The sequence below is a fragment of the Vicia villosa genome, linkage group LG6 (genome assembly GCF_029867415.1).
Source record: "Vicia villosa cultivar HV-30 ecotype Madison, WI linkage group LG6, Vvil1.0, whole genome shotgun sequence".
NCBI lineage: Eukaryota > Viridiplantae > Streptophyta > Magnoliopsida > Fabales > Fabaceae > Vicia > Vicia villosa.
The window spans coordinates 7,441,029-7,501,976 of NC_081185.1; the positions used below are offsets into that span (position 1 = coordinate 7,441,029).

General features: G+C 32.9%; 2 protein-coding genes and 1 long non-coding RNA gene across 3 annotated transcripts; 2 read left to right on the forward strand and 1 right to left on the reverse strand.

Moving 5' to 3' along the window:
• Positions 1–28,073: 28,073 nt before the first annotated feature.
• Positions 28,074–30,870, forward strand: LOC131611191 (amino acid transporter AVT1I-like). Its single transcript, XM_058883287.1, has 3 exons — positions 28,074–28,219; positions 28,315–28,922; positions 30,308–30,870. The coding sequence occupies exons 1-3, from the start codon at positions 28,078–28,080 to the stop codon at positions 30,824–30,826; spliced, it is 1,269 nt and encodes a 422-aa protein (XP_058739270.1). The 5' UTR covers positions 28,074–28,077; the 3' UTR covers positions 30,827–30,870.
• A 9,335-nt stretch (positions 30,871–40,205) lies between these two features.
• LOC131611192 (uncharacterized) lies at positions 40,206–42,293 on the reverse strand. Its single transcript, XR_009286789.1, has 5 exons — positions 42,179–42,293; positions 41,385–42,083; positions 41,084–41,185; positions 40,816–40,984; positions 40,206–40,670 (listed from the first exon to the last, which is right to left on the reverse strand). It is a non-coding gene; the product is annotated as an uncharacterized LOC131611192 (long non-coding RNA).
• A 15,957-nt stretch (positions 42,294–58,250) lies between these two features.
• LOC131613160 (amino acid transporter AVT1I-like) lies at positions 58,251–59,776 on the forward strand. The gene is made up of 3 exons (XM_058884855.1): positions 58,251–58,392; positions 58,546–59,153; positions 59,249–59,776. The coding sequence occupies exons 1-3, from the start codon at positions 58,251–58,253 to the stop codon at positions 59,774–59,776; spliced, it is 1,278 nt and encodes a 425-aa protein (XP_058740838.1).
• The last annotated feature ends 1,172 nt before the right edge of the window (positions 59,777–60,948 follow it).

Genomic DNA, 60,948 nt, shown 5'->3' on the forward strand with positions numbered 1-60,948 from the left:
ATACCACTCAAGGAGCAGATTCAAATCAACCTAAGCAAGTTAGCTACTACATTCAAAGTACTCATCTCTAAAAAATGTTATTACGACACCAGCCCCGAACATGCCGTGTTCGTGTTCATATATGATGGTTGTATATATACTTTTCACCAAACATCTAATATTCTCATTCATACTTTTCACCAAAAATGACCACTTCTTTGTATATATACATTTGTTCTTTCTTTTTTTTTTTCAGGTAAAAGAAAATTCAATAATTGTTCTTTGACGAAAAGTGATCAAGTAGTTCCCTCCCGCGAATCCACAGCGTTTCCGGTGATGCACATATCTCTTAATACCCAGTTTTTCTCATTTATCTACAAAACAAAACTTTATTTTTTGGAATACATGGACATCCTCATACAAATACTAACCTGAACATAAATTTGTGCTGAATTTTGAAAACATAAGCTTTTTATACATCATCATATGAATTTTGTTAACATTAGCAAAGCAATGCACAAGGCTATGGTGCAAATTTTAACTGGAATCTAACACCAATATTATCACTGCCACAAACTTGTTCTTTGTTGCAGAAAACAGGAAAAGATGTGAATAAAAGGTGTTGCTATCGCCGACGAAATTATTGTTGCGGCCCGTTCAAAACCGACTCTCCCTACAACTGTCACGGCACACCACCGAACCTGCAGCAGGACCACAACTAGATTACAATATAAGAAAAAACTAAACTCTAAGCATTTTGATTATGTGATTTCCATCTCTCTCACCCTTGTTTTTTTCAGCTTTGTTCACAGAATTCCAACGCACCATTTCGCATCGACACCAAACTCGTTGAGAAACAAAGCAATATCAGGAGCGATTGAAATAAGAAGAAGAATAAGCAACACAAACAACAACGACTTCATCAACGAATTCGATCGATCCGATTCAACAAACAATCTGCGAACACACTCTTTCAACATCAACAACATCAACTCAGCAACCAAATTAAAACCTTCAATTTCTCAAAACCAAAGAGAGAATAAGCGACAAAGAAGAGAAGGAAGAACGCAGCCACCACAAGCCGAATAGAAGTAGAAGAGGAAGGAAAAGTGACTTCGAAGCCTACCTTAATTCATTCTCAAGACTGTTGAAAGTCACTAATTTGCATCTGATAAGAAGTTTCATTGGCAAGACATAGTTGTTGTTTGTTGATATTAGCGATGAGATAAGAGAGGAGATCGGAAGCGAAGAGACCATCGGAGAGATGAGCATTTCGATCAGAAAAGAGAGGCTGAGCGACCGAGGGATCTATACTGGTCGTCGTCATGAGTGTGAAGTTCGTCGAAGAAGACGAGATATGAGGGAACGGAGTACCGCCGCCGTAGTTTGCGAAGAGGAGAAGAGTGTCGAACTCAATTCAGGACGGGAGCGAGGAAGAGAGAAACAGTATAACCCTAACTTCAGTTTGTAAACTTGAAACTGTATAAACAATGAAGAATACAAAACGCGTGTTTCTGAAATTTTAATTTTAAAAAAGGCTACGACAGCGCTTTCATAAGTCCACCTTTACCAGCGCTTTTAACAAAGCGCTCTCGTACCCCCCCCCCCTTTCCCAGCGCTTTCAAAAAGCGCTCTCGTACCCCAGCCTTTACCAGCGATTTTTTCCCTTGTTTTTTAGTTTTGTTTTTAGCCCAACCTATAGCAGCGCTTTTCTCAAAAGCGCTTTCGTAGATGCGCTTCTAAAAGCCAAATTTGGCGTAGTGTTATTCTAACAAAAAAAAATTAATATATAGATATATTTCAAAATTTAATTAATGTTATGTATAAAATTGATTAATACAGTTTATAACTTGGTTAATGAGTTCTTAAACATAAAAAAAAAAATAGTAAAATAAAGTTGGTTAATAAGGAATAAAAGTTGGTTAATACATTCATTTATTATTTTTTTAACAGGCAATCGAATTAAAATTGGAGTATAAGGGATACTTCAACCGATTATAAAACGGAAAGCTTCTACTACTCAAAACAGATGAGTGGTAGAATATTTCAAACATGAAAGTTACAATTATCTGCTAGCTTATAACTAAAATAAAGCCATTTCCAAGAAATAAAAACTACCTCCGAAATACATTTGGTAAAGCTAAACGAGTCATTCTTAAAAATGATAGCGTTACTCCTATTCCAATTACACCAAACCGTTGCTAACCAAATTACCGCAACTATTGACCTTTTGGCTAAAATCTTTACCTTCTCAACAACAAAAAGAAACCCCTCAAACTCCTCCAAAGATAAACTGTCAACGGGACCAATCCAATCAAAAATCTTCCTTCAAATAGCCGTCACGACAAAACATCCCCCTAACAAATGAGAAAGGCATTCCTCCTCCATAGAAGAAAAAACACAAACCGAATTAGTATTGTCCAACAAAATGCCCCTCCTGAGCAATTGGTCCTTAGTAGATAATCTATTGTCAATAATCCTCCAACCGAAAAAGAGAGTTTTAGGCGGAGCTTTTACCTTCCAAAGATGTTTAGAAGCTTTGACTATAGTTGGATTAAGAGAAGGTCCGAATAACTTCGCTTTGAACATATCATAGAAAGACTTAACAGTGAAAACTCCGTCCGAATTGATGCTCCACGCGAAAGTATCCTTGATATTCTCTCTAGGATGAACATACCAGATGCTATCAACGAGTTCTCTCCAAAGAAAAGCAGCCCCGTCGTAGCTGTCATTCAACAGAGCTGCAACGCTCCAAACCCAACCTACAGTGGACTGAAAACAAGCCTCGGCAACAGAAATACGGTCGTCACGGAATATGGCGAACAACTTCGGGAAAGCATGCACCAGCGGCTGGACACTGGCCCAAATACTGTACCAAAAAGGAACATCAAAACCGTTCCTGACTAAGCACGTAACAGCCCCTGAAAAATTATTATTCAACAAGAAAACATAATTATCAGATAAAAGAATATCCATCCACCAAATTGAGTCACTTTTCTCCACAATTGAAGAATCACCAATGAGATTATTCCTCTTAACGTTCCCGTAACGAGATATAAAAATGCCACACCAAATCGCCTCTTCATCCGCTAAAATCCTCCAAGTCCACTTACTAAGTAAAACTGCATTCATCACCTCCACATTCTTAACTCCTAAACCACCAATGTCGCGCGCTTTACAAACGGTATCCCAACAAACCCAATGAATAGGCCTTTTAAGTCACTCCCGTTCCAAAAAAATTACTTTGAATAGCTCGAATCTCGTTTAGCATCTTTGAAGGCGCCTTGTAGAAAGATAAGGAATAGATGGGAATGGCGTTGAGCACGGAATTAATCAAACACACACGGCCCGCTATATTGAACTGCACCCCCTTCCAAACGGCTAGCGTCCTCTTCAAATAAGATATCAAATCCTTCCACATAGATAGTTTCCTCGGACTATCACCCACTCTAACACCAAGGAATTTAAACGGGAGCCTTTCAACTTTGCAAGAAAGAAAGGAGGAAGCCGCTTCAAGATACCAATCGCCCAGATTTATTCCGAAAATGTTACTTTTATTGAAATTAACCCTCAACCCCGACATCAACTCAAAATCCCAGAGAATTGATTTCATACTCCGCAAATTTACGGTATCTCCTTCCACCAAAATAATGGTGTCGTCCGCAAATTGAAGCATATTACTTCCTTTACCTCATTGATCTTAAACCCCCGAAAATCCCTGATATCAATAGCCTTTCTCATTAAAGCTGTTAAAACCTCTGTAGCCAAAACAAACAAAAAAGGGGACAAAGGATCTCCTTGACGCAGCCATTTATTGACCTTAAATTCCCTTGTAGCGCTACCGTTGATAATGACAGACATACTACTAGTAAAAATGCAACCATCCATCCATCTTAACCATTTTAAACCGAAGCCCGTTTTAGCTAGTACATACCTCAAAAAATTCCAACTTACTCGATCATATGCCTTTTCAAAATCAACCTTTAAAATAACGCAACTCCGTTTTTCTCTTTTAGCTAATTCCAAAACCTCATTTTCAACCAATACTCCATCCCCAATGAATCTACCCAGGACAAAAGTCGTTTGATTTTCTGAAACCAACTTCCCTATAACACTTCGCAATCTTCCCGCCAAAAGTTTAGCTAAAATCTTGTACAAACAACCCACAAAACAAATCGGTCTAAACTCGGATAAAGATTGAGGACTCTTGACTTTAGGAATAAGAGCAATAAAGGTCAATGTACATCCTTTAGTAAGCTTAGCCTTATCATGGAAGTCCTTCACAAAATTAATGACGTCAACCTTAACCAACTCCCAAAATTGTTGAAAGAACTCCAGAGTAAAACCGTCTGGTCCGGGACTTTTATTTCCATCACAATCCCACACCCCTCTCTTAACCTCCACCTCCGTGAAAGGTCTTTCCAGCTACGATCAATCATCGACGCTCAAACACTTTAAATATATACCCTCTGGAACAACTCTATTAATGTCTTTTTCTTTGAAAAAACATTCGAAATGATCTTTAGCCTCCGTCTTCACCTCCTTTACACCTTCCACCCTACCATTCGCACCTTCCAACACCGAAATAACATTCTTCATTTGTATCTCCTTTAGAGAGTTATGAAAATAATGCGTGTTCTTATCTCCGTCCTTCAACCACAATTGTCTAGACTTTAACCTAAGCATACTTTCCTTCACAAAAAGACACTTCCAAAGATCATTGGAAGCATCCCTTCTAGAAGCGACCACGGAATCAATATTACCTCCGAAATCATCCATCAACAACTTGTCTATAACATTAATATTCTCCACCTCCTTGATCACTTTTAAATCGATCCAACCAAAGACCTATTAGTTCCACATTCTAAGCCTTTCCTTCAACCGTTTAAGTTTTTCAAACAAAATGAAATTGCCTATACCCTCTTCCTCCAACTTCGCCCATTCCTCAATTATGAAAGCCTTGAAACCTTCGTGTCTGAACCAAGCGTTGTTGAATCTAAAAGGCTTAGGCCCCCAATCGGTAACACCACAATTTAAATGAATAGGAGCATGATCTGATATATCTCTAAAACAATTTCTTTGATCCATAACACCCTACTCATCAATGACATTATTTGTTACCAAAAATATCTCGATTCTACTCATTGCATTCCCGTTATCTTTATACCACGTGAACTTCCCTCCCACACGCGGAACGTCAACCACCCGCATACGCGCAATAAACTCCCAAAACTTCTCCATCCCTCTTCTATTATGATTACCGCCTTCCCCTAGTCTTTCTTCTCTAAAAGACACTTCATTAAAATCACCACCTAGACATCATTCTTCGTTTCCATTCTTTAACCTCCAATCCACCAACTTCTTCCAAAGCTCTCTCCTAGATACCACACTACAAGGAGCATAGAAATTCACAAGATTGTAAATAGTATCTTTCCATTTGATGTTAATGCCTACAAAGCCTTGACCAATAAAACTGTAATTGAGATTCAAGAATTCTTTTTTCCAAAGGATTACCAAGCCTCCCGACTCCCCTTCCAAATTGTTAGCGGTCCACTCCACCTCATTACCTCCCCAAAAGGATTTAGCTAAAGAATCATTAAAACAAGACAACTTGGACTCTTGAATAAAGCACACATCCACCTTACTAGAATTTAGCAGAAAACTTATTCTCTTTCTTTTGGATAAAATCCCTCCTCCTCTAATATTATATGATAAAAAATTCATGATAACTTAGATAAAATTACCTTCTTTCCCTTCACTACCTCTTTGTCTCTCAATTCCAATTCATCAACCAATTTGACACTAGATTTTTCATCCACACCACTCACCACATCTAATCTAGCAATCGAATTCCACACTTTCCTTTCCACTTCCGATTTCGAAGAACTCATCAATCTATTGTTGCAACAAATGACTTCCGAATCAGTATGAGAAATGCAAGGATAGAACGTACCAGATGAAAGAGAATCTTCTTCAGTGGCAGGAGTTGCTTCTGACGTTGAATTACGAGTGAAACCACATATATTTCTTGGAGCAATGCAAGCGAAATAATAAGGCATCTGATCTTTTTTTGCACCAAGATCATGAAAACTCCTCGTCCTTTTCCCTTTTTTTTCCTTATGGAATTGAAAACAGAAATTTTGGGCTTAGGATGGAGTCTCCTGCAGGCCGAATCAAATGAAAGTGGGCTTCTATTAGACACCTCATTCTCCACCAGCCCAATAGATTTACATTTACACCTTTTACTGGAAGTGGTCCCACCAACAAAACTAATTTCCTAAGAATTAAAGCTGTGACCATTTCCACCGATACCACTGCCCTCGAGAATCCCCCTATAATCATAATATGCATTAAATGCTTGGGATAAGAGAGGTATGTTATTTGACAAAATATTTTCATCAAAAAAGCCATAATCCACCTTTTTAGTATTAGAAGAAGTATTCTCCTTAAACCTGCTACTATTCTGATCCTCCAAACCAACATCGCCAGCTGTCCCTACCAAAGCAACACTACTCTCTTTAGCTTCCTCTGTTGTCGCCATCTGCGCAGACTTCTCCGCCATAGGCATATTGGGAACCTCGCCCTCCTCCTCCCCAACTGAAGAGACATCCTTCAGAGTTAAACGAGCATATGTTCCCTCATCTTCCCCGTCTAAACTCACTATAACCGTTGCCTTCTGCAAGGAGTAATCTTCTTCCAGGAACAGTCTGAAGGATGCTCCATCATTGATAACAAAAATGGCCTCATTAATCAAAGGCTGATGATTTGATTTGATAATGATCCTTGCTTCATCCATCATAAGTCTAGACAAAGTCTGATCGTCACATTTGATGAATGAACCATAGTTTTCAGAAACAAGTTTGAACAGCTTAAGTCCCCACGTGTGACAAGGTATGCCTGGGACCCTAAGCCAAACTAATCTCTCCAAATCAATATCAGTAGGCTTCCACGCTCTAATGCTACTGAACCATTGTTCCCACCAACTTATGTGTTCCTCAATGAAAAGCTCGACCTCTCCTTATACTAAATCTTCCAAAATGCACAAATTAGGACCCAAATACGTGACTCTGATAGTGAATATGCCCTCTTTAAGAAATAACTTTTTTAGATCAGAAGCCATTGCCAGATCTTTCAAAACTCCCGTGAAAGCTCTCCCATACCTTGTGAGGTCTTTTTTCTCAGAGGTCATCTTGAATGAATTAATTTAGTGTTAGAACATGGTTAATAGTATGTATTTTACTAGTTAATAAAATAGTTAAATTGAGTAATGAATTATAAGGAAAATAATTGATTAATCACGTACATATTTGTGGTCAATACAATTGTAAAGTTGATTAATAGCACAACTTTATATTTGTGTTGTAAAATAAATTTTAAAATTAAATATCTTCTTTTTATATCAAATAATGCATGCCAATTGATACCCTGTCGTTATTCAGATCACAATGTCATTGTTACTTTAGTTTTCGTCAACTCTATACTATAGCTATGTAATCATTATATAATTATGTAAATATCAATTTAGCTTACTTTAAAATCTGATTAGTTGTACCTAGAGCTGTCAAATAAGCCCTATATTTGAAAGCCCCACTTTTTTAGCCCCATCAAAGCCCTAATATATTAAGCCCCTATTATTGGAAATTAATTTTAGGCCCTAAAATGTTAGGCCCTCTACATAATTTTTTTTTTTTGCCCCATTGAGAGGGCCCTATTTTATTCCAAAAACTTACACAAGATTCTATTTGTTCAAAGACTCCATTATACTGTTCAACAAAGAATTGTAATTATTCCATTTGTTAAACAAAAAAGTATTTTTATTTTAAAGCATAATCCTTTGATTCTTAAATCACATTTATAGAAATAACTAATAGTCATAGAAAATAATTTAATTGGATCTATCTTTAGAAAGAATTGTTGTTTACATATACAAATTGAATCCAAATAATACATAAATTCAATTGTTTGTCTGTGTGTGTAAAATTAGGTACCATATTGCATCCTGCAAATTATATTGTCAAAGCGTATTAATTAAATTTTCACCAAAACAAAACTAGGTATGAACAATTAATTTTCTATTTTTAAAAATAGTTTCATAAATTAATTTTCAAAAAATGTTTTAAGAAAATAAAATAAAATAAAATCTGTTAGCTTTACTTTTGAAAACTGTTTAAGGATAAAAATATTAAAAACTTGTTTGAAAAAATTGTTTCCTAATTCTAAATTTTACCAATGAACATTTTTAAAAACCTAAAATCTAATATTTTAAACTTTATAGTAAAACTTCTTTAATATTAATCAAAGCTACAAATTTATCAATTAGATAAAATAAGTTAATAAAGAACCTACTTAATTATTTGAGATTCTCTATTTAAATCTTTTACTATTAACACTCGATTTGGAAGTTTTCTTGTGTGCGGTGCTTAATAAATAATAGGTTGTCAGTTTTATATATATATATATATATATATATATATATATATATATATATATATATATATATATATATATATATATATATATATATATATATATATATATATATATATATGTTCTGGACTGGGCCAAGGGCAGGCCCAACTCAGTTTCGGCCCAATAGACCTCATAGGCCCAAGCTCCTCGGTGGCTCACCTCTTGGCCTAAAAGCACCCATCTTAGAGGTGCTCGGCAAGACCATCTTCGCGGACCAAGGAGCTCCCGGTCGGACTGGATCCCGATCAGTCAACCCTCGGCATACGCTCCCCGCGAGCACCTTCATCGCCGAGGACCCTGCTCCTCGCAGGGCTCCTTCATATCCAACCCTCCGAATAATACGGAGCCAACGTGGTTCCTAAAAGACCGCGTCTCCCTGGAACTTCGGAGCGGTTAACCAGGACAGAGGGCACTCACGCACCTCCGATATTTCCGCTCAGGAAACCTGGCAGTCTCCTAGTTGGGCTTGGAGGTCCAACCCAGTAGCGAGATCATGGCCCAGCGCTGGGGGCTATAAATACCCTCTTTCACTAGAGGGTCAGGTATTCACTTATTTCTAACCTTTAGCTCGTACTTGCACTCCTTTGCTCGTCTATTGACTTTGACATCGGAGTACCTTGCAGGTACACCCCCTCCTCCTTCCTAGAAGATCCAGTCCGAGCAGCCAGCGACGATTCTTCTGATCAGGTATGATCAATATATATATATATATATATATATATATATATATATTTTTGGCTCTTTAGAAAGAAAATGAAAACTTGAGTGTATGAAAATAATTTATTAGTTATAATTTAGTGTAAAACATTACTTGAGTGTATGAAAATAATTTAATAGTTATAATTTAGTGTAAAATATTACATGTAGAAATTATTACCGTATTATAAAAAAAATTGTGCACCTTAATTATTAATCAATTAAAATTAGAAATAAAAAATTACCAAAGTGACATTAATGAAAACAGAGTGTTTTCAGCATGTTTTCATTTTTTAGATTTTTTTCAAACAAAAAACTGAAACTGGAAACGGAAACAAGTTTTACAACTTTTCTATTTTTTAGTTTTTAAAACTAAAAAAAAAAATTTTTTTTTCGATTTTTTTAAATTTTTTTTCATAATTATGTTTTTTTAATTTTATTTGGGCCTTATGGCCCCCTTTTGAATTTTAGGGCCTTCTAATTTTAGGCTTTATGTATTTGAGGGCTCACTATTGTTAAATTTTTTTAGGCCCTCTTAATATTGGGGCTGGGGCCCAAATTAATTGGCCCCTTAAATTGACACCTCTAGTTGTACCTGTTCCGACTAATGTCGCTATATATATTATTTTATTTAATATTTCAACATCAATATTATTGCAATAGTTTTTAGCCATAGGATTAGCCGCACAATAGATCGCAGAAGGGATTCCGCAGGAGAAGATCTGTGTTGTTATACTCATAAATCTCACTTATTTACTATTTCGGTCTTGAGATAATAATCTTTTAAATACTAACTTAATTTAAAGTCACATTTTTAATACTAATATGGGCCAATTTATTTCCAGTAATCACTCACAACGTAAATAATGCATATCTAATATTAATGTTTATGGTGTTTGACAAAATATTCGCTTTACTCCGAATGCTCCTATAAATTTCTTTTAGTTCAGGTAAATGATCTAGATGGCCGCTTTATTAAATTGAGCAAGATATGCTCGCAAAAGTTTTGAATTAGAGAATGTGAAATAGGTTGGTGGTTGACATCCTCTTGTGTCAACTCACAAAAAATTTCATTACTAGGACATGGTAGATGATGAATGAGAGTCGTGAAAGACTCATGTACGTATCACCTTAACATTGTGTCACTGAAAGTACTAGAGCGGAGCTTGCATTCAGGGAATCCAAGGCTCCTACGATGGCCATTTGCATATTAAAGGTGGCGACATGCTAATGAGGATCACTTTTTCTATCTAATTTAAGGCGTGATGGCAACTTAAAGCTTTCTAGTACCGGGACTCCTGAAATCTCATTAGAGAGAATTTGGGGGACCATAACTTCGATCTCATCAATGAGACCTGCTTCTAGTTGGCACAATTGGAGGTTAATGACGTTTTCCTTCAAAGTTTAATTATGGCAACATAGATCGCCCATAGCGGCACACATCTCGGCTATGGGATCCTCATCGTCACTGAAGTTGCTTTTGGTTGAAGTTTATTCTCGCATGATCACCATATTTGAAGGGGATTGAATATGTGGACATCAATCTGATCGACGAATAAGAAGGTGGCAATGGTGAGCTTTATCTGAGCCACACGGTGGGGGTCAATTGTACTTGTTAAAAAATTACAATGAGGGTAGCTCTGTATTAGGAGGGTTGTCTGTGAAGTTTAGGGTTGTTGATGGTGATAACAATTAGTTCACACAGACGGTACTATGAATAAGTGATATTACCTCAATTGGTAAACAAAATTCACCTTGGTTTTGTAGTTTAGGTAAAGAAGTGTGTCATGAAAAGTGCACCACATTTTCCCTTAGTTGTTTTTCTATATTCGAGGCAAAATCTGGGAATGATCTTTGGTTTGATTTCCATAAACAACATTTTTTTCTTTTCAAGCACATCTCATTGTTCCCTCGTTTATATTTCATAGCTTAGGGAATAGATTAAGAATTTTTCCTCGATTTCATGTAACAACCGAACATAAAACTTTTGTTTATTAATTTTTTTATAAAAAAATTCAACGTTTTTATTTTAACCTTTTTTAAAACAAAATCGAATTTTAATTTTTTTAAATAGAATGTAATGGATATTTTGAAACATAATAGAACATGAACATAATTTAAACAAAACAAAACTAAAAAGAAAATGAAAATGATTAACCGACTAAGGAAAAAAGCCAAAATATAAATTTTTGAACGGACATCGTAAAGTCTTCATCTGTGGATGAAATCTGATCATAAAACACCTATAATTTGAACAACACGTGAAAAAAATTAGTGTAACATAACAACAACAACATTAAACCCTAAATAATAACAAAATTAATCATTCAATCTCAATAAATATATATTATTAAGTAATATAAAATACTTGTTATATAATGAGTCTCAAAAACATCAAAAGTTAAATATTGATTTTCGTCACTGTGGTGTCGTTTTTTTTTACCTCCCCGTTTCACTTGGGAGGACGGCACGCTAGACCCTTCACGCGAAATTTGGAAGGAGAATGCGCCCGTGGTGGGATGAATTTTGTTTCAGTTCTTCCTACGATATCACACGAACTTTCTTATTGTCCTACAAGTAGGAAAGGGAAAAAAAGATCTCAACTAAACCCTAGGAGTTTGCTAAGTGTGGGGATTCACCTAGACTAGAAATTCTGGAGTCCGGGAGGTCGCTTATACATAGGGAAGTGTTTAAACACCCTACATATCTGTAGTACTCTACAGGAACCTTCTCTGTGTCATTGTGATTGTGTTTATTGCTAATGATTGGGAAAGTTTCTCCTTTGTGTTAGGAGAAGGAATTAAATTGAATAAAAGAAAGACAGACAGACTGACTGACTATTTTTGGTATTTTATTAGCTCGCTGAGATTCCTTGTGAACCTCATGCCTACATATCCCTAATGGAAGTCAGAGCTTAATGTAGTTCGGGGAACTAATTAATTATTAATTATTTTTGGGTGCCTTGCTTGAAGCTCAAGGTTGAAGCTTGAATTAAATCTCTGTTTACAGTAAAGAGACATGAAGTCATCTTTATAGAGAGGTATTTGTACTATTCCACCACAAACATTTAAAAGAGTGACAGAATAACTGAAATCATTTCATTCAAGAGGGGGACCTTACTTGTGTATGTGCAAGTATACCAGTCAAATGCCTCTTAAATGAAAGAAAGATGCTCATCCAAATTAGGGAAAGTTACCACATGTCTGGGTTTTACTGCCAGCTCATGCCTTTCAAAATCCTAAATGGGAGACTTGATTGAAATTGAAATAAAATGTAATGTTTGTTTGAATGTGGTAGAGTAGTAAAAATATCTCTCTATAGAGATAAGCTATGTCTATCTACTATATAAAAGATTTGACTTTAGCTGGCTTGCATGAGGCCCAAGCTTGAGGCTTTTTGATTGATTTATTGACTTATTGAAATGATAACTCTACTGGAGAAAATTTAAACTAAGGAGTTTTTTGGTGTTCTGTACAAAGCCCAGAATTGAGGCTGACTCTTTTTTAGGGAATTTATCTTTTAAAGGAATGAGTCTTTGAATTTGAAGGAATGATTTTGGAAGCTAAACCTTTCCAGGGGTTTTGACTCAGCTGGAGAAATTGTCTGTTAAAAGACTGATTTTTGTCATGTTTTTGGAGGTTGACCCTTTCCAGGGGTTTTGACTCTTTTGGGGAAATTATCTCCCAAGAGAAATGAATCTTTGGTTTTTGAAGAAGTGATTTTGGAGGCTAACCCTTTCTAGGGGTTTTTGTTAAAATGATTGGCAGAAAGATTATCTAGTGGAGATTTCTTGTTTAAAGCCCAAGATGAAGGCTGACTCTTGCTGAGGATAAGCAAACATGGATCCTAGACTCTGCTAAGGAAAATTGATGAAGATAAGGGTGACAGAGACTGTCCATGACTCTCATTCCAAAAGGTGTACTCAATGTAAAATTGAGACAAACTTAGCTTGTTTAAAGTCTGGTTTAAATTGGAAGAAACTCACCAGGGTAGGTTAAAAGGTGACTAAAGACCTGTTCCTATGTTTATAAGAAACCTGGTGGGTCCTTGTATACAAGCTCAAGAGGAGGCTGGAAATGCTTTTAAGAAGCCTGTGGGTCCTTGTACAAAGCCCAAGAGGCGGCTAATCGAGGGTCATCGAGGGTCCTTGTTATAGCACAAGAGAAAGCTATGTAGTTTTGAACTTATTTTGGCTCTAAGCAAATGGGTAAGAGGTTTCACCGGGAATAATTCCTCTTTGGGTGGATGTGTCCTATTTTTTGGATTCTAAGGTTTTTGCCAAGATGTTTCACCGGGAATAATTCATCTTGGGGGTTTGAACTACAGATCTCTAATTAGGAAAGAGCCTTCACCGGGAAGACATTCTCAATCCTAGGTCATATTCCTATAATATATATAGTTTAACTGTCCTAGGTTTTACACTCAAACGTAGTTCTAAACAAATATATGAACAGTTCTATATTTGACAGTAATTTAAATAAAGACTGTAAATTGAAAGCTTGTAAAGCCTAACCTGGATGGAGTGGAGGCCTTTGAAGAAGTATGTACAAAGCCTTACCAGCAATTGATGGATAACAGTTGAATATATATGATAAACAGTTAATGGTTTTTGAAAACAGAAGAAGTGAAGATGGACATAGGTCACATAGGTATCTGAAGAGTTTCACCGGGAATAATGCCCTTCAAATACCAGAAAAATATTTTGAAAACAGAAAGGAGATTTTGTAAATACAGTTTTGAAAAACAAACTATGAAAAGACAGAAGGTGTTGGGACTTACACTCTATTAGAGGCCCATATAAAAAAAGATTTACTGTTTATGAAAACAGTTAAAAATGATCTGAAATGATATAAGGTTTTGTTGTTTGAAAACCTTAATCATCTGTTTAATCGGAGACTGGAAACAGTTTTGAATATTGACAAAAGTCAACTTAATTAAGACAAAGATGAAATCTATACCTAATTAAGACCTAAATAATTTAGGGTTTTATCATAAAGTTATTCACAAAATAATTAGGTTAAAACAAAATGAATATATATATTTTCAAAGCATTTAAGAAAACACTTAAAACATACTATTTTAAACCTAATAAAAATATATGAAATAAATAATATTTTTATGATTTTTTTGATTATTCACAAAATAGATATATTAAATAACAAGTGTGTGAAAAATGAGGTGAAAATGGATATTTTTGATAGGTTAAATAATTGTGTGAAGTTTGTGAATAAAACAAAGAAAAATAGTGGTAAAAAATTGGGTTTGTCCCCTCCAAGGTTTGAACACACGCCCTCTAAGTCACCAGCTCAAAATAACACCACTGGGCCAACGCGCGCTTGGTGTTTATGATACACATCCAGTTCATTATATTTTCAAACAAGTGGTAAATCATGGAAAAATAAAAGAAACAAAAAGTCTGGGGCGAGGGGGATTCGAACCCCAGACTTGAGGCATGAGGAGACTAAGAGCGCATGTGAGGCCACTAGGGCAAGTTATTCATTCGTTTAGAAAACGCCTATCATTAAAAATAAAATAAACTTAGCCCAGAGATTTGAATTTTGCGCGCCATGGCCATAGTCGTCTTCTTCCTCGAGCTCAAAGTTTTTCAAATTCCTAACTCTCTAGTTTCTCAACTAAATGGTATGATGTAAACATCAATCTTGTTCTAAATTTCCTCACGAATCCAGATATGTAACTAACATTTATTTATATTAACTATAGCTACCTAATTTCTTAGAGAACTCTAAGAACACATGAACCCTAAATTTGAAATTAAATGACAAACAAGATGAATAAATGAATGATGATAGAGGGTTTTCAATCCTCTGATGATGCTGAACAAGATAGAATCGAGCTTTATCACAAAGAGTACTTAAATTAAAGAGATAGAGTTTAGAAACGTACCTCTGAAAATGGAGGTCGTGAGGATGATAGAGAGCACCTGGGCTTGTATGAATGATCCCAAAAGCTTCCTTGGAACTCAGTGATGCTAACTGAATGCTTATTGTAACTTCAATTCTCCTGAATTGTTCTATAGACCTCCCGCGATTTGAGCTTCAAGTGGACATGGAGAGTGATGAATCTTGAGTTACAGATGAGCTGCAGCCATCTGAACAGCTTCACTATCACCTGAGGAACACGTCTGGATGCTTGGCTTTGTTGGAAACCTTCTGAATTGCTCTATGGACCTCCAACTGCAACAGCTCCAAAGTGAGAGAAACAATGGCGTTCCTCCACTTACAGAAGTGATCCAGGTGCTTGAATCACCTCAAATGAACCCCTTTGAGATGTTAGAATGCTTACTTTCCAAAGATAAGCTCTGGTTTGAAGAAAACGATTCTTCTTGCCAAAGAACTTTGAAAAACCATAAGCATGAGAAGAGAAAGAGAAAGCAAGGAATATGGTTGCTTTGGTGTGTTTTCTGAATGAGAAAGAGCCCTCTATTTATAGGCAATTGATTCAGAGCGATTGTGTATAGTGAGCTTGCCTAGTGAAGTGAGTTTGGTTTCTTAGCCATGAAGAAATTTCAAGGAATATCCAAGAGTGATCATTGAAATTTTGAGCCAGCCCCCCATCCATTGATCCTATCTGATCTTAGGGAACATTTCTGATGCAGAGTGAGCTCTAATTGGTTGGTGAGAAGATTCCTTGGGTGATTCATCAATTTGCCATAAATTCCCAAATGTAATCATTACATAATCACATGTTCTTGTTTTGGGAATCTTCCTCAATTCTCATGTCATGGTGAAAATGAATGCATGGCATGTTTTCAGATGTGTTATGGGTCGTGTAGCATCCATAAGTGAGGTCATGTGCACAAAATTGCAAAGTTCAAAAGTGATGCATGACCTATAATTTTACTTCATGGTGCCAACTTTTAACAAGCATAACTCTTAGCTCAAAATGAATTTGGGGAAGGTTGAGCACAATTTGGAAAGCCCTAAACATCTACTTAAAATCATTAGTTTATGGTTTCTTCAGAATCATTTGGGAAAATTGTGAAAAATGAGCCCAAAGTTGGATGAAAACTAGGTTAAAAACACTTAGAAAAATTTCTAAGTTTTTATAACCTAAAGCTTCAAAATTCCAAAACTCTTAAATGGTTGCTCTTTTGAAAAAAGTTCCTATGTAAGATGTTGTTTTATTTTGCAAGATCTACAACTTTCATGTTGGAAGTTTTTTGAGTTGTGTAGGTGAAATTTTGAGTTCCCACAATGCCCTTAAAAACCCTAATTCCCGACTTTTTGCTCCTTGATGATTCTTTTTGAATTTCTTTGGTCAAATGACTTTAATATCCATATATTGATGATATTGATCTTTGAAAGTCATGGTTTGACCAAAAATCTTAAAAGTCAAAGGTGATCCCATACAGTTGACTTTTTCCAGATAAAGTGAGATTTTGGACTTTTGTGTGGAATTAAGATCTTCTCCTCAAATGAGTGATGTAAATGGGTTATATTGAGGTAGTAGAGGTTCTTGAATCATGTCTTGAGTTTTGGATCCATGCCCTGATTAAAAGTCAACTATCCTGGTGAATTAGGTTAAAAACCCTAATTGTCGACCAGATGAAATTGGTGACTGTGGATCTTGAATTGAGGTGTGATGTCCAGTGGATCTTGTCATATGAGCTATTTGAAGATGATTGATGTCTTTGAATGATCCCCTGGGGCTTTTTAGGGTTTCCCAAAGGTGATCCCTGATTTCAGTCCTTGATAGGCTCAAAAACCCTAGTCTGGTGACCTGAGTAAACTTGTACTCAGATGACTGGGTGTCTAATCAATCATAGGTGAATATAAAAATGAAGCTTTTGAGTCCTATGATTGTGTTAGAGACTAATCCTTCTATTGATTGATCCTTTGCCTGAGTTTTCTTGTCTTTGAACATCCTTGATTGAATGCCAGATGAAGAAATGACTGCTCTGGGTACTTGTTTTGACCTGATGAAAATCCTGAAGATATGTCATCTCAGGGGGGTCAAAAATTAGGGTATGACAGTCACTATCAGGAATATGTTTTACTTGTAAAACATTTGATCATCTATTGTTAGAAGTCATGATGAATGATTCATTCATAATAGGTTCCTAGCGAAGGTCAACTAACGTGAATGCTAATTCATCATTTTCTAGACAAGGGTTGGTGTCAATCCACTTGCACTTAAATAAAGACACTTTAAACATAACATAACCAATCTCCCAAATATCCTCAATGGCCCCAAACTAATGTCTAGATACCATTACTTGATTTTTATATTTGGAACTAGAGAAGCACATGAATTCATCCTCAACCTTAATCCCACTTTTTGCATGGTACTATGATCATCCTTAGATTTTGCATAGAACGTAAATTTACAAATGTCGCATGCACTGCAAGTTTTTACTTTAAACTTATGCATATGTGACATCCATTTAATTATCTTAGATGCATGGTTATCTTTAGCAACCCTTTCATTAAATCGATTTATGAAACATTTTTTATGCTTTGTCAACAACCATTTGTCACTCATCCAGGAGAAATTTTCTTTGATAAGTCTTATTGAGTGCATAAGTAAGGTTGAACTTCATCAACATTATTCAAATTATATAAATGTGCTTGAAGAACTACATCTCAAACTATTGTCTTAACATTTAAACCTATTCTCTACACTTCTAGAAGCAACACATCATTATAATTATATAATAAATAAGAAATTGTAGTTGTTAGAAATCGAAACTTGTCTTTGACAGACCTTTCCCCTCGGTTATTCTGTTAACTAGGGAAATAAGTGACTTATTTTTTAAATTAAAATTAAAATAAAAATTAAGGCGAGTAATAAAAGTGATTTTACGTCAGTTGGTTAGTTTACCGAAGTTAACTTTTGTTAGGAAATGTACATTATAGTAGTGAGAGTGATAGAAGTTTTGTATATGCGATTTCATGGTAAAATGATTTGATCCCCTTCAACCATAAGGCTAAGGTACTTATAGAAGCTCCTTAGGCCTAGGCGAGAGAATGGCTACCTCTTCTCCTCCTTCATAAATGTGGAGAATAAGAGAGTTATTTTCCCTTAGATTATAGAGATGACAATTGCTCTCTTTGGACCTTTATTCCAATCTGATATGAAAGAGCACATTATCCCCATGTTCACTGGGCAAGTTGGTAAAGAATGTGAGTTCAGGTGGAGTCGGTAACTACTAAGATCTAGGCATTCTCATGGCTTATTTCAGGAAGGCCTGCGACTTTGTATGGCTACTAGCCCTTTTTGGTGTGTTTAGTCTTCCTTACGCGTTGTTCATTCCTAAGGTTTAATACAATTATAACAATACAAGATATAACATTGATCACTCATCCTTGTCTTTAAAATAATTTGAGTCAAATGGATATGACACGTTTAACTTGTTCTTGTATAAGAAAAAAATATTAATTTAGATTTAACATTGTGCACTCATTATTGCGTTAAAAAAAAGGAAAATAAAATAAAATCAGACAATTTTCACTTGTCTTGGGGAAAATAAATAGTGGAGTGAAATAATTCTAACATGGTTTAATTGTATTATCGTTAAATTTTATTTTCATAAACAACTCTTATATTAGAAAATGAATACTAGGGGTATTCAAACCCTTACAAGAGAACTCAGACACTAGAACCTACACAATCAACAAAGACTCATGACTAGGGGTATTCAAACCATTACAAGAGAACTCAGACACTAGAACCTACACTAAAAGTAGAGAAGGAGAAGACCTAGTGGTAACTTGCAAGCAGAATTTAAGAAACAAGGAAGTGGTGCATGTGGGGCCAACAGGTCTCATTATTTTAAATTAACCTATTGGAAACAAAAACGTACAGGAGGAGATAAAAAGCCAAGCTGATGACAAGGAGAGAGAATGCGTTTTAAATCTAGAGAAAGAGAAAGTTGTGGACCCCACGTATGTATCTGTAACGGAAAGTTTAGGAGATTCAACAAGGAAAAAGAATTTTAATAATAATAATAAAGGAGTAGAGGATGTGGGCCTTTCTGATCCCCACGTGGCGCATGAAGAGAGGAAGTTATTGAATTGTTTGGAGAATGGTATTACGACAAAAAGAAGGAATAACCTTACAAACAAATTCTCTGTACCTATTAAGAGTGTGATCAGGAATAAAAAGAAGAAGGAGGCGGGTGGTAAAGAGAAATAGAAAGTCTGTTTCGATGACCAATGCAAAAGGGTGAAAAATTCAAAAAATACAAGGAAAAAGATAAGAGATGTCATGGACCTAGGGGTGCTAGCTGAAGATTTTATTTATCCTGTTGAAAACAGAGACCAAGAAGGGAGGGACTCAATTCAGTGTGGAGCAAGTCAATCGTTCAAACAGAAACTTAATTTTTTGAAGCAGAATTATTTGTCTGGAGGTATCCCTTTAACTTGTGACTCTATCTCTAGTGCTGATATTACAAACTGTAATAACAGAATTAAAAATGGAGTGTTGAACAAGGTAGCAGAGGGGTTATGGAATTCAATGGTTAAACTGGGCATCAAAAATATTTCTGACAGTTTTAATCCAATATCAAGATTGAAGGAGATGGAATTAAGGGATCGCAAAGGGAAGTCGGTGTCGAAGGGGACCAATAACTTTGTTCCACCATGATTATTTTCTCATTAAACTTGAGAGGAGGAGGTAGCCGGGCCAAGAGAAAGAGAGTTGGTTACCACATTCAAAGAGGGGACGTAGATATTTGCTTTATACAAGAAACAAAGTTGAGTGCATCGATATAAACTTGGTCAAAGACATGTGGTGGGTGATGATCAAGTTGAATGGTCTTACTTAGATGCTTAAGGGGCTTCGGGAGGCATTCTCACAATATGGAAAAAAGACTTGTTCTCTCTTAATTATAGCTTTAGAGGAGAGGGGTTCTTGGGTCTTTGTGTGGAGAAGGAAGGCAAAACTATTAACTTTGTTAATGTCTATGCATCGTGCGACCTAGTTACTAGAAAAAGAACGTGGGAGAAGTTATGCAAATTCAAAAACAATAACAACAATGGTTCTTGGTGTATAGGAGGATATTTCAATTCAATCTCTTCCTTCGAAGAAAAAATTGGAGTTTTAAACCGCAGCTATAGAAGGGAGATAAATATCTTCAATGAATTCATAGAGAGGATATGGATTTGGTGAACCTTCCTACGATTGGTGGCAAGTTTACTTGGATTAATAGTAATGGAAAGGCAATGAGTCGTTTAGATAGATTCCTTCTATCGGAAAGCTTTATCGAAGATTGGAAGGTGGATAGTCAATATATAGGTGAAAGGGATGTGTCCGATCATGCACCGATTTGGTTGAAAGATAATAGAAAGGATTGAGGGCCTAAACCTTTTAAGTTCAACAATATGTGGCTCAAGCATGAGGAGTTTGATAGTTTTGTGGAAGAGGAGTGGAATAAGATAGAAGTCAAAGGGAGAGGAGATTATTGCTTGGTTGAAAAGTTGAAAACTCTTAAGAATCGGATCTCTTGGTGGAACAAAACGGTCTACGGGTGGATAAACCTCAAAATAGACAAAGACGCGAGTGAGATGCACTTTTTTGATAACATGTTTGTTCATTTTGCAGGTAACGCCCCGGATGATGTGATTAAATCTAAAAGTAAGGTGGCGGAGGATTTTTGGGATAACATTAACAAAAAAGAAGGACTTCTAAGACTCAAATCAAGACAACTATGGCTTTCCGAAGGTGATGATAACACTCTTTATTTTCACAATTCTCTAAAAGATAGAAGAAGAAGGAATTCTATTTGCTCTTTTGACACTTCGGAGGGAAGAGTGGAAGGGTTCGAAGAAGTCAAGACACTTACTTTCAATCATTTTGAAAATTTCTTCAAAGAAGAGGAGAGCATTAGACCAGAACTTTTTGGGATCCAAATGAATTCTTTATCGCATGAAGAATCATTAGATCTTGAGAGTCTTTTTTCCGAAGATGAAGTTAAGGAAGCAATTTGGTCGAGTGGTGGTAGAAAAAGTCCGGGACTGGACGGTTTCTCTTTGGAATTTTATAAAAGGTATTGGTTCCTTCTTAAAGATGACTTGATGAAGTGTTGCAAAGACTTCTACCAAAAAGGTACACTTGTTAAATCTATCACTTCTTCATTTCTTGCTCTCATTCCAAAAAACAAGAACCCACAAGACTTGTTTGAATACCGCCCTATTTGCTTAGTGGGGAGTATTTAAAAGATTATTACAAAGATTTTTGCGGCTCGAATGAGACGGGTGGTGGACAAATTGGTTTCTACAAACCAAACCGCCTTTGTACCGGGAAGGAGTGTTATGGACGGGGTGCTAATGGTTAATGAGATTCTTGATTGGGCAAAAAGGAAGAAGAAGGGGTGCTTACTCCTTAAAGTGGATTTTGAAAAGGCATATGACTCGATTTCTTGGAATTATCTAAGATGGATTATGGGTAAAATGGGTTTTGGAAAGAGATGGATGAAATGGATGGAATCTTGTATTTTTACTAGCTATATGTCCGTGTTGGTCAACGGTAGTGCAAAAAAAGACTTCACGGTTCAAAGAGGATTATGTCAAGGTGACCCCATTTCACCATTTCTCTTTGTGATTGCTATGGAAGGTTTAACCGCTTTAACCAAGAATTCGGTAGCAAGGGGTGACTTTAATCCGTCAAGTATGGAGACAACGACTTTGTTGACATTCTCCAATTTGCGGATGACACCGTCATTCTTGGAGAACCTACTTATGACAACCTTTAGAGTTTGAAAGTGTTATTGAGAGGTTTTGAGGTTGCCTCCGGGTTGAAAATCAATTTCCATAAAAGCAACTTTTTTGGAATTCATATAGGAGATTGGTTTTCTAAATCGGCCACATCCTTCCTTGCTTGCAAAAGAGGGTCCTTTCCGTTTAAATTTCTTGGTATTTGGGTGGGTGAAGGAGCAAATAAGAAAAGAACGTGGAAGGAAGTGGTGGATAACATCATTTCAAGATTATCTAAATGGAAGGGTAGAAACATTTCAATCGGTGGTAGAGTGACTCTTATTGGTTCCGTCCTCAATGCTATCCCTATTTTCACTCTCTCTTTTTATAAAGCACCGAGTTGTATTATTCAAGAAATTAGAGGACATCTTAGCAATTTTTTGTGGTGTGGAAATGTAAAAAAAAGATGCATCCATTGGGTGAAATGGGAGAATGTTTGCAAGTGTAACACCCTAAATCTACCAGATAAATTATACGGAAAATCAGAGTATAAATTCCAAACAAGTTCATTTGAGGTATCACATATTCGTCATTTCAAAAACAGTTACAGCTTATTTGCCTTCACATAGATACATAGCACAGAAAATTAAAACGATAATCAAATCATTACTAAAAATCACGTTGTTTAAATTCAATAATTAACTCGCAGCGGAATCAACAAACTTCATAAATATTCAATTTAAGTCGTAGCATCATTGCACAGTAACTTTAAGTTAAAACCAAAACCATATAAAAATTCAGCAAAAGAAATAATAATTAAAACAATTGTTTTATCCCCTCGAGTGCTACGTATCAGATCAAGACACCAACTCGACTAACAGCAACTAAAGACTTCATAAAATCACTTCAAAACTTCCACCGCTATCTTGAGTACCTGTCCGTTTCCCACGGTAAGGGAAACATCATTCAGAAGGGGTGAGATATCGAAAAATATAAACAAAAGTATGATAATTAATATGTTAGAATTAAATCATACAAAATTATCACTTTACAACTTTCAGACGCAACTATAACAACAATTTAAAACTGTACACATCATCTTTCTTGTCATCATTTCGAATTATGCAACTTTCTTTAGAAAATGATACTGAGTATCCTTTGTCGCATAATTGACTGATGCTAATAAGATTGTGTTTAAGGCCCTCAACTAGAAGGACGTCAGAGATAGTAGTAGAAGAGGGATTACCTACACTACCTTTACCGAGTATTGCTCCCTTGTTGTTATCACCATAGGTCACAAATCCTTTCTTATTAGCCACAAAGTCATAGAATAAAGATAAGTCACCCGTCATATGTCTTGAGCATCCGCTATCTAGAAACCATCTTCTCTCGGATGGCTCAAGACATTCCACCTACAAATTTAAACAAGGGAAATAGGTACCCAATTTTCATTGGGTCCTTGTGTGTGAGTGAAACAAAGGTTTCTCTTGAGAGTCCTTTTGAAAATGCCTTTGGGAACCAAGAATCTCCTAAAGCGACATTTTTTAATGGTATGTCCCTTTTTGCAACAATATAGACATCTTGAGTTTGAGTAGTCATCACATTTACTAGATTGATCTTTTATCACATAAGTGTATCGTTGATATGGATTTATCATACTATTTTTGAAATGTGATCGATCAATAGCATATGTGATTTTTGGTTGTGAGGCCTTTTCTAATTTGGCTTTGATAGTTTTAACTTCTTTTTGCCAAATGTGACAAGTTTCGCATCCTCCCCACTTAAACCAAGGACTCTTTTCAACAGCGCTTGTGTCTTTGATACTTTTGATCATAGATTCCTTGAGAGTTTCTAATTCCTTTTCGGAATCAGAAACTTTCTTCTCAAGGTATTTGAAAATCCTTTTATTTGAAGCTAAGCGTTGAAATGCTTCTTTAGCTTCATGATGCAATGTATCAAAGGCATGCTTTAATTCAAAATAAGACATGGCATCAACATTATTATATTTATCATGACTTACAATCTTTTTCTTCTTTTGATGTGCCATGAGACATAGGTTGACGGTTTCCTCTTCATCGCTTGAGCTTTCTTTGCTAGATGAATCACTATCACTTTCCCAAGCGATGTAAGCTCTTCTTCCTTTTGGTTGCTTCTTTTGAGGTTTACTCTTTGTCTTATCTTTCTTTAGCGAAGGGCAATCCGGTTTATAGTGACCGGGTTTTCCACAGTTGTAACAAGATCCTCTAGGTTTAGTCTTCTTGTACTCATCTTGCTTGTTAGGCTTTGATTGACGTCTATAATCAACTAGATTGTTGTCCGAATGCTTAATTTCATTCTTTTGAAGATATTTGTTGTATCTTCTTACGAATAATCCCATATCTTCATCCGGACTATCATCTTCATCACTAGACTCACTATCACATGTATCTTTGGTGGATGACTTAGAACTTGAAGCCTTTAGAGCGATAGACTTCTTTTCCGTGTCCTTTGGCTTTTCTTTCTTTTCTTTCTTTTTGTGCTTGTTTAGGTTCATGAGGTCTTGCTCATGTTCTTCAAGCTTTCCGAATAGAGCTGTGAGATCCAATGTAGTGAGATCATTGGCTTCTTTGATTGCCGTGACCTTTGGTTGCCATTCCCTACTAAGACATCTCAAAACTTTGTTAGTAGCTACGGCATTGGGAGTAATATGTCCCAAAGTGTGTAATCGATAGATAATGTGAGAAAATCTCTTTTGCATATCCGCAATGGTTTCACCTTGCTTCATATGAAAGAGATCAAACTCTTGCGTTAAAGTATTGATTCTAGCTAGTTTAACATCTTTAGTTCCTTCATGGGCGACCTGTAATGCATCCCACATTGCCTTAGCCGATTGGCAATGCGACACACGAAAGTACTCATCGACCCCTAAGGAAGCTATAATCATGTTTCTAGCTTTCCAATCATACCCGTAATTCTTTTCATCTTTTTCATCCCATTGTGCTTGAGGTTTAGGTCTTGTGATGCCAGCATTGTTGGTTATGGTGATAGCCATAGGACCATTGATGATGACATCCCAAATTTTTCTATCAACGGAGTTGATATGAATGCACATACAGTCTTTCCAATAACTATAGTTTTCTCTAGTGAAAACAGGCGCTTTAGTATACGCCCCTTTTTGACCGTTCTCCATTTTCTAAAAAGTTATATCAAGCACTAGAATGAACCGGAGCTCTGATACCACTTGTTAGACGATAGGACTGGTCTAGAGGGGGGTGAATAGACCACCTTTTTCGACTTAAGAAAATTTTAGCTATTTGAAACGTGACTTCCCTGAATCACTTAATCGTCTAAGATGATTATGTTATCGGGGACCGGATATGTGCACTAAACCAAACGGATGAGAATGTCAAGTGATGAATTACGTTTTAACGAATATCTCGATTGTCTCAATTACACACTATATGGTATATTACTCACAATGAACGTTTTCACTAAAATATGAACAAAAATTTGATTGAGTAATTTTATCGAACACTTGGTGATCGATATTTTACCTAACCTTAGTTTTTGTTCAATAATGGAAATAAACGAAAACAAGTGAAGATGCGATAAAGTAAAAGCGATAAGGAACACGATATTTGTTTAGGCAGTTCCTCTATCGTCCTCGCAGGAGTACGTCTGCCCCTAATTTCAAATGAAATTAGGAAAGTTTTATTTGATTGCAAAATGTTTAACAAGGATAGAAAGTACCAATCACCAACTACAATCATGCAGTAAAATTGAAATACAATTCGATCCTCCCCTTGATTCAAGTCGAATCAAGTCAATGTCTAAGATCTTCACGATCAAGACCCCGATCGTTCCTTTCTCAATCCTCCGGTTGTAGCAAGTTTGTTGAGTAGATCTTCAATCTCTCAAACCCTTATGCACGGCTGAATTGATTACCAAAGCGAATCGATCGTCAAAAACCTTCGAACAAAATCTTTGATGAGGAAGGAAAAACCCTAAGGTTTTATACAAGAAACACCCTCAACAATCTTCACTCGAACAAGATGAATGTTTACCGTCGAATCTCGAACAAGACAAACTCTACCGTCGAACCTTATCAACACATGTTCCTTACTTCGATCGAGAAAGATGATTATGTGTGATTCTCGATCAATAAGCGAAAGGTTGAAGATGAGAAGAAGCTGAGTCTATATTTCACGTTTCTTGTTGTTTTTGCTTGAGAATGATCACTTGAGTATTTATACCACATACAATGCATAGATCAAAATGAACACAGCAGAAAACCAGAATTATTAGCGATAGGTCGACCTGCTCTCTGCATAGGTCGACCTATGTAATGCTTTGCACCTAAAAAATGAGCCAAGTGAGACACTTGCGTCGACCTAAAGGGTTGGCGTGCGCATTCCCGTGGATTCCCCAAAAGGCCATGCGTCGACCTAATGAAGTAATGCGTCGACGCATTCCATTCTTGCACTTGAGCAGCCAAACTTTGATGCGTCGACCTGAAGGGTCGGCGTGCGCATTCCCGTGAATACCTCAAAAACCCAATGCGTCGACCTAAGAAGGTGATGCATCGACGCATTCATCCTTCACCTGACTTTCTTCACCAAGGGCTTGCAATAGGTCGACCTATGATGTGTGTGAGTCGACCTGTTGGTGTTTTGTGTCCAAAAATGCTTGTCTTGGTCGCATGTGCTTGATTTTTATGTTTCCACTTAAGTTGCGGTTGATTCACAATATTTTGACAGCATGAAAACAACACCTTGCCCTCACATACTCCCCCTTTTTGATGATGGCAAAATTTGTGAATCTTAGTCGAGGTGTGTTGCTTGTCTGAAATGAATGCTCCCCCTTTCTTTATGCTCCCCCTTTCTTGGTGCGTTTGTTTTCCATTGCTTGTTGATTCACTCAGTTTTCTCCTCCTTTGACAACATCAAAAAAGGATAGGTAATATTATACATATATGGCGGAATAATGTAACTCAATCTTGATCATTTCTAAGCCCTTTTGCAATCATAATCATAAAGCACTCATTCACATAAAACAATGCTTAATGATAAAATAAACGGCAATATAACATAAATAGCTAAACGATAATGAGCACATAGTCAATTCAAATCCTTACACAAACACAAAGTACGGTAGAATTATGTCTAGCAAAAGATAAAATTAAGTCACAAAATACAAATAAAATGTTCATGACAATATGGAAATGTTGAATGCAAAGAAAATCAAAAGAGAACACTAGGCATTGGCATCATCATCTCCTTCTTGAGCCGGTGGTGGTGGTTGAGCTGAACGAACTGGAGGAATAGGGTAGTGTTGCATGAAGGCACTAGTGAAGGATGAGATTTGGTTGCTCTGGGCATCCAACATGCCATAGAGCGTGTTGTACCTTTGCTCTTGAAGTGTTGAGTAGGCGGTAAACTGAGCACCTTGCTCAGTGACACGAGCGGTTAGAGTAGTTAGGCGCTCATTCATCAAATTTTGATTTTCAATTTGTTGAAGACGCATAGCCTCCATCAATTGTGTAATATTTGAGCCGCCGGTTTCAGCACCCACATCTTCATCTTCATCTTCACCTGCAATATCTTCCTCTTCATCAATGTTCATTTCGTCCTCATCTTCTCTATTGAGGTCCGAATTGTTTCCTCGTAGAACAGCACCATATGCACCCGTGGCGCGATTGTAGAAGAATCCCATCATATTCAGTGTCTTCTTTGTGAATTCTTGGTCAATGGATATGGTCTTCTTTGGAAGCCGCTGAGATGGAATATTGACTTTATTAAGCATCCATTGGATGAGAGATGCATATCCGATAGCGGTGCCTCTACCTGATTCCATTAATTCAAACATACGCTTCACAATGAAATGGGGCCAATTGACTGGAATTCTGCTCCTGAAAATTAGAATACAACCATTGAAATTATTTAATATAAGCATACTTAGTTTATTTTAATTGAGATTTTTTCTATATACAACAGTCCTAAAAAAGTAGGATATTGCATTTTTTTTATGTAACCATCTAGAAAACATGTGAATTAAAAATGAAGCATCAAGAAATTTGATCCAGGTTGGTGAGATATGGCCATATTATTCTATTCATCCCTCATTCTCCAACATTCAGTATAAAATTATATTCTAGTCTTGAATGTTTCAAAAAATTCAGCCAACAGTTATTGCATTTGTCCAGCTATATATATATATATATATATATATATATATATATATATATATATATATATATATATATATATATATTGTTCTCCACCTCTTCTGATAGATCTCAAAGATGGCTGCAACTTCAGTCCAAACCACCTTAACTTATCCTTTACTTCTAGCTGATGAGGAGAAACTCACAGCCTCTCATCCTCCAAACAAAAATGAAGTATCTTTCTTTCGAACATGTCTCAATGGACTCAATGCAATTGCAGGTTTAATTTTACTCTATAATCCTAATCATAGAGACTCGAAATTCGAGGTTTCGGATTTTATCATAATGTTTATTTTGGTGATTTTGATTTTTCAGGTGTTGGAATACTTTCAGTTCCATATGCTTTAGCCTCCGGAGGGTGGCTAAGTTTAGCACTTTTGTTTTTAATAGCCGGAGTAACATTTTACTCCGGTATATTAATGAAAAGATGCATGGAAATAAATTCAAACATTAAAACATATCCTGATATAGGCGAACTTGCTTTCGGAAAAACAGGAAGGTTAATAGTATCGATATCGATGTACACTGAGATCTACTTGCTTTCAATAGGTTTCTTGATTTTAGAAGGAGACAATTTGAGTAATTTATTTCCTATTGAAGATTTTCATGTGGCTGGTATATCAATTGGTGCAAAGCAATTTTTTGTGATATTGGTTGCACTAATTATTTTGCCAACTGTTTGGTTGGATAATTTGAAGTTGCTTTCTTATGTATCTGCAAGTGGTGTCTTTGCTTCTGCTATTATTATACTGTCCATAGCATGGACTGCAGCATTTGATGGAGTTGGTGTTCATCAAAAGGGTGATTTGGTAAATTGGAATGGGATTGCAACTGCTGTTAGCTTGTATGCTTTTTGCTATAGTGCACATCCTATTTTTCCTGTTCTCTATACTTCCATGAAGAACAAACATCAATTCTCTCAAGTAAGTTCTTTTACTTTTTTTTTCTTCTTCTTAATTTAGATGATTTGATTTATGATTTCTTTAAATTTTTTATTTAAGTTGAAAAGTTTATAAGTATAAATAAATCAGAGCCGACAAGACTGCAATTTATGGTTAAGCTATAAATATCTCCATTATTGTCTCTATTTTTTAATTTGGGGAATTCCTCCCCTTATCCCACAAAGATATATAATGCTTCTTTTGAGAAGACTTTCTAGTTGAATAATTAATATTTAAACTTTTATATAGTAAAAAAATATAATTCATTGAAAGTCGTGTTAATAAAAATTACATATTTTTTAACCTATTAATAATTTTTATATAAATAAAATATGGGTCATGCTAACGAGTATCCCAGGAGCACGGGTTAAACACTCATAATCAAGAAAATATGTATATTCAATGTATTGAATATACACAATATTCTTTAAAAAAGTTAATTCATGCATTGATTACATATATTTTAGGTAAAAATAATTATCTTTTAATTTTATTAAACAATGTTTAACTTATTTTTTTAATCTCTTAACTAATATCCCTGGAGCACTCAATTATAAATTAAAGGTTTTTATTGATGAATTAATTTAATTAACAAAAATAACTTAATTAATGAACTAAAGAGATAGTTCACCTTGGGGCAAATACATCATAGAGAGAATAATCACCTTGTTTTAGAATTTATCAATTTAAGTATTGTATTGTATTGTGTGTGTGTTTTTTTTTTTTAGAAAATAAAACTCTACCGTTATTTTTTTCTATAGTTTTTAGTTTGTATTCTAGAATTTGTCACCTTATAGATATTGATTCTTACCAATATTTGACTGAGTGTTTTAGGCAAAATAATGAGATTTCAAATTCAAGAGAACTTTGATTTAAAATTCACATATAATATTAAAAAAATGATACTAAATTAGGAAAATTTAAATGAAATCTTTGTGTACTATTGACTTATTATAATTTTAAAAAATTGCAATAGTTGTTACTAACCTAACAACAACAACAATTATAATAACAAGTCTAATTAGTTTACTAAATAGTTCAATAGAAAAATGATAATTAATATGTAATTTCTAATGAGGAGGGTTATATTGACTCCAAGAGTAAGTGTTCAACACTTACTCTAAATCATAACCATTGATTATCATTAATCCAACGGTTTTAATTAAAGTTTTATATAAAAAAATATTTCCAAAAATAATTAGATTAAATGATCAATTAAAACCGTTAGATTAATGAAAATCAATGGTTATGATTTGGAGTAAGTGTTGAACACTTACTCTTGGAGTCAATATAACCCTCCTCATTTCTAATAGTTACTTTGAGTAAATATTATTTCAATGCATTAATGTGTTTCCCTTTCATTGCAGGTTCTTATTGTCTGCTTTATGTTAACAACTGCCGGTTATGCATCAATGGCTATAATTGGTTACTTAATGTTTGGTTCAAAAGTTGAATCACAAGTAACATTAAACCTTCCTTTAAACAAAATAAGTTCAAAAATAGCAATATACACAACCTTGGTAAACCCAATATCGAAATTTGCTTTGATGGCAATACCAATTACAAATGCTTTGAAAGAGTTACTTCCAACGACATACAAGAATAATCGAATGACTAACATCTTTATGAGTACTGCTCTTGTAATTAGCATTGTTGTCATTACATTGACTCTTCCATTTTTTGGATCCCTCATGTCATTGGTTGGAGCATTTTTAACTGTCACAGCTTCTATTTTGCTTCCTTGTTTGTGTTTCTTGAAGATTTCAGACACTTACATGAAGTTTGGGCTTGAAACAATTACAATAATGGTAATAATATTTGTAGGTTTAGTAATGGGAATTTCAGGGACTTACACTTCAATTGTTGAACTAATACAAAATTTGTAATAGGCAAAGTATTGTGTAAAATATTAATACATTAAAATAATATTTTAATGGCTACCATTTGTTACAAATGTCTTATAAGTTTAATGACTTACTATTTGTTACAAATGTAGAAGTTCTTGTTTGCATGATGATGTACATACCTTAAGTATTTTTTTTCATGGAAATAAACAACATTCCTAATTCAATTCTTAATATATCAAACTCTCCTGCATAAGTCCTAATATATCCATGTTTAAAACCAAATAAAATTCACACGATGTGAGTCTCCAAATCCAAATGGCGCGAGGTCTTAATCTCTATATAGTCACACCAAACAAATTGAAGCATGCCCCAATTGTTAATAGGGGGCACTAATTGGATTTAATGGCCCTTATATATATTATGTTTATGTAAATTAAAGGTTTTTATTGATGAATTAATTTAACTAACAAAAATAACTTAATTAATGAATTAATTTGATTAATAAAAATCAAAAATGAATTACTTATATAAATAAAAATCAAAAATGAATTACTTATATAATATAATTAGTGTTGGATTATGCATAGGAGTGTAAGCGGGTCAGAAAAAATTAATTAAACCAAAAATTCATATTAAACCGATTAGAAAAGTAATTGTTTTTTTCTGGTCCGGTTACAAAATCTAACCGAACCAACAAAAATCATGGTGGTTTAGTTCGGTTCTCGATTTTAATTTGTAGAAACCGTTAAACCGATGAAAATCATTGGCTATAATGATACTCTAAACATATTATTCCACCTATCATTAAGCTCAATTTTTTTTTGGTACAACCATTATCAATCTTTATTTATGTTTCTTTCTTTTTAACAAAATCGTAGTTAGAACCAAACTCCAAACATATATAAGGAAGAAACCACAAGTTGTTAAACTTTATTTCCCACCATCATTATTGCTATTTACTATCATTTTAATATGATATACTCACCTTTTTCATGTCCAAGTTAATTTTTGTTAGTTTTCATTTTTTTTAGCATTTTTGTTTCTTCTTTAACAAAAAACTATTTTTAGTCTTATTATAAAATAGTTTTGATGTGTGTTTGAGGTGTGAAACATGTTAATTCATGTGCATTGACAATTTTTGTTATTATTTTTGTCTTTTATTTATTAAGCTTTCAATCTCTTTCCAACCTTGTGATATCAAGTGCCAACTTTTATATTTGGCAATGAACTTTCAGGATACAATGAAAATCACATCAATGTTTCATATATATCAAGAACAACTTGTAAGTTGTTTGAAAAAAAATAGAGCATGATATAAATGGTATGAAATGTATTATTTAAAATAATAATAACATAAAATACACCAAAAAATATGATAGTGGAGAATATAAAAATGAAAATAATATTTGAAAACACACATTGTAAATCGATCAAACAAACCAAATCAAACAAGTTAGTTTTGTTCGGTTCCATTTTTGAAAAATCCTAGAAACTAAACAAAAACAAATCGATGGAGATATCATCAGTTCTGGCATTTTTTTACTATAAACTAGTCCAATCTGATTCGATTAAACCCCTAATCATATGCGCGAGAATTTTTTTTATATTATAGATAATGACTGTGTTGGTTCATGTGACCAACGGTTTCATACGATTGAGCATGTAATTTCCGCATAAATCTCGTTTGATTATACTTTAGTGCTTGATAAGAAGTCCCCGTATTTGGATCATTCATAAGAAATTCTCTTTATTCGAGAAAGAATTGTGCGTCTTTTTCGGAACTACTGTAATTTAGTTTGTAGCCCATGTTTTTGTAGTGTGGTTGTATTGTTTGGGTTGATGTGTTCATGGTTGAGCAATAACAAGGTCGGTTGAGTGCTGACATTTGTGTGAATGATTTATGGGGTAGAAAGGAAATTTTTCGTTGTAGCGTTTGAAAGTTTATATTTTTTTAAGGTGTTTGTTAGATGTTTTGGTATGTGTTTGATGGGCTGGTGGCTGATGTTTGGTGGTGAGAAGATTGATAAAAATATTGTGCTTGTTGTTGGCAATATGGGATATGCTGTATGAATTGGGGTTTTGTATGTGGCATGTGTAAGTTTTGGATTGGGGTATTTATGGTTTAGTAATTTTGTTGGGTTAAGAGACGAGTGTAAGCTTGTTATTGGATTTTTTTATTTTGGGCGATGATGCTTATTGATGTGGGTTAACTAAATATCCAAGTATGGACAAAAATTCAATGTAACTCATCTATACCAAAACCTGTTAGAACAAGATTGAGAACTATATTCAGAATCTGATTTTGATGATAACAAACATTTATTTTGTTAGTAACAATTTTATTACTAATGGTTTCATTAATTTTATTACTAATGGTTTTATTGATTGAACAGATGACTGTATCAGAAATCCTCTGTTGGAAATTATTCAAAAATTGCTGAATCAGAAGTTCCAAAGACTAAAGAATGCAGAAGACTTCAGAAATTTCAAACATGCTCAAAAATAATAGATCAGAAACATCAGTAAAGAAACAAGAAAGAAGAAGATCAGAAAATAAGAAAATGAGATCCAATTAGAAAGAAGAACATCGTAAAATGTTCCAACAAAGTCACATGCATGCAATCACAGTGCCCGAAGTAAAGATAATAATGATATCTATCTTGGCTACATCTTGGAAGAATGAAAATGTAGAAGACACGCCACAAATAGTAATTATCACACAAAAACTAAGATTTGCCGTGGAAATCTGTACAAAGCATTAATTGCTATTTTCAAATATGCTTCAACAGTTATGCTACAACGGTATTATACCAAATCTATATAAAGAGCAAACTTCGAACATGAAGTGTGTGGCAATACAGTGCACCAGAATACACGTAAGAGGCAACACACTTATGAAGTGTGTAGTGAGTGAACAAAAACATTGTAATATACAAACAATAAGCCTATATGAAGAAAAACTCAAGTAAGAAAAGAAAATCCTGCATGTTATGCAGTATGCTCCAATGGAGTAATGAGTTCTAGAAATACATGAAAAGAAAACATCAAAATGACTTAGGAATTTTTACACGGAATTGCTGCTCAAAGGTATAATAATTAAGTCTAAGTTCATGAAAGGGTTACTCGCTCATCAAGAACACCATGATCAGCATCAAAGAATGAAGATGAAGATCAAATCAAGAAGAAATTTGAAACAAGAGTTGTTGCTCTTAATATGCCTTCAGAAGAATGATGATGGAGATCAAATCGAAGAAGCATTCCAAATCAAGAAGCCAATATTCTGCTTATCAAATAAAGAAGAGAAGATCTCAACTAGAAGATGAAGTCAAGAAGACTACAAGATATTCTAATTCTTGTAAGAATATGTAAAACACAATAGCTGCTGCTTATAGTGTGTTAATCCCTTAAAAAAATTATGATTATTGTTTAGACACCATAGCTGTTAATTGTCAGTGTGTCATACAATATGCACCTAAATCATGTAGGAGTAATATGCTTACATAAGAAGCATTCTTGTAAATCTCCGGAAGAACAATTCTTGATTGAATTGATATTCCTTGAGTATCCTTATAATGTGGATACTTGAGAGGGCCAAGAGATCTGGTTAGACTCTTGGAGGTTTCTAGGTCAATGAACATTATATCTTGTGGAGATCACTGAACGGTTCATTTTCTGGTGTTAGTCACTTGCGGGTAGCTTGTGCAGATGGTTAGTCACAAGAAGGTTGCTTGTGTAATTGTAATCAAGGCTGATTATAGTGGATTAAGTCCTTGAAGAAGGCAAAATCACCTAAGGAGGATGGACTGGAAGTAGCCTTATTGAGAAGGTGAACCAGGATAACATGAATGCGTCTATTACTTTCTAGCTTTTCCTTTAAATAAGAACTTCCATGCATATACTCATCAGAAAGGCTCTAAAGGAGTCACAAGTTCTGAGAAAGATAAGTAATCAAATGATTGTGTGTCACTTCAGTTAAGCAATGTTATTTTTTACATGTTTCCGCCATACCTTCCCAAGCATATTCAAGAATATGATAAACTAGAAAGAAAAGTTTTGTAAGAAAGGGAAAGAAATAATGAAGAACACAATTCAAACCCCCCATTTTCTTGTGTTTTTCTCCACCTTCAAAAACATGTATTGAGAACTGAGTTTAGATTCGAATGGCATTAGAAAGTATGTCAGGACAAAGTTTTCGTTAATGACCATCTGCTTTGGCATAGTCTTTTGAAGTGTAGTAGTTCCATTGGTTTGAGACTTTACTATTGTGGTTTTTTAAAGCACCTCGGGGATCTGAGATGTCTTGATGCATGTCGAACTACAATTTCACATAATCACTATGGTGCATTTCTATAATTGTAAAAATGATAATTTGTGTTGTTGCAATTCAAACGACTCATTGTCTTCATTCCTTCCATGAAGATCTTCTAGACCAAGATAAATCAACCAAATAAACTATTGCGGAAAATATTTTGGTTAGTTTAATAAAAGTTAACATTAAAATTAAATTATTAATAAATGAATAGTTTAGTCACGACACATCTCTTGGTCCCAAGTGTTATAAGAGAGATCAATAAGTTATAAAGCAGTGTTGAGCACATTTTTCGTAATTCATCCCACGAGTGGGCCACCTAAACCAAAAAAACTTATAGTAATAGTATAAATTAATTAAATGGATATATTTATAAGATTAGAAACTTACTTTGATGCATATGGAAATCTGAAATTGCGGCGATAGATTAGTGCAAGGGACAAAATTCTTGACCAACCCATGCTTGAGGTAATACGGATCATCCTGCAAAAGTAGATAAACATACATTTTTAATTTTACACAGAGATATATAAAGAAAAGCCAACCAAGCGGAACCCAACTATATGATCATCTTTTATCTATATTTCTTAACAAAGATAAATACATAATATGTACACTACAAATCAAAGTATCCGGATATAAAAATACAATAATTATGAGTAGAATAACATAAATTCTACTTTTAATTATTTTTTCTACCTCGGTCGACATTTTATTTAATATCATATGATTATATAAATTTTTAAGCTACATAGGTTTAATACATTGACCCCTCATATGTTCTTCTGTCAACATACTGCATAGCAGTTAGGGATGACAACGGGTCGGGTCGGTGCAGGTTTCACACTACCCAAACCCGCACCCGAACTCAAACTCAAATCCAGTCAACTCGATTTTTCACCCGTTGACTTTGGTTCGGGTGCAGGTGGGTCCCGCGGGTTTGGGTCTGCTTGTCATCCCTACTAGCAGCTCATCGGGTATTGAGTCATCTACATTGGTTGGCTATTTATTGTCCTACAATCAATTGATACCCAAACACATGTACACGTTCTTGAGTGTCACTGTATATTCACCGGTTGAAATATGAAAAATGTGTGTCTAGGTGCACCATATTTCTAGGAGAACGAGGAAAAACTTAGAAACTGGATATGACACGAAGTTGATAACATGATCAAAGCTAGCATACTCCAAATAAGTTTAAATGTAATCTTCATGTGTAGTATAGTCATGGACCGAATAATAAATTAACTTTGTGTCCTAAAACAAAAGCATAAATAAGTTATACTCACGTTGATTATAATATATTGTTGAAAAATATAAGTGCGAATCTATCATACTCCAATTTTTTCCCCATGCATTTCATTAGTTTGGATATGTCGTGTGCATTCATTGTTCAATCATGGCACTTTTTCATGTTTTGAAAAAAATTGACTTTTATTAAAGTCAACAAAAATAACTTTCATTTCGCATTTTTTGCATATTTTTATTCAGATTAAACATTTGTTCGAATTTTTTTATATTTAGACAATTAATAGATATTTGTTTTCGTATTATCTTTTCAAAAATATTTAAAAAATATGGGTTCTATGTTTAGTTTAATTCTTTTTTTAATTAATTAAGTTAGTTTTTATTTATTTCAATTCAAATAGAAAAATACTTTAGACTTATTTCTTTAAAAAAAAACGGGGGGTTTGATTTATTTGAAAGTTTGTATGTGGATTTAGGGACTTGAGGCACAACTTGCAATAATTTTGTAAAGCCCGTATCTAGAAAACCTTAAAATCACACTCTATATTGTTGTATGAGAACAACAAAGGGGAGCCATTGACCAATTTGCTAATACCTAGTCGCCACCTTCAAGATCCTCTCTCTCTCTCTCTCCCCCTCTCCCTCTCCCTCTCTCTCTCTCTCCATTTTGAATATTTTCTCTCCAAATTTTCAGAGAAAATAAAACAATTACCTCCCATCTTTCACAAGACCATAGAGCTAAGAAACCACCAATGAGTGTGTGCCGCTGCATCTAAAGAATATCACATTCCTCTTATTTCCTTTACCTAATAAATTTCTGCCACCCTTCAAAATCAGGATCCACCACTTAATCCTTGAGCAAACGAGAGATCGAAAAAAAATGGAAAAGAAAATGTAATATCTAACGATATTTCTTCTTCTTCAGTATCAAAAAATGCGTAGCTCCATCCTCACTATGAGCAACCTCCAAACACCATGTCACTCTTCCGAATTTCTCCCTCGGACATCACAACAACGACAACATCACATCTTAGCATACCATTCTCAAAACTGTGGGAATTTTCGACCGTCATAAGATCCACCAGGCTTTTCTTTGGCTTCTTGATATGCTACATCCAGCTTTTTGTTGCCATTGGGAGTGCTTTCCCAAACATTATATTTTATGCTCTTATGAACATCATCCTCGCTATAGGATTTGATGACAAAAAATTTAGCATTGGAATAATTCTCAGACAAATCTTCTCCATTGTATTATTTTTTTATTTGGAACCACCAGAGGCACTTCTTTGTTGTCACTCTTCACTGCAAGGTTATGTCTTTTTTAGTAATAATGTGACAGATCCAAGACTTTTCATGCCTTTTTCAGCATTCAAATATATTAACTTTAAATCATTTCAATCATATTGTGCAATAGAGACCATTGTATGAATTGGTTGCCATTGATGAATTCGTGTGATATAATCGTTGTTCCAAAACTTGTTTGCAAGGTGTTTGAGAAAAGCTAAGAACCAATAATTTTTTTTTCTTTTTTTGGGTTTGTTTAGAGGAGGTTTAAAACCTCTGAAATTTCAAGTGTTTTCAAATGTTTGCCAAGCTTTTTTCCATGTTGCAGGCCACGTCAGTTTCCGTTAATGAAAGTTGACGGCATGACCAAAATTATGAATGGAAAAATATATGGGGACCATTGTTTGAAGGAAAATTTAATAGGGACTAAAAGCGAAAATTGCAATAATATAATTATAAGGACAACAAACATATTTAACCTTAAAAAATAATATAAATAAAAATAATTTGATGGTTCATCTATGTGTTTCTCCCCTATCTAACAGAGCCATTTTAGCTTACAATATGTCATTTGTGTGAATGAGTAAGTGAGAAAATTAAGTGGTAATTATTTTTTTTGTTAAAATGAAGTGAATTGAGTATTATTTATACTGATGTTGAAATGTTGGACAAAAAGAGTAAATATGAAAAAATATGAATATGATGTATTGTAGATAGTAGAGTGAATGCATTCCACTTAGAAGTCAGCCTCCTCAAGCATGAAACACTAATGTAAGATCATTTATTGGGTTTTTTAGATTATGCAGACCAATGCATAGCCAATTTACCGTGTTCTCATAACATAAGAGTGTGTTTGGATGGAGCATTTTAATGAGGGAAAGTAATGTTTTGAGGGAATTTAAAATGATTTGACCAAAATCCATTGTTTGGATACAAAAATGAAGAATTGTTAAAATGATGGAAATTTATGAAGTATTTCATCTAACTTAAATTTAATCATTTTGAAATGACACCAAAAACCAAAGAATTTGAAATTCCTCTCATGTTCCATAGAATGTATTTGTTATTATTATTTCTTCAAATTTTACAAATTGGTCCTCATATTTTCCAAAATTATAAAATTGACCCAAAAATTTTTAAAAAATTGCAAATTGGTTCTTAATAATTTTTAAAATTTACAATTTGGTCCTTCAAATTTTTTAAAATTGCAATTTGGTCCCTACTTTTCAATTTTTTAATTTGGTCAAAAAAAATTATATTTTATAAAAAATAACCAAAAAATCTAACAATGAATTACCTTAATACTTCATCCAAACAAAATAATTTAAAATGAATGGATTTCAATTGAATCATTTGAATTGCTTTGAATTTTAAATTCCCTTAAAATTTCTAATTACCTCATCCAAACACACTCTAAGAGTTTCCTGAAACTGTAGTTTCAAAGTAAAGCACCGAGTCCGAAACTACACAGTTTCTAATGTTTCCTGAAACTGCAGTTTCAAAGTAAAACACCAAGGACTTTGAATTTTGAAGAGGATATGTTGAAGATGAATAAGAAGCGACGAGCTAAAAATATGAGTGGTGAGTTGTTTAATAATAATAATGGTACTTACCCTCCTCCAAACCCAATGCTTTATGGTTCTACATATACTGGAAGAAAGAAAAAAGATAGCATTGGTTGTAGAAATGGAAATGGACCTAAAAAAAAGAGTTACACATGTTTGTTTGGAGCTCAAGTCACTAGTACAAAAATGTTAATTTACACCCGTTTTTTATTAAATTTACACCCATTATTTTTAATAAAAATCGGGTGTATATCCACAGGGTGAGAAATGTCTAACGCATTTACACCCGTTTAAAACGGGTGTAAAACGGGTGTAAATACGTTCGTAATTACTCCCTATTTTAAGAATATCGGGTGTAAATATGTTCTACGTTACACCCTATTTTAACAAAAATCGGGTGTAATTGGGCGTAATTACGTTTTTAATTACACCCTATTTTAATAAAAATCGGGTGTAATTACGTTTTTAATTACACCCTGTTTTAATAAAAATCGGGTGTAATTGGGCGTAATTACGTTTTTAATTACACCTTGTTTTAATAAAAATCGGGTGTAATTGAGCGTAACTACGTTTTAATTACACCCTGTTTTAATAAAAATCGGGTGTAATTGGGCGTAACTACGTTTTAATTACACCTATTTTAATAAAAATCAGGTGTAATTGGGCGTAATTACGTTTTAATTACACCTTGTTTTAATTAAAATTGGGTGTAGATACCTTCTTAATTACACTCTATTTTAATAAAAATTGGGTGTAAATACGTCATTTATGAATGAACAAATATATTATATTTAAATCTATTTACACCCTATTTCATATACACCATTTAGTTATATTTCATTTTCAGTCATAATATTGCAAATACTATAAAATCATACACATAAAAATCATATTTTAACTAAGTCAAAATATTTTTAATATTAACCAAAAAGTATACAAAATCATGTGCATTCATAATATTTCAAGTACTATAAAATCATACACATAAAAATTATATTTTAACCAAGTCATAACACTTTCTTCATATATAATTTTACGCCATACTTGACAGTTAGCTTCGGTGTTCTCTAGTCCAATTGAATCCAACCGCTTTCCACATGTAGCATTGGATTCATCCATGGCCAAAATACCACGCCCTGGAGAAGCAATTGCTTTCGACAATTCGATTCGGAGGAAGACCTTCTACATTCGTGTACACCGACTTCATCTTCTCAAGCAAAGTCTACAAAATTATTCATTATATAGCAATTCATAGCCACACAACAAACCTCTAATTTCTTAAAAAATGTTAAAAAATGTTTTCTACATTGTGTGAATATGCAACTTCCAAAGTATCCTCGACGGTTTTATACCAGACCTTGATAGTGCAGTCTGATGAACCGGATAGCAAGAATTTGTCCCAACAAATAAGGGATGTGACTTCTCCTGTATGCGCATTGAGTTTCATTTTACACTCAAATTTGTCTAGGTCCCAAACCTGGACAAAACAATAAGAAATCATTATCAATTTATCAAACAAAACATATATTAAGCAACAAGCAATTGTGTAGAGCTAACATAGAAAAGCAAAAAACCACTGAAGATTCACAGAGACTCTTTATTGCCAAACAATCAAAATATACCTTGATGCTTTGATCCTTGGATCTTGAGTACAACATCTTGTTACATCCAACAGCCAGGCAAACAACAGATTTAGTGTGTCCGCGTAGTGATGCAACCAGTTCAAAAGGGGAATTGGATTTAGAACGGCCTCTCCATGCAAAAATTACACCATCATGCGATTTCAATAATCTAACTCAACATAAATTGATAGATAACAAAAATGAATTATTACAAAAGTAAGAGAACAAAACATACTATACAACCATAAACCAATGTGTGAGTAGTTACCTCTGCTCCAGCTAAGAGTGTATCATTGCCAACAACCATGGCAAGGACTCGTCCCTTAGGTCCATCGAGAGTTAAATGTGAAGCAGTTTGCATATTCCATGCCTTCACAAAAAACCACAATGACATTTATCAGCTTACAAATAAAGTTTGTTTGATCCATGTGGAAGTGCAATTCCAATGACAAGCTGCTCACAAATATTTCAATTAAACTAGTTCAGAATTAATTATCAACTAAAAAAGAAGCCAAAATTTCTAGCTTTAAATAGAAATGTAAAATGGTTGTTGTTATAAGGCTAAGTACCTTCTTGTGTCCTTGAAGCTTTACTAATGTGGCAAAGCCATCACCATAAAACCAGGAATATAAATTCCGGCAATGTTCACCACGAACACAATCGCCATTCATCCAATATTTGCAGACATGCTTTGGAGAAACCTTAGCAATTTGTGTCTTTTCTCTGAGATAACCCATAAGCTTACAAGGGAAGCAGCACTTCCAACGTCGAAATTCCTGTCTCAATATAATGAGGATATATAATTTGTTAATCCATTATACTTTCTAAGAAAAAATGATGACAGAAATAACAATATGCAGTTATGCAACTTTGATTGCTTATTCAACTGTGATTTGCAGGACCAAAGATGACAAACACAAGAAACATACCTGCCTGTTGGGTCAATTGCGATGCAATAACAACCAGCTTTGTCACTACCAATGTAAATACTAAGCATTTTCAAAACCAAATATTCAACATGATGAAATTGGAAATGCTTTATCTCTGTCATGAATGTTCAAAGGAACTCCCGCTTGTTGAATAGTAGTGATGGAAATTGTAAGTTTTGTAATTCAGAGGTAAAAAGAAACATAAGCTGTTGCTATAGAAAAAAATGGCTTCAAAGTTGTAAGCATGAAAGCTTTGCATCTACTACAAGAATAGAGAGCTTACATTAGTCATATTCATACATACCTTCAAAAGTTCATAGCTTTCCATATTCAAGATTCCTAACAACACGATACAAAGTAACAGATATCTAAGTCATTGGATCTAAGATTCAGCACAACACAAGATGGTTTTACTCCAGCACTTAGTAATATACCTTTGATCTCACCACTGCCTGCTATATCTATTGTTGTTGAGTTCTCAAAATTCTTCACCTTCAAATTTATCCTTATTGAAAAAAAATTGTTGGTGAAAAGAAAACTACCTAAATTTACACAATCAAATTAAAATGAATTGGCATATATTTACTTATTGAAAAAATTTCCATAAGCAAAATCTCTAAAAACTATGAATTCTTTGACAAGCAACATACTTGCATCCATATGTTTCAAGACTACCATTCTGAGATCCAAACTGTCTTCGAACAGCACTATATCTAGTAGCAATGCAAACTGCTCGTGACAAAGCAGTCGATGCATCAGCCACAATTGCCTGCCTCACGTATACCATAGTACCATAAATTAATTGTCTTGGAACACTTGATTGTACATACTTTCGTTCTCTGGTGACCTGTGAAACCCTGGTAGGTTGGAAAAACAGAGAATCATCTGGATTATTATATTGACAAAAATTAGAAAAGGAAAACATTGATATCGAAAAATGAATAGAAAAGGTCAATCTAAATACATGCTTGCGGTCACAGACATTCCCCCCACACATCACAATAGTGATGAGTTTTACACATGATGTACACAACTTTTTGTTCCCGTTTGTTTCTCTTAACCATCATTTTTATCAAGTTACCTTTGCATTAAAAAAGAAGTAATTAATAGTGTAGATATTTTTAATAGTTAATTATTAAAAAGTAGGTGCCAGAAAAAATGCACTTAATTGATACACACAATACCATATATAACCTAACTACTAATATTCACTGAAGAAAATGATGGGGTAATAGGAACAATAATTAGACAAGTAACATCAACAGAGTGGTAGAATAATGACCATTCTCAGTATTTGTAACTCGACTCTTTGTGATCAAAATTTTCACACAGGTTCTAATGTGCTTAAGAACTTTCATATCTTATTATTTGAATTTCTTAAAGAACTATTTAGTATAAAGCTGATGGAGTTTAACAGCATTCATATAAGCAAAGTAAAAGATACAATATATGCGGGCTTACAATTTTAATTGCGTCCACTCTAGTCCCAATTATCTTTAGTCTCACTTCACTATCTTTCTGGATCTTAACCTGCAAAAAAACCAAATGATCACTGCCAAAAACATAGAAGAAAACACATTATATTGAACCCCTAAAAAGAACAAGTTGCTCTCTTCTTCTCCAATGAGAAGAAGGTATCATAAATTATACACACTGATCCATCTGAAGTAGTATAGTTTGGCATGTCTCTAGACTGGAATTCCATATCATCTGGAATCAACTGATAGGAGAAAAAAAGGGTCACGTCAAGACAAAAAAAAAGCATGGAGATAATAAGAATAACTTAGGGCATGTCATGTCTTTTACTACTTTAATGTCGAGAATAATAAATGAGAAACATAATTTTAGTGCTAAAAATGAAAAACAAGAACAACAGTATCTTAGATATAATTGTATAATATGAAGATGAAGAAGATAGATGCCTTTTCTTAAAGGTTATAAAATACCTTAAATGGTTTGAAACAAAGATTTGAACTGGTCCAGCTTCAGTGAAAAATCCCATCTGCATAAACAGAACTCAACAATGTAAACCACTTTATCCACACAGTAGTTAGAACATAGAACTCGCTAGATAAAGCTAAAGAGTAAAATGTAGAGACAAAGGAATCGTATAAACCTTGTTCACCATGGTAACAACAGCTTCTAAGATCTCTCCCTTAAAAGGTCTGAAGACAACACATTGGTACTTAACCGGAAATGTCACAAACCGGAAATCCCTAAATTTTCTTGAACAAGACTGCCTCTAATTAGAAACACACTAATTTCAATTTAACAGTTACACCAAAATTTTCCATCGATCAACGCGGCAATGCACAAATCTGATTGAAAAACAATATCACAATCATTTTTAAATTATGAATCAAATAATTTCTGAATCGCTAGAAGCATGATCAATGCTCCCCTAGATCTTAATGTTACTTCATTCAAACATTAACAAATCTAACTATAAAACCAAATTTTAAGCATTCAATTACAAAACAAACTCATAAGGTAAGAATTAAGATACCTCATGACGTACGTATTCCGTTTTCGTCCGACATCATTCCCTTAAGACTCCTCGCTAACCAAATCGCTGTCTCCCTTGTCGAGACCTTATCTTTGCCGAACGGCTTTAGAACAACTTGAAGTTCCTCCAATCTGTTCTGCTGCAACAAGTCTGCAGACAATTCCAAGAGCATTCAGATAGAAAATAAATTAATATTACTAACATAGGATAATTCAAAGTGTTCAAACCAATAACATCTTTCGAAACCCCACCATCAACCAAGTTGTACATGAACCATTCAGCATATTGAACCAATCCAATTCTACAATAACCCTTAACTAGTATATTACAAGTGAACGAATCAACACCTAAACCAAAACCGCTTTTAACCATTTCAGACAATAAACCAAAACCCTGATCAACCAACCCTTTCTCACAGAATCCCCAAACAACAGTATTATAAGTAACATTATCAATATCAATACCATCATTCCTAAGATATCCTAAAGCCAAAACCCTTAGGTAGAGTAGAGTCATGATTTTGAGCAGTGATGGATTTTCAAAAACAAATTTTCGCCACTCGACCATGTTTACTTTGCCATCTTGGTTCAGGTCAGCATCCATGAAAGTCTGGCCAGAAAAATACTACGTCAGGCTAAAGTTGACGATGAAAAACTGCAGATGGACTTTGGTGTATATAACATTCAAATATTATCTAAATACAATTTAAAAGGTTGGATGCCTTCATGACTTGCCCAGCTGAGGAAGTTCTGCTGATGTTAAACAAATAAAACAACCTCTTGTTAACGAGCATCTCCAAAATTTAGAAGAGACTATATTGCTACATTGCTACAACTACAATACACCTGTTATCGAAGAATCCAATATAAACCGGGAGAAAAGTGACACTGTATAACCTGACTCAATAACCCATTGAGCATGAAGCACACCTAATGTTATATAAAATAGTTCAGTGACAATAAAGGGGAAGATGTACAAAATTATCATAGATACCTCTTCGGTGGGTGTACTCTTCTTGCTGCCCTGCAACAGTTTCTTCTTTTGGTCCGTAGTCAAGCAATTAGGTCCTACTAAGTTCTTGTTGACTGTTATGCATCAAAATTTCCAAATAAATAAAACACATACGAGATCTACAAGTATTAGAACAAAAGTTAAAGAATTGGCAACCAAGTTAATAGAAAAAATTCATTTCTGGAAATAGGAGACATGTGTCTATTAAATTGAAAGCAATAGACATGTCCATGGTATATATCCAATCCACAATAACCTACATTCGGAAAATAATTAAAAGTTGTAATCATGAACCTTCAAACAATCAAAATCCAACCAATGACAAACAAAATATAAGCCAGCATCTCAATAAAAGGTTTTTTAGAAAATGCAGTCTATACCTAATGTGAGAGAGAGGCAAATCACATTTCAAGATGTTTGTACAAGAAAATAATCAGAGTACTGTAAATATGAAACATCAATGTATTTCAAGTAGCCCTATTTCAAGGTAATTGATATCTTCCTGGTGTGAGTTAAACATAATGACTAAACATCATGAATTCATTCCACTATTTTAAAAAGTTTTATAACATCATCAAATCACAATAAATATTTATGAAACACATACACATAATACTAATGATAAAGAGGAATTATGAATTGGTACCTCAAAATCGAGGATGGAATCGAGATCGATACCAGATTTTACATTTTTTAAGCTTTACACTATAAGTTGTGTCAATCCAGTTGTCTACTGTTAGTTGCAGGTTGTTATGTGTTAGAAACTCAGCCAAAACACTCACCTTAAAATGTGATGCTAAAGAGTTGGTTGAAAGAAGAAGGAGATTTAATCAATACAATTTGTTTGGACCTATACAATGAATTTGCATCATTTCAAACAAAATTACACATAGCAATAGGAACTAGTTTGTGAGTATAAAACCCTAATTCTTCAGCTACCAATGTCACTCAAAGCATAAAACCCTAATTCTTCCTTACCAATGTCGTCACTGTGAAATGGTTTCCTCCCAGCTTCGTTGTCATCACTGCGAAATGGTTTCTCTCAACTTCGTTGTCGTCACTGCGATAGTTTCCTCTCAGCTTCGTTGTCGTCTGTTTCGGTGAAGTGAGAGTGAGCGAAGAGAGCTTCGTTTTTCAGTGAGCGAATGGTGTCGTCACAGCAAGTTGAAGGGTATCGTTTGACAGAATGGGGTTTAGAGAAAGGATTTCGTGAAGCCCGGAATCAAACTTCGCACAAACCCGAAATCAACATTGCCATTGCCTGAAGCAGCGCGCTAAATGCATGAGTGGAACAGAGTTAGATTGAAAAATGGGTTTCTTGAAAGTGTTCAAAATACGTTTCGTGAAATAAGTCGATTGCAATTACTGTTTGAATACGAAATAGAGAAGGTATTTTATTAGGTTAATAAATTTAAAGTATTATGTTTAAAATATAATGTTTCACCTATTAAAATTAAAAATAAAAAAAAACAATTACATATTAATTTACACCCGTTTTTTTGTTTAAAAGGAGTAATTGAACTTTAATTATAATAATATTTTTAATTTAAACCCGTTTTTAGAATATAGGGTGTATATTGTCACCTCATAATATTTAAAATGACATGTTATTTACAAAATTGCCACTATATTTCTGATTTACACCCGTTTTTAATATAATGGGTGTAAATTTTAAAATTATATTAATATTTTTGTACTAGTGAGTACTTCACCCGTTTCTAAAGGGAATCTTAAACATTCTATTAATAGAGCTACTTCTTTTGATTATAGCATTGTTGATCCTTCCTAACATGTTTGGATATGCTATTTCATCTAAAGTTACTAAACACAATGCCACACATCAAATTAATTATGTTTTGTTGATTATTTTTAACATCGATATTGGGAATTTTAAATGTAGGTGTTAGTGAGTTGATTGAGAACATGAGTCTCAGATAAAGGGATGTCAAACTTAAGGAAGAAACAAAGTCTCCATATATTAGCCAACATGAAAGTGAGAATGTAAACCAAAACAAATAGAAGCCTCCTATAAGTGTAATGACAAGGTTCATTCTCATCAAGATTTGGAGAAAACTCATTAGTAATCCTAATACCTACACAAGTGTTTTAGGCCTTGTTTGGTCTCTACACTACTAAAAAAATATATCTTTTGTAACGCCACCATATTTTATTTCACTATGACAAATGATTCACAATGGTAGGATCTATTCAATTAAACTCTTTCTTTTTATTTTCATTTTTAAATCCACTTTTCACCAAGTTTAAAACTCCAACCATGGTGAAACGTGGCGCGTGGTCATGAGTTTGAATCTTACTGTTGTTGTTTTTGTTGTTCTACTATAAATTTTTTAATATTTTTTATTGAAATACATACAACACCAGTTATTTAATGCAACCATTTCTGTATGTAGCGCAAGTCCATGAGTTCGTATCTTTATGTTGTTGTTGTGGTTCTGCTGCTGTAATTTTTATATTTTATTAAAATACATACAACAACAGCTATTTTGTGTAATATGTTTATTGAGTTTCTTTACCATTCTTAAACAAATCTTTGTCATCCATTTAATGATTATCAACGCGCAAGACACTACCATTAGTAATCCACGTGAAACCTAAAACTTATACGAACTTCCAACTTAGACGAACATCATCTTCTACCATAAAGTGTCATCTTTCATTTACGAAACACAATTTCTCAACTAAACCAACCTTAAAAATATCATTTATTTCATTAACAAATTTTAGAACTCTATCATCTCTTCTCTAACTTGAATGAAACAAGGAAAAATATGGATTCAAGTTAATAATGTTAGTTGTTGTTCTTGTTGTAATTTTTTATCTATTGTTGTTGTTGTTATTGTTGTTATTTTGTGGTTGTTCTTGCAATAAAATAAATAAATAAAATCGATAAACATTAAATCTCAACCGCAACAATAACAACTACAACAAAAATAACATCAATAAAGTCATTTAACATTAAATCTCAACAAGAACAACAATATTAGATATTTTACCTGATACAACAACAACTAACATTGCTAACTTAAATCCATGCTTTCCTTGTCTTATTCAAGTTGGAGAAAAGATGGAGTTCTAAAATTTGTTAATGAAAGATCTGATGTTTTCGAGTTTTGTTTATGAAAGAAATCATGCTTTCGAGCTTGGTTTAATGGAGAAATAGTCTCCCGTAAAAGGAAGATAATGTTTCGAGGTAGAAGATGAAGTTCGTCTAAGTTCGTCTAAATTTATCTAGTGCAAAAAGAATGAACAAAGAGCATTATATATTGGAAAAACAAAATTAGATGACTTTTTACTATAGTTGGAATTCTAGCTGTTGTGAAAAATGACTTAAAAATAAATAAAAAAAATTATAAGTGTTAGAATTCGAACCAAGGACCCTGAGTGATTTTTCACCATAGTTGGAAGTTCCAACAGTGAGAAAAACGGATTAAAAATAAATATAAAAAAAAACAAAATTGTAGATACTAGGATTCAAACTCATGACTATGCGTCATTTTTCACCATGGTTGGAAGTTTCAGCCGTGGTAAAAAATAGCTTAAAAATAAAAAACAAAACTGCATTTGCTAGGATTGGAACTCATGACCCAAAGCCACTTTTCACCATGTTTGAAATTTTCAACAGTAAAAAAAATTGACTTAAAATTAAAATCAAAATAAAACGAATATATTCTACCATGATAAAATAAAAATTGACTTAAAATTAATAGCGTTATGAAATATACTTTTTGTAGTAGCGTTAAAAATAAAATAAACAGTATGCGTCTTATATTTATCCAATTTACATATCCCTTTGTAAAAAGGTGGATTCTTATCTACCTAACACAAAAAGTTAGGTAGAGTTACCCTTAGTGTAAAATGCTTTGAAAATAACCAAAAGATATACTATTTAATAATTAATTAAATAGGATAAAATTAAATGATTCAATGTGATTGGTGAAATGTACACAACCCAACTTTTTTTGATGGATAAAAAAGTTAACCTTTTTAAAAAAATTAATTTAATTTATTTACAAAATTGCAATATAGAAAAACTTATAAAAGATACATATAATTTGGTATTTGTTTGACTTTATATTAAATAATAATCATCATTATTAATTTTTTTTAGTTAAATATTTTAAAATAAAATTTTTTTAAAAGATATATTCAAAATGATGGTTATGTTTTGAGGTGCTATTTTTTAAATATATATTTCACCATAAAATTAAGTAAATATTTATTTATATAATTTTAAGGTAGAAACTAAATAACAATATGTAATCTTGATTTCTAATTATTTAAATTATGTATTATTATCTCTCCTTGAAAATTAAATAAATATAAAATTCCAATTATAGTTTGACCTCACAAATCTCAAATAATAAATTTCTTATTGAATTTTATTTTTTAATTTCTATTAATTGATATTTTATTAAACTTATTTTACAATTTTTTAAACATTAAATATAGACCAGCCTTCCACAAACAAAATAAATGAACAAAACTGAAAAATAAATATATTTCAAAATACTTTTTTTAAATGTTTCATATCAGACATATTTGACATACTTAAATTTTGAATATCTATCAATAGGTGTGTTGATTTAAAAAATATCTAATATCTTCAAATAACTAAAAATCGAGAAATGGTCGGATATTATTCCTAAACTTCGTTGGAGTTGACACTGTAAATGATATCTATCGATATAAAAGATAAATTTTAGTTGTTTATTTAATTTTCTTAAGGTATACTTAAACCTGAAAAAAAATAAGGAATAATTGATATATTACGGACTTATATTTTATAGGCATTATGAAATGGATAAATAATCATTACAATAAACATTAGTAATTAGTTAAGATACAAAAAATGTATAGTAATATGTATAATCTTTTGAAGTTTTTTTTATTTTACTTTTATGATAAAATCATAAAATATTATATAACTATTAAAATTTATTAAATATTATTAGACACAACATAAATAAATAATTGTTCTTCAAATATTAATTGAAAATTCAAACTAATTTCCATCAACTCCAATTTATTAAACTTAAAAACAATTATCATACCATTAAAATTGTTCATATTTAAAATAAAGAGATTAATTTCTATATTAAACATCATTGTAGAGTGTTTTGAATAGTTAGGCCTCGAATATTTTAAGCCTTGAATATTTTAAGACTTATTTAATAACATCATTGTAGAGTTTAGTGCATAATCAATATTAAACAATAACCTTATAGCCTTGAGAGTGTGTTTGGATGAAACATTTTAATGAGGTAGTGTAATGTTTTGAGGGAATTTAAAATGATTTGCACAAAATTTATTGTTTGGATACAAAAATGAAGAATTGTTAAAATGATGGAAATTTATGGAGTATTTTATCTAAGTTAAATTTAATCATTTTGAAATGACACCAAAAATCAAAGAATTTGAAATTCCTTCGTACTCCATAAAATATATTTGTTACTATTATTTCTTCAAATTTTACAAATTGGTCATCATATATTTCAAAATTACAAAATTGACCCTAATTTTTTAAAAAAATTGTAAATTGGTCCTTAATAATTTTTAAAATTTACAATTTGGTCCCTACCTTTCAATTTTTTTAATTTGGTCAAAAAAAATTATATTTCATAAAAAATGACCCCAAAAATCTAATAATGAATTACCTTAATACTCCATCCAAACAAAATAATTTAAAATGAATGAATTTCAATTGAATCATTTGAATTGCTTTAAATTTTAAATTTCCTTAAAATTTCTAATTACCTCATCCAAACATACTCTGAAAGTCTAATACAAGTGGTTTTTTTATGCAACTAAATTTATGAATCAATCATTATAGAAAACAAACAATAAAAGAAAAAACTTCCCAAAAATAGTTTCAAAAATATTTTAAAAATGAAACATTGGGAGTAATAATATATTTATTTAAAATTTGACATAATGTCAATTTTATGATTACAATTTATTACATAGCTCTGATAAAACATACGAAATATTTATTCAATAGTTGCAACTTTTCATGATTGAAGCAATGTATGTTTGTATCGCATGCACGAGCACCTGTAAAATAAAAAACAACTTTATATATTATGTTTTGTTTAAAAAAAAACTAAATAAATTTTTTAGGGACATAAAGTAAACAAATAACCTTACTAGCATTTATCCATACAAGCTCCCAGACACTTCATAAATTCGTGACGATTATACTTCCCCCCACACGCAAACTGACATTTCAATTGGCACCAATCCCGAGAAAGATTGCTTAATTTAAATTCTTGAGATTGAGTGATGCATTCAGCTTGTTTTACAATAAACATTACAATCAAGATCATCACAACAAAACTTTTCATTGCACTAACAGCCATTACTCTTATCAAACTCGATTCAAATTCACAACTTTTATTATGTTTGTGACTCCACACAACACTCACCCAGCAAAAGGTTTCGGTAGACCCTTATTTATATAGGTCACTTTATTTTTTATTTGAATTTATAAATTATACTCCCTTTGTTTTTTATAAGAGATACTTTTTAGTTTCATTAAATAATCAATGTATTTAGTTTATAAACAAACTAAATATATTGGATATTCAATGACCCTAAAAAGTGACTTTGGAATGGAAGTAGTATTCTATTAAAAATATTGAATATTTAATAAATAATTTTTAAAAGAACATTTATTTCAGTAATTAAATTAGTCCCCTATTTTAAATTAAAACAATTTTAATTCTCTCACTACTTACAATTGACGACATATTTATTGAATACTTAATGTATCTGGTTTATATATAATCAAAACAAACTAAATTTTTAATGATTTAAAAAATCAGACATCTCTTATAAAAATGGTCTGGAGGAAGTAGGGTGCAGTTACCGTGCATAGATAAAAATCTATGCACCGTGCATAGATTATTATGGACCATTGGATCATTAGATCAAATTCTAAAGATCAATTGTTATTACTCAATACTCAACACTCACTACTCAAAACTCAATACTCACCACTCAATACTCAATACTCAATATTGGATTAAAAACATGATCCAATGGCTTAGATTGACTTATGCATGGTGCATAAGGAAAATCCTTATGCATATTAGCCAATGCCGAGGAAGTATATGCTATTAAATAAACATATCACTGATATTCAGTGCAAAAAAAATGAAATAAACAATTTTTCATGTAAATTGATGTTTTGGGGATATTATGGAACTAATTTTAATAATACAAGAATTACATAAAATTGCTACTGGTTCAGGAGTAACCAGTTACATGTTTTGATGTAACTGGTTACACCTGCAACATTTTTAGAAAATTCAATTTTTCCTGCATGTAATCGGTTACCTATTTTGATATAACCGGTTATACTGTCAACAAAACATGATATTGGGCATTTTTGGGGCATGTAACCAGTTACATATTTTGATGTAACCGATTAGCACTGTGAAAATTATGTACTCTCTATTTTTGGAAATTATGTAACCGATTACCTGTCTTGTTGTAACCGGTTACCACTGCTATGTTAGAATTAAATAAATTTCTTACTTGAGTTCTAGGTATCTGATTGGGGTGTTGTTCGATGCATTGCGAGGCTAACGTAATTTACTTTGATTTAAAAAATAGTCCTGGTGCCTGAAAATGATTAAATTCTGCATAAAGGTGTTTCATGGTGTGTTGTTTGTATGTTGTGGTGTGATAAATGTGTATGGATGGTATGTTGTCACATGATGTGTTACTATAATACTAATATAAAATGCTTGTAGTATATGTATGGTATTTGGTGGCTCATATTGGTATAGTACATTAGTTAAGGTGAGTACCATTGTGCATGTTTGATGTTGTTGCATGTCATTTATGAATCATGCATCACGGTGTTTGGACGGTGGTCAGCTTTTCGGGAGCCTCAATCCTATGGTGGGGATTAGGTGTAAGTAGTTGGTTCTAGGCGATAAACGGTGAAACGTTACTTGTGGTAATAGTGAGAATATTTGGTGTGCTCTGATCCTATGGTGGGGATCGCGAGAAAATGTGTACCCGAAAGTTCATAATTGGAACCACATGCATTAAGTCATGGAGTTTGGTCTCGTTGCATTGCATATATGTTGTATTATGATGTTTGGATTGTGTGGAATGTGAATTGTTGAATGAGCGATCATGTATGTGATGATTATGTGCTTACATATCATTATGCAATTTCATTATATGAATGTGATTTCTCACCCCTTCTGTTTGAATGTCTCCTTTTCATGGGAATCATGCGGATAATACACAGTAGAGGCATGGAAGTGAGTGGAAGAGATTACTCTTCTTTATGCATTTGTTGAATCGACATCTGCTCTTATATGTAACACTGAAGGAGAGCACTTGTTCCTTATTTTGTGTTGGTGGTGATTATTATGTGAATATCTGATGCTTTATAATTTATTATGATTACATTTTGTTATAATTTGTGTTTGAGAATTTGAAACTATTAAGTTCGTTGATGCTTTTCCGCATAAAATGTTGGAGCTCGGACTTACATTATGATTTATATTAATTTTAAATTCCATATGTGTTATATATCATATGATACGAGCAGATTGTAGTTGAATATAGCATCCTAATTTTTTTTGAAAGCAAGAAATTATATTAAAACAACCAAGATTCGAGATTACATCCCACAAGAGGGCCGAACAAGAAAACTACAAACCGTTTGGAATCTAGCACAAGTAAAACAATGGGTTATTGCTAAACTCATAGAAGTCATAATTGGAATGAGTAATTTTCCCGATGAACGACCACCTCCAAACGAGCGCTTTACAACTCCAAAAGACATCCCTCGAATTCCATGAGCCGTTGTTAAAGACAATGTCGTTCCTACGCAACAAAAGACTCCACAATAGAGCTAACCAAACGGTACCAACTTTACCACTTTTGACTTTCTTCGCACGACAAAAGGAGCTCCAAGACAAAAACTATCTTTTAAATCTACACCTATATTAAAGGGTAGCCCAATCCACTCGGCAATTTCCCTCCAAACAATCTCGGCATTCCGACAAAAGAGGAAAGAGTGAAGAATAGATTCATTGCAATTGGAACAGAACACACAATCTAAATTCGATGTATTAGAAAGAATACCTTTGCGCCAAAGGGAGTTATTTGTTGGAACTTTGTTGATGAAGAACCTCCAACCAAAAGACTTCACTTTCAAAGGGACATCTACCTTCCAAATATCTTTAAAAGCCGAGTCGAACCGATTAGCCGGACCAAAAGGAATAGAGGTGCTGCAAAGAGAAAGATAACAAGATGCTACCGTGTATATTTCGTCCGATACCAATTTCCAAACTGCAACGTCCAGTTTAGACACCTCCAACTCAGCTGTTGTCAGCGCAGTAACTAAGCACTGGAGCTTCTGGGCGTGAACTGTCGTGTCGTTGATCTCGGGCTGGGCAGTGGCAGTGCTGGCCGAAAAAACAGAGCCTGTTATTTCGAACTGGACAGTGGCAGTGCTTTCCGGAAAGATTGAGATATTGTTGGCTGAATTAAACCCAACAGCAGAGCCTTGTTCCATGGTATCATTCATCCCTGCGTGTTAATTGCGAACATGCACAGTGGGGATGCCTAAATCTCCCCAAAGCTATTCCCCATTACTCCACCCTCCCATTGCGCCAATAGAAACGTCTTGCAAAATAGAGTAATTAAAAAGATTCGCGAATCGTTCCTTCAAAGGACCGCCATCCAATCAATGGGATTTCCAAAATGAAATAGAGTGCCCGTCTCCAACCTAAAAAAAGAAATTGGTTAGTAAAAAAATTCTCCGGAAGATCTTGTATATATAAGAGCAGATGTCGATTCAACAAATACATAAAGAAGAGTAATCTCCGAAAAATGGTTAGTAAAAAAATTCTCCGGAAAATAGTATATATATATATATATATATATATATATATATATATATATATATATATATATATATATATATATATATATATATATTGTAAATTATTTTTCAACCAGTCTTGTTTATTTTATTGATAACTATATAGTTCATTATATTTGAACATGACATTATTCTTATTTTATAAGTTTAATAATAATTTTGACCCTCTATTTCATTTCATTCACAAAATTGATCTCATTATTATTAATTGCATAATTTTGAACCTATTTCATACATTTGCATGTAAAATTAAATATGCTTGTAATTTTTTTAATGATGATTTTCTTATAAAACATGATTATTATATATATATATATATATATATATATATATATATATATATATATATATATATAGATAAAAATATAAGTTAAAAATAAATATCTAATTGATTATCTATGAGGCGGTGATCAAACTTGTTTAAATTTAAAATAGAAAAATTAATTTCTGCATATAAAATTGATGAATCAAAATTGTATCTTAGCCTAATTTATATTTTTAATATATTACCAACCAATATTTTAATTTTAATTTTTTATTTTCTAATATATTTCCAACTAGTTATTGTTCATTGTATTCTCACATTATTCTTATTTTTAATCAATCTTCGCATTATGATAAAGTTATTCTTATTTTATATATTATAATTTATTTTAAATTAGTATTATTCATTGCATTATAGTGTATTTAACATTATTCTTATTTTATTTATTGGTAAAAAAATATTAACTTATTTTATATATTGTAATTTATTTTTTTCTTTTCTTAAATATTGAAAACTGTAAAATACACTAAACAATATATTGAACAATTGTTAACAATACAATGAATAATACTAATTGAAAATAATTTATAATATATAAAATCTATCTATAATATAAGAAAAGTTGTTGTTTTGGAAATCATAGAAATATTTGTTATGGGCCAACCCAATCGATCTAGTTGGGCCAACCCAACCTTCGGACCAAGGCGCTTTGGACCACGCGTAGCTACCTCCTCCAAACACACTCCGGGCAAATGCTTTGGATAACCGACCACGAGGCACACTCGTGCCCGGCAAACAGCCAGCCCTCGCGTCACCAAAATCTCCGCCTAAGAAGACGGAGCCAATTTCGCATAAGGGTACCCTTTAAATAGCCCTCTCATAACAGAGGGCAAGGTAATCTTTTCTTACCCCCAAAATCTTATCACTTTGTTGTACCTTGTGGAACATATACTTACTTTGGCATCGGAGTGCCTTGCAGGTACAACACATTTTTTCCCTATTAACTGTTCGGAACTTCAAGACTTCATCGTTGTTGGCCATCTGATCTGCTCGGTAAGATCAATATTCTTTTGTTATCTTAGTCTAAATTAATAATTTGAGGGTAAAAATATCTTTTTATTTTCAAATCATTTTTCACTTTTCAACTCACTTTTTCCTTTTTACTTTTTCACTTTTCACTTTTTATTTTCCAACTCACTTTTTCACTTTTTGCTTTTCACATTTTCACTTTTTATGACTTTATTATTATTATTTTTTTAATTATTTATTAGTCAAAATATTCCAATAAATCAATAATATAAGAAAAGTTATTGTTTTGGAAATCACAAAAATTATCTTTTATTATCTTAGTTTAAATTAATAATTTGAAAAAAAAAATTTTTAATTTTCAAATCACTTTTTATTTTTCACTTTCCAACTCACTTTTCACTTTTTCACTTTTCACTTTTTATAACTTTATTATTATTATTTCTAATAAATTGTTAGTCAAAATATTCCAATAAGTTATTTTTTAATAAAAATATTATTGTTATTATGATTACTTTAAATGATTGTTAATTTATAATTAAAAGAGTAATTAATTGATTCAGAAAGTCAAATTTTACTAGTATCAAATTCTATTTAATCATATATTTTTGTAAATGATACCTAAACAAAAACAAAATATGTATACGAAAAAAAATCTATTATTGATTTAAATATTTTTATATACGTAAAATGGTATTTATGTTCCAAAAAATTTATATTCAAAAAAGATTTATGGGAAAAAACTATTATTGATCTAAATATTTTTATATACGAAAATTTACAATTGATTCAATATTTTTGTAAATGATACCTAAACTAAGCATAAATAATATTTGTACATGGAAAAAATTTATGAATGGTCTAAATATTTTTATATATGAAAAATGGTATTAGTTATCCAAAAAAAATATTCAAAAATAGGTATACAGAAAAAATTATTATTGATCTAAATATTTTTATATACAAAAACTTACAATTGATTAAAATATTTTTGTAAACGATATTTAAACATAAATAATATTTGTATATGGGAGAAATTTATTAATGATCTAAATATTTTTATATATGAAAAATGGTATTTGTGATCCAAAATATTTAAATTAAAAAATGTTATACAGGAAAAAAATTTATTATTTATCTAAATATTTTTATATACGAAAATTTACTATTGATCCAGATATTTTTCTAAATAATACTTAAATATAAATAATATTTCTTTACGGGAAAAAATCTATTATTAATATTTTTGCATTCGAAATATGGTATTTATGATCCAAAAATGATATACAAAAAAAATATTTTATTTATTTAATTCTTTATTTAAAAAAATGATCCAAAAATGATATACGGGAAAAAAATATTTTTATATACGAAAAAATTTATTATTGATTTAATTATTTTTCTTTTTTAATTTTTTGTTTAAAATAAATATATTACGTAAACAAATGCGCGTATCAAACTAGAACCCGTGCGTATGCACGGGTTTGTTACTCGTAAGAATAATGTTGCAATACAGAAGATAATAATACTGATTAGAAATAAATTATAATATTTATAATAAAAAGAATGTTCCAATCCATTGAATAATATAGTAAACAATACATTGAATTATACTGTTTGGAAACAATTACAATATGTAAAGTATAAATAATGATACAAGTGAACTATAAATTGAATATGTATTTTCTTTTTCACATTGTTTTTCACTTTCTCTAATATATCTCAAAGATATACATCAACGTTCAGTTACCTGGGTCACTAAAAAAAATGGCTGCAACTTTGGCTGCAAATGTGCCTTTACTAGGTGATGCCATAACTGATGAGGAGAAAGTTATAGCCTCAGATTCTTCAAGCAAAAATGAAGTATCTTTTTTTCGTTCATGTCTTAATTTACTCAATGCAGTTGCAGGTCTTACTCTATAATTCTTAACGTATATTATTTCACTTGAGACCTTTGATTTTTTTGGTATGAACTTAAAATCATTATATTTGATTAAAATCTAGGAATTCTAATTATTTGAAAACATGTTGATGACCTTTTATATGATTTTGAATTTTATAGGTATTGGAATACTATCAATTCCATATGCTTTAGCTTCAGGAGGGTGGCTAAGTTTACCATTTTTATTTTCTATTGCTGCAATAGCATTTTACACTGGTTTATTAATGAAAAGATGTATGGAAAAACATTCCAACATAAGAACATTTCCTGATATGGGTGAACTTGCATTTGGAAAAACCGGAAAATTAATAGTAGCAATATCAATGTATACTGAGCACTATTTACTTACAATAGGTTTCTTGATACTTGAAGGAGACAATTTGAGTCACTTATTTCCCATTGAAGAGTTTCAAGTGGCTGGTATATCAATTGATGCAAAGCAATTCTTTGTGATATTGGTTGCCCTAATTGTTTTGCCAACGATTTGTTTGGATAATCTGAGTTTGATTTCTTATGTATCTGCTAGTGGTATTTTTGCTACTACAATTATCATTTTGTCAATATCATGGTCTGCAACATTTGATGGAGTTGGTGTTAAACAAAAGGGTGATTTAGTCAATTGGAATGGTATTTCTACCGCGGTTAGCCTGTATACCGTTTGCTATAGTGCACATCCTGTTTTTCCAATTATCTACAATTCCATGAAGAAGAAACATCAATTCTCTTATGTAAGTTCTTTTGCATTTCTTTTGATTTTATTTAGATAATTATTAATTCTTATAAAATCATCATAATGTATATATATGTTTCCTAAACATTGCAGGTCCTAATTGTATGCTTTATGTTAGCAACGACTGCTTTTGCATTATTCGCTATAATTGGTTACATAATGTTTGGTTCAAAAGTTGAATCACAAGTAACATTAAATTTACCACTGGACAAATTAAGTTCAAGAATAGCAATTTACACAACTTTGGTGACTCCAATAACTAAGTTTGCTATAGTTGCAATGCCAATTACAGATGCTTTAAAAAAATTACTTCCAAAGAAATTCAAGAATAATAGAATGACCAACATCTTTTTGAGTACTGTTCTTCTAACTAGTAGTGTTTTTGTCACATTGGCTCTTCCATTTTTTGGATCTCTCATGTCATTGGTTGGTGCATTTCTAACAGTCACGGCTTCTATTCTCCTTCCTTGCTTGTGTTACTTGAAGATTTCAGGCATTTACAGGAAATTTGAGTTTGAGACAATTGTAATAGTAGTAATAATATTAGTAGCTATAGTAATGGGAATATCTGGAACATACACTTCAGTTGTTGAACTAGTACAAGAATCTTCTAACAAATAGAAAACTTATGAAGCCATGTATTTTATATAAATCTTAGTATAAGCTTTGATTTTGGATGGAGAACTTCGATGTATTTTATATAAATCTTATTATGAGCTTTGATTTTGGATGGAGAACTTATATTTTATATTTGAGATTTTATTATCTTATGAGAATTTTAAAGAGTGATATTAGAACTTCATATGAAGACAAACTAAAATGATATCTATAAGTACATAATTAAATAAATGAGATTTCTTTATACTAGATTCAGTCTACTTGTTCATAAGGAATCGTTAAATCTAATGAGATGGATTCCCATATTTTTTGTTAGGAAAAACAAATTTGGTTTCCCATATTTTTTGTTAGGAAAAACAAATTTGGTTTTATCGACCGTCATATATAAAGTCGTCTGCACGCCATAATGTGTATGTTCATTCACTCGTGTAAGGTTATACATCTTTTAGTGACATGAATGTCGGAGTGCTAAGTTGATAGGTCACCCACGTTCTTCCGCATAAGAGGCATGTATTTTTGTACTATAAGAGCATGAATATCTGTACATTTTTATCATTCTATCACGTATTACTAAATAACTATGTCAGAAACCTATGGATAATCAGCACGTTATATCGTGCTTTGGTTTGCAAATGTGTGTCTACGCAACAACACTCCTACACTTAAATTGGAGTAAAAACATGTATATAAAATTAAGTTTGAGGCATATTGTAGTGTTTAATAGGATACATTATAAAGTTTTTGATAAATTGTATGGATATTTAAGAAATGTAAGGGAGTTGTTTAAATAATAGAGAAGTGTAAAATCTTATAAAATATTTAGTAGGGTCCATTTAAAAAAATCCAAATGAGTTTTTTGAATGTGGATGCTCTAAGAGCTTAACGTCCACATGTCATAAATATCATGTTCTACTTTAGAATAGTGACATAATCTTGTGGAATCTTCTGATTTTGACGAATTTTCACATCATTTTGGTTAAAAAAGTGATGGACATGGGGAGGATGTGTGTAACACCCGTATATTTTAATTTTTAATTCAATTGGAAATTTAATTAATAATTAAAATTATTGGTGGTTTGTGGAAATTAATTGAAAAAGACTGGTTTATGGCATTGGGCTAGGTGTGATGTTAGTAAGAAGGGAGTGTTATGTTAGTAAAGCCCTTTACTAATTAA

Excerpts from the sequence above, each read along its gene's own strand:
- LOC131611191 (XM_058883287.1), top strand. The coding sequence starts at position 28,078 with ATGGCTGCAACTTCAGTCCAAACCACCTTAACTTATCCTTTACTTCTA. Across the intron at positions 28,220-28,314 it reads TGGACTCAATGCAATTGCAG|GTGTTGGAATACTTTCAGTT; the intron begins GTTTAATTTTAC and ends TTGATTTTTCAG. Across the intron at positions 28,923-30,307 it reads ACAAACATCAATTCTCTCAA|GTTCTTATTGTCTGCTTTAT; the intron begins GTAAGTTCTTTT and ends CTTTCATTGCAG.
- LOC131613160 (XM_058884855.1), top strand. The coding sequence starts at position 58,251 with ATGGCTGCAACTTTGGCTGCAAATGTGCCTTTACTAGGTGATGCCATA. Across the intron at positions 58,393-58,545 it reads TTTACTCAATGCAGTTGCAG|GTATTGGAATACTATCAATT; the intron begins GTCTTACTCTAT and ends TGAATTTTATAG. Across the intron at positions 59,154-59,248 it reads AGAAACATCAATTCTCTTAT|GTCCTAATTGTATGCTTTAT; the intron begins GTAAGTTCTTTT and ends TAAACATTGCAG.